The sequence below is a fragment of the Sapajus apella genome, unplaced genomic scaffold, assembly GCF_009761245.1.
Source record: "Sapajus apella isolate SASKATOON/1434 unplaced genomic scaffold, GSC_monkey_1.0 scaffold1, whole genome shotgun sequence".
Taxonomy (NCBI): Eukaryota; Metazoa; Chordata; class Mammalia; order Primates; family Cebidae; genus Sapajus; species Sapajus apella.
Window position 1 is genome coordinate 19,212,388 of NW_022436941.1, and position 72,089 is coordinate 19,284,476.

At 35.1% G+C, this 72,089-nt stretch overlaps 1 long non-coding RNA gene across 1 annotated transcript; it reads right to left on the reverse strand.

The window, feature by feature from the left end:
* Positions 1-5,415: 5,415 nt before the first annotated feature.
* On the reverse strand, positions 5,416-30,214 carry LOC116544693. The gene is made up of 3 exons (XR_004266005.1): positions 30,095-30,214; positions 12,369-12,374; positions 5,416-5,427 (listed from the first exon to the last, which is right to left on the reverse strand). It is a non-coding gene; the product is annotated as an uncharacterized LOC116544693 (long non-coding RNA).
* Positions 30,215-72,089: the final 41,875 nt, after the last annotated feature.

Sequence of the window (72,089 nt, forward strand, 5' to 3'; positions counted from 1 at the left end):
AAGGAGACTTTTTTCTTTTAAGTTACCTATTTGCTGACAGAAACTTGGCAAATTATACTGTTAGGAATAAAGTGGAAATGTTTGTAGTTTCTCCATGTCTGATCTCTCCAAAATATAAAAACTGCAGAGTTTATCTATGAGACCTATAAGCAATTTTAAATATGAAATGTTAGTAAACAAAAAAGGATAGAAAAATTCATTTTTACAAAAGATAATTGAGTCCTTTTTATAATTATATTTCTTGGTTTTATCATGGCAGTTCACCACAACTGAAAATTAGTGAATAAGAAAGAGAGAAGAAATTATATATTTCCTGGTTTTGAGAATTCTGGAAACATTTATCTCCCTATATTTCTTTTATGTTGACAAGATCATGAGCCTAGCTTTCCAAGGCTCTGTCACAGTCTTAAATTAGACCTTTACTTTTCAAAGCAGATATTCAAAAGATGCTCCAAAATAAATGTTTGTATGGTAAAATGATCTTGAGAAATGCTGCAAGCCATAATTGCCTCCAAAAATTTTAAGTATCCACTATCATAAATTAAGATCTGGTCACCCTGAAGTAAATAAAACTATTTAATTTGACTTACAATTTCCAAGCTTATTTATCATGGGATGCTTCTTAATATAATAATATAATCTCTGTTATAATCCTGCCAAACCAGTTTTTTTAGAGTATATTCAAAGAAATGTGGATCTAGATAATCTAAGGAAATAAGATGAGGTTATATTATTGTGAATTCCCTAGAACTGGCTTTACTGATTAAAAATATATTTTGGAGTCTTTATTGTTACAAATATACAAAGATTACATGTACATTTTAATAATATGTCTTCTGACATAACTATAATAGGATGTCCTTTTTGTTATACATCTGTTGTCTCCTCTATAAAAAAAAACAACAAATATTACTCATTTTTAATATTAGGAGAAAATATATTTTTCAGTTATATATTTTCTTATAGCACAACTAAAGTACTTGTTAGCTATTAGAAAACAGAGAAACTAAATGATTTATTTCACTAATACTCCAGGTATTTTTTGACATACATTTCTTTACTTTTTTATTAGTTTGCCTATTTTTAAAAATATGCATCTTGGATATGTTTAATTTGGGTAGACTCACATTCTTTCACAAAAGCATCGAGTTAGCATATTTTATACATATATTTTGTGGTATTTTCTAAATAATAATCTTTTAGGGTGTTATCTTTGTATACTCAATAATTTTTTTTAAATGTTATTATATAGATTTAGAAAAAAACTTGTACTGTGCTATCAAGAAAACTGAATTCTAGATGTAAAAAAGAAATGTGATATAACTGCCCCATGGCTTCATCTTGGCAGCTGTTCAGATAAAGCCTATTTATCAAGACAGGTGAATTGCAACAGAGAAATAGTATGATATAGGTAGCGCTAGCTAAATGGGAGAAAAAGTTATATTATTACTTAAATTACCCTCTTCAAAAATGTGGAGGCTAGGGTATTTTAAAGGTAACTGGCTACTCATATACAAAAGATTGAAACTGGATCCCTTCCTTATAATATACACAAAAATCAACACAAGATGGATTAAAGAGTTAAATGTAAAACCCCAAACTATAAAAACTCTGGAAGACAGCCTAGTTAATACCATTCAGGACATAGGCAAAGACTTCATGATGAAGATAGCAAAAGCAATTTCAACAAAAGCAAAAATTAACAAATTGGACTTAATTATAAAAAAAATTCTACACAGCAAAAGAAATGATCAACAGAGTAAAGAGACAACATACAGAATGGGAGAAAGTTTTGCAAACTATGCATCCTATAAAGGTCTAATATCCAGCTTCTATAAGGAGCTTAAGCAAATTTACAAGAAAACACAACCTCATTAAAAAGTGGGCAAAGGATATGAACAGACATTTTTCAAAAGAAGACACACATGAGTCCAATAATCATTTGAAAAAAAAGTTCAACATCATCAATTATTAGAGAAAAGCACATTGAAACCACAATGAGATACCATCACATACCAGTCAGAATGGCTATTATTGAAAGGTCAAAATATAAAAGATGGTGGCTAGGATGTGGAGGAAAAGGAGTGCTTATACACTGTTGGTGAGAGTGTAATTAGTTCAACCTTTGAGGAAGACAGTGTGGTGATTCCTCAAAGACCTAAAGAGAAAACTACCATTTAACCCAGCAATTTCACTACTAGGTACATACCCAAAGTAATATAAATCATTCTATTATAAAGACATGCATACATATATGTTCATTGCAATATTATTCACAATAGCAAAGACATGGAATCAACCTAACTGCTCATTATTGATAGACTAGATAAAGAAAATGTGGTACATATACACCATGGAATACTATACAGCCATAAAAAATACGATTATGTGTTTTGCAGGGACTTGGATGGAGCTGGAAGGCATTATCTTTAGCAAACTAACACAGGATCAAAAAACCAAATACCACTTGTTCTCAATTATGAGTGGGAGGTAAATGATAGAACACGTGGACACAGAGAGGATAACACCACACACTGGAGCCTATTGGAGGGTGGAGGATGGAAGGAAGAAGAGGATCAGGATAAATAACTAATGAGTACTAGGCTTAATGTACCTGGATGATGAAATAATCTGTTGGAAGATAGGTTGGATATGTAACAAGCCAGCACATGTACTCCTGAACTGAAATAAAAAGTAATAATAATAAAATTATTATTATTGTAACAATGGTAGCTTAATGTTACAGAACAATAGAAATTTTGACCGTATATAATACTATTCTCTGTAGTGCAGCATTGCCATTCTAGAAATTTGTGCAAAACATAATATTGCCTAAAGAGTATTTAAAAATAAAAAAACTAAAAAGTATTTACAAATAAAAAAATTACAAAAAGATAGTTTGTTGGGCAGCTGTAGCGAATAAGGGCTGCTGATGAGTCAGAGACGAAATCACAGGGAGTCAAAGTGGGTTCTTCTTGCTGCCTTCTGTTTCTGGGTAGGATCACAGAACTAGTTGAGCCAGATTACTGTTCCAGGTGGTGCCAACTGGTCCATCAGAATGTAGACTCTGAAAAATGTCTTCAGCCCAATCTAAGGTTTTACAACAGTGAGGTTATCTAGAGGAGCATTTGGGAATACTAGGAATCTTGTGGCCTCTGTCTGCATGACTCCTAAGCCCTAATTTCTAATCTTGTGGCTAACTGGTTAGTTCTCCAAAGGTGGTCTGGTTCACAGGCAAGAGGGGGAAGATGGGGGTTTGTTTCAGGAAACAAAAATTTCTGCTGTTCTATAACATTAAGCTAGTATTGTTACAAACTATAAACGAAATTCCCCCTCCAGTTAGCTCAAACTAAGCTCAGGAATCAACAAGGGCTATTTGGAGGTTAAAGGAAAATTGGAATTGGTTAGGTCAGATCTCTTTCACTGTCATTTTCTCACCATTAGAATTTTTGCAAAGACTGTTATAATGGTATGTGACTTTTAAAAAATTATTTTACCTTTTCTGAGACTTTAATTCTTCATCTGTAAAATTGGCATAATGAAGTTTACCTCATGGTTAATGAGGATTAAATAACACAATGATATCAATGTATAAATATTAGTTACTTCTAAATTAGTCCTGTCTTTGTGGTTTTCCTGAAAGAGCTGCAGCTCAAGCAACAGCAAGAACATTTTCTCAGAGCTAATATCATAGCCTTCCCTCTCTCAGTTCCCAGAGTTGTCTAAATTAGGAAATAAATACTTTCTATTCTCTTTTGCAAATCCACTGTCATGATGAAACCAAGAAATATAATGTTAAAGAGCCTCTATTCTCCCCTCTTTTAAAAATAATTATTCTCTCCCCTTTTGCTATTGTTGCTATTGTTGGAAGATAGGTTGGGTATGTTCAGTATATGAAAATAATTAAAAATAATAATAAAATCTCTAAGGCAATCAATTGTGCCAAACTTAGTAATCATTTATTTGCCAATGTATTTTCAGATGCCACTAAGTCATGTGTTGAATGTGCCACATTTTTCAATTCTTTAGATAACAGTCCAAGAGGTCTCAATTTCTATACTGTTCATCTTATTGTCAGCTGTTTACTTTTTCATTAAGTGATTTTTTACATGGGAAACTAAATCCTACTTTATTTCTTCTTCATTGTTTTTTTTCCATATAATGAAAGATTTCTAATTCTTAATCCTGACTTTCTGGAACGAATAAAAAGGGAAAATAATCTTCAAACAACTTGTTTAAATTACATTGAGTCAGGAAGAAGAACAAGGGTAGAATCCAAGACTCTTAATACTCATGGCTTTCTAGATATGCTTGTCTGTTCTTCAAGGAAAGGTTTCTAATTTGACTAACCTGGAGTTTAATGGGGCTTAAGGGAGTCATTGCTTACGATTTCTCCTAACTGTTCTAATATGCATATGGCATATTTGGAAACTTTAGAATTTCTCTCCTATGAGTGCTGTTACTTACTGAAGCAAAAATCTTGCCAACTTGATCTCCTTGGTGATTTCTTTACCCCGAGACAGATCGTTAATGAGGCTGCATGCAGCAAATCCTGTGCTCTGCTTAAAGAAAGAATAGCAAATTTATATGGTTGGGATACATAACTCTTTCTGAATGTATAAATTTCCTGCTCATATCTGTGTAAGCTCATGAAAGACATGTAAAAATTGAGTGAATAGGGCCCAATGGTACTCTGTTGCTCTGTCTTGCATAATAATACGATATAATTTATCTTGGTTGTCCCATACAACAGAAGCAATATATTTAAAAGACACCTGGGCATACAAAATAAATGAGATTCATGTTTGCATGCATTTGGAAATACTGATGATTAAAATTAAATTGAACAAAATACAACAAAATGAGAATATTTCTTAAGGTGAATATGATCAATTCTTCCTGGCAAAATGCTGCTAAAATAAGTTGTGCTTTATTGTTTTAAAAACTATATGACTGAGAGGAATCTGTAAATTTAAAGGGCTACAGTCACAAATTAAAAACACAAAAAATACTTATTAAGCATGTACTTTGGGCAAATCTCTTTACAAGAGCATTCTTCAGAATATTTTTTACTTTGTAAAAACATAGAGATATTTTTTACTTTGTAACCATTAAGAATTTCATAATGTATCAGGAGACATGAGATAACATTAAAATTATAATTCAAGACAAAATGTGATAAGTGGTTTATTCAAAATGTAACTATGGGAGGGGCTAAATAGAAGAAAATAACCTAAATTTGGTAAGTTTATTTTTATTTAAATTTTCCTAGTTGTCTTATTTTGACATGTGTCTGATTTGCAAATAACCTTAATTTTTGAGAGTCAGAATAATGGGAGAACATAACAATGCAGTAAATGCTCACTATGTCCCGAGCACAACAGCAAACATACTCATAATTATTATAATGTTCAACTCCTGCAACAACTTTTTCAAGAAGTTATTACTAACTGTATTTTACAGATGATTGAACAGTCTCACAGTAATCAAGTAGTTTTCTATGGCTACTAGGTTACACAGTAAAAATAGAAGTTGGTATTCTTAGACATGAAAACTTCACTATCTTACCTCCATGACATGAATTTCTATTTAAATATTGTGTTTTTTCTAAAGTTTCTGTATAAGAAGCCACATTAAAAATGAAGAAACTATCACAGTTAATTATAAAGAAATAAAAAATTGTTGTATTAGTCATTTTTCATGCTGCTGATAAAGAATTACTCAAGACTGGGAAGAAAAAAAGGTTTAATTTGAGTTATAGTTCCACATTGCTGGGGAGGCCTCATAGTAATGGCAGGAGGCAAAAGGTAATTTTTACATGGTGGTGGCAAGAGAAAATGAGGAAGGTGCAAAACGGAAATCCCTGATAAAATCATCAGATCTCCTGAGACTTATTCACCACAATGAGAACAGTATGAGGGAAACCATCCCCATGATTCAAATTACCTCCCACAACACATGGGAATCATGAGAGTACAATTCAAGACAAGATTTGGGTGCGGACGCAAAGCTCAACCATATCATTCTGCTCCTGGTCCCTCCAAATCTCATGTCCTCACATTTTAAAACAAATCATGCCTTCCCAACAGTCCCCCAAAGTGTTAACTCATTTCAGCATTAACCCAAGTCACACCTGAGACAAGGCAAGTCCCTTCAATCTATGAGCCTGTAAAATATAAAGGGAGCTAGTTACTTTCTGGATACAATGGAGGTACAGGTATTTGGTAAATATAGCCATTCCAAATGGGAGAAATTGGCCAAAACAAAGGGGTTGTAGGATCCATACAAGTCTGAAATCCAGCAGGACAGTCAAATCTTAAAGCTCCAAAATGATCTCTTTTGACTCCGTGTCTCATATCCAGGTCACTCTGATGCAAGAGGTGGGTTCCCCTGGTCTTGGGCAGCTCCACCCTGTGGCTTTTCATAGTACAGCCTTCCTCCTGGCTGCTTTCAAGGGCTGGCATTGAGTGTCTACAGCCTTTCCAGGTGCACAGTGAAAGCTGTCAGGGGATCTACCATTCTGGGGTCTTAAGGATGGTGGTCCTCTTCTCACAGGTTTGCTACGTGGTGCCCGAGTAGGGACTCTGCGTGGGGGCTCCAATCCCACATTTCCCTTCTGCATTGTCCTAGCAGAGATTCTCCATGAGAGCCTCACCCTGCAGCAAACATCTTCCTAGGCATTCAAGCAATTCCATACATCTTCTGAAATCTATGCAGAGGTTCCCAGTCCTAGACTTCTGTGCACTGGCAGGCTCAACACCAAGTGGAAGCTGCCAAGGCTTGGAGCTTGAATCATCTGAAGCCATGGCCTGAACTCTACGTTGGCTCCTTTTAGCCAGAGCAGGAGTGACTGGGACACAAAGGCACCAAACCCCTAGGCTGCACACAGCTCAGGGACCCTGAGCCCTGCCTAGGAAACCACATTTTCCTCCCATGTGTCTGGGCCTGTGATGAGAGGAGCTGCCATGAAGACATCTGAAATGCCCTGGAGACATTTTCCTCATTGTTTAGAGGATTAACATTTGCCTCCTCATTACTTATGCAAATTTCTACAGCCAGCTTGAATTTCTCCTCGGAAAATAGGATTTTCTTTTTGATTGCATTTACAGGCTACAATTTTTTCAAACTTTAATCCTCTGTTTCCCTTTTAAAACTGAATGCTTTTAAGAGCACCCAAGTTATTTCTTGAATGCTTTGCTGCTTAGAAATTTCTTCTCCCAGATACCCTAAATTATCTTCTTGAAGTTCAAAGTTTCACAAATATCTAGGACACGGTCAAAATGTTACCAGTCCCTTTGTTAAAACATAACAAGAGTTACCTTCACTCCAGTTCCCAACAAGTACTTCATCTCCATTTGAGACTGCTTCAGCCTAGACCTTATTGTCCATGTCACTATCAACATTTTGTCAAAGCCATTCAGCAAATCTTTAGGAGGTTCCAAACTTTGCCACATTTTTCTATGTTATTCTGAGACCTCCCAGCTGTTCCAACTTCTGACTATTATCAGTTCCAAAGTCACTTCCACATTTTCAGGTATCTTTTCAGCAATGACTCACTCTATTGGTACGAGTTTATTGTATTGGTTCATTTTCATGCTGCTGATAAAGACATACCTGAGACTGGAAAGGAAAAGAGACTTAATTGGACATACAGTTCCACATGGTTGCAGAGGTCTCAGAATCATGGTGGGAGGTGAAAGGCCATTCTTACATGATGGTGGGAAGAGGAAATGAGGAAGATGCGAAAGTGGAAACACCTAATAAAACCATCAGATCTCTTGAGACTTATTCTTCACTACCATGAGAACAGTATGAGGAACTGCTCCAATGATTTCAATTTTATCCCACCAGTTCCCTCCTACAACATGTGGGAATTATGGGAGTACAATTCAAGATGAGATTTGCATGGGGACACAGAGCCAAACCCTATCACTTGGAAAGAACTCATCTTCAATGAAGAGTTAGCCAGATGCCACAAGCATTAACACACTCACAAAGCTTCAAGGAGAGACAAAATATAGGATGCTGAGAATGATGATCAATACAATATCCATTCTATCATGGATATCTATCTTCTCTCTGAGTCCTAAAGAGAACTAAGCATTAAAAAAAAAAAAATCAAAACAACTACCTCACAATTCTGTAATACATAAATAATACATTCCTAATTTTCTAAAATAATTGTATGGAAAAAGAATCACAAATTGCACTTCACCAGAGACATCACATTGAGAACAATAGGGAATAATCATTGAGAGTCCTGGCTGTTTGAAGACCAACGGATTGGCTAAAGAGTATAAAGGAGAGGTTTACTGGTGATATCAGTTTGCAAACTGGGAAGAGATAAATCTCTGGTGTAAACCAAAGTTGCTCTCCCTTCAAAGAGGGGAATGGAAAATTTGGTTTTACGGCCAATATGGCTGATTCACACAGCAGAGTTGTACGTATTTAGTATGTGTCAATTTCTCATTCCTAATGGGAATTTTAGGATTACGATGATTCTTAACATTTAAAAAACTGTTTTCAGAGAATGATTTCAAAGGAAGGGTATAAAAATCTGTCACTTTTTGCTCTTATTTGTAGTAAACAGACTATTTTGGAAACAAAGAGACAGTAAGCTGATTTACTTTAGTCCCTGATAAGATATGTTCTACCTATCAGTATATCTAGCAATGCGTATCTTTAAGCTTAAGATTGCATTCCTATACACCAATGCCAGACAAACAAAGAGCCAAATCATGAGTGAACTCCCATTCACAATTGCTACAAAGAGAATAAAATACCTAGGGATAAAACTAACAGAGGATGTGAAAGACCTCTTCAAAGAACTATAAACCACTGCTCAAGGAAATAAGAGAGGACACAAACAGATCAAAAAACATTCCATGCTCATGGTTAGGAAGAATCAATATCATGAAAATGGCCATACTGCCCAAAGTAATTTATAGATTCAATATTATTCCCATCAAACTACCATTGACCTTCACAGAACTGGAAAAACCACCTTAAACGTCATATGAAACCAAAAAAGAGCCCACATAGCCAAGACAATCCTAAGAAAAAAGAACAAGGCTGGAGGTATCACACTACCTGATTTCAAATAGTACTATAATGCTACACTAATCAAAACAGTATGGTACTGGTACCACAACAGAGATATAGACCAATGGAACAGAACAGAGTACAGAGATATAGACCAATGGAACAGAACAGAGGCCTTGGGAGTAATGTTAGACATCTACAACCATCTGATCTTTGACAAATGGGTCAAAAACAAGCAATGGGGAAAAGATTCTCTATTTAATAAATGGTGTTGAGAAAACTGGCTAGCCATGTGCAGAGAGCTGAAACTAGATCTCTTCTTTAACACCTTATACAAAAATAAACTCCAGATGGATTAAAGGTTTAAACATAAGACCTAAGAGCATAAAAACCCTAGAAAAAACCTAGGCAATACCATTCAGGACATAGGCATAGGCAAGGATTTCATGACTAAAACTCCAAAAGCAATGGCAAAAAAATCCAAAATAGACAAATGGGATCTAATTAAACTTAAGAGCTTCTTCATAGCGAAAGAAACAATCATTAGAGTGAACTGACAACCAACAGAATGGGAAAATTTTTTTGCAAGCTACCCATCTGACAAAGGGCTAATATCCAGAATCTATAAAGAACTAAAACAAATATACAGGAAAAAAAAAAAGACAACCTCATCAAAAAGTGGGTAAAACATATGAACAGACACATTTCAAACATATGAAAAACAGCCAACAAACATATGAAAAAAGCTCATCATCACTGGTCATTAGAGAAATGCAAATTAAAATCACATTGAGATACCACTTCATGCCATTTAAAAGAGTGATCATTAAAAAGTCAAGAAACAAAAGATGCTGGAGAGGATGTGGAGAAATAGAAACATTTTTACACTGCTGGTGGGAGTGTAAATTAGTTCAACCATTGTGGAAGATAGTGTGGTGATTCCTCAAGGATGTAGAACCAGAGATACCATTTGACCCAGCAATCCCATTTCTGGGTATATAACCAAAGGACTATAAATCATTCTACTATAAATACACATGCACACATATGTTTATTGCGGCACTATTCACAATAGCAAAGACTTGGAACCAACCCAAATGCCCATCAATGACAGACTGGATAAAGAAAATGTGGCACATATACATCATGGAATACTATGGGGCCATAAAAAAGGATGAGTTCATGTCCTTTGCAGGGACATGGATGAATCTGGAAACTATCATTCTCAGTAAGCTGACACAAGAGCACCAAACCAAACACTGCATGTTCTAACTCATAAGTGGGTGTCGAACAATGAGAACACATGGACACAGGGAGGAGAACATCACACACTGGGGTCTGTTGGGGGTAGGGGGTTAGGGGAGGGATAGTAAGAGGTTGGGAGATTGGGGAGGGATAACATTAGGAGAAATGCCAATGTAGGTAACAGGGGAATGGAGTCAGCAAACCACCATGGCATGTGTATACCTATGTAACAATCCTGCAAGATCTGCACATGTACCCCAGAACTTAAAGTAAAATAAATATATATATACATATTATATATATATATATGTTTGTGTGTTAATATATATATAACATATATATGTATATATATATAATATATATATATGTGTGTGTGTATATATATATATATGTGTGTGTGTGTGTATATATATAGAGAGAAAGATAAAGAGAGAGAGAGGAAATGTCCAAATAATTTCACATCCATCCCTTCTGGTTATCTCTTCCCAAGATAGACTTCATGTTCTCCTCAGTTTGACAAAAGCTTAGGCAGGTGTTTTCCTGAGTTTTGGTCCTAGAACTCTCTCTTTTTAGAGCATCCCCCCTAAAAGAAAAGAACTCCTCCTGAAAAAAATATATACCCTTTAATTATAAATCACTTCTCTGCTTCTTTGAGATGTAAATTTTTTGAAAGCTTTCTTGCTAGTTTTACAAGCCAGGATTGTTTCTCAAGGATCTGAAAGTCATTTCCTCAAAATGTAATCATCAGAGGATGATGTAAGCATCAACAACTTCCACTATCTGGGAAGGGATAACTTCTGTAGGATGCCTTGCTTCGAGTTGTACAGCAACCCATGTCATCATCTCATGCCAGTTAGAATGGCGATCATTAAAAATCTGGAGACAACAGATGCTGGAGAGGATGTGGAGAAATAGGAACACTTTTACACTGTTGGTGTGAGTGTAAATTAGTTCAACCATGTGGAAGTCAGTGTGGCAATTCCTCAAGGATCTAGAAACAGAAATTCCATTTGACCAAGCAATCTCATTACTGGGTATATATTCAAAGGATTATAAATCATTCTGTTATAAGGACACATGTACACTAAGGTTCACTGCAGCACTGTTTACAATAGCAAAGATTCAGAACTAACACAAATGCCCATAGATGATAGACTGGACCGGGGAAATATGGCATATATACACCATGGAATACTATGCAGCCATAAAAAGCGATGAGTTTGTGTCCTTTGTGGGGACTTGGATGAACCTGGAAACCATGATTCTCAGCAAGCTGACACAAGAACAGAAAATCAAACACCGCATGTTCTCACTCATAGGTGGGTGTTGAACAATGAGAACACATGGACACAGGGAGGGGAGCATCATCACACACTGAGGTCTGTTGGGGGGGACTAAGGGAGGAACAGTGCGGGGTAGGGAGTTGGGGAGGGATAACATGGGGAGAAATGCCAGATACATGTGATGGGGATGGAGGCAGCAAACCACATTGCCCTGTATATATATATACCCATGCAACAATCCTGTATGTTATTCACATGTACCCTAAAGCCTAAAATACAATCATGTGTGTGTGTGTGTATATATATATGTATGTATGTATATAGATACACACACATTATTGTATCTTAATATATATATTAAAGATTACTTTATTTTAAAGGGGGTAGGGGGCACAGCAAATTATCCAAAAAAAAAAAGGCCCATGATTTTCTCAATGCACCTTTTTGAAACCTCCAGTGTTTTCTTTGAATTGGAGGTGAGCTCAGACTGACTCTACCCTACTGCCATAGCCTTGAGTAAAATGTCCCTGATTGTCTACTGCAACTTTTCTTCTGATAGCTGCTAAAATACCAATTCTATTTGTTTAAAAATAAATTTAAATTAGTATTCCTAATAGTTTGAAATCATTAGGATCAAGTCTCAGCTGATATTTGTTTTCAAAACATTTATTTCATTTGTTTAATTTTTGTAGCTTGCAGCCATTTAAACCTTTCTCTTAACTGTTTTTTTTTTTTTTTTATCCTACTAGGTAACAGTAAGAAGGGAAAGCAAATTTTGCCAATTTTATAAATTTTTACTATTTCCTACCAAAAGATGTTTGTTGTGGAGAGGTGTTAAGTAAACGGATAAAAGATGTTTTGAAAAATAATCTATAAATGCTATCTTTTCCTTCCAGCTGCCACCTTACATTAAGAACTGCTCAGTTTTGTAAATCTACAAGAAAAGTACATTAAAAGTGAAATAAAATATCCAAAGATAAATTAAATGGTGACCTAACCCAAATTTTCTTTTTTTTTTTTTTTTTTTTTTTTTTTTTTGGGGAGGTGGAGTTTCGCTCTTGTTACCCAGGCTGGAGTGCAATGGCAAGATCTCGGCTCACCGCAACCTCCGCCTCCTGGGTTCAGGCAATTCTCCTGCCTCAGCCTCCTGAGTAACTGGGATTACAGGCACGCGCCACCACGCCCAGCTAATTTTTTGTAGTTTTAGTAGAGATGGGGTTTCACCATGTTGACCAGGATGGTCTCGATCTCTTGACCTCATGATCCACCCACCTCGGCCTCCCAAAGTGCTGGGATTACAGGCGTGAGCCACCGCGCCCGGCCCCCAAATTTTTAATACATTTTTTCAAGGAGTCTGTAAATAATTGTGAAAATCAATGACTTAGATCAATATATCCAAAAGTCTGTTTCATGAAATACTGGTCCCCAAATGCTGTAAGGAATGTATTTCTCTGGGTAAATAATTATAAAACATGCTGCATGTTATATTATCAACATGAAGATTCAAACTGCACAACAGTTAATAAAGTCTAAGCATTTTTCAGTAAACCATAAGAATGAGTATAATTTAATAATTCCAAATTTATTTTTCTAAGGAAGTTTTCTAATTGGCTTATGATTCTCTTTCCAGAGCTCATTTACTATACATATACATGCTATATTGAGTAAACCTACAAGTTAGGAAGAATATTAAAATTTACTTAAAACTCTTTTGATCTCTAATATCATCCTAATTGAGTTTTTATAGCAGGATTTGGCATATTTTTATTTTTTACTTCTTTTTTTTGACAGAATCTCATTCTGTCCCCCAGGCTGGAGTGCAGCGGCATGATCTCGGGTCATTGCAACCTCTGCCTCCTGAGTTCAAATGATTCTCCTGCCTCATCCTCCTGAGTAGCTGGGATTACAGGAGTGAGCCACCATACCCAGATAATTTTTGCATATTTAGTAGATATGAGATTTCACCATGTTAGTCAGTCAGGTCTGGAAACCCTGACCTTGTGATCCGGCCATCTCAGCCTCCCAAAGTTCTGGGATTACAGGAGTGGGCCACTGCACCCAGCCTATTTTTTACTTTTAAAGACTTTACCTGCTTCTAATTTCTCCTAAAACAAAAGCAAAGTACTATAAAGTGCCATTCCAAATCTGTGCATTGCCCCCAGCTATTATTGACCCAATCTATTTATGCTTCTACAAAATAAGCTACACATAATTTTTATGCCTTTCTTTTTTTTACTGTTGTAAACATGGTTTCCTCAGTCTATGATCCCCTCCTGGCTTCACCCTCCTGGAATATTTTTACTGGTCTTTTAAGGTCCAGTGCAAATAGTCGTGGTGCATAGTCATTGGCTTCATGGCTGTCTCATGTATGATACGTTGAATTTGCTGATGTATATTACAGCACCTATGTAGTTCTCATGCAAGCTGCTATAATAGTCAATTCATGCCTGCATCCTGTCTCAGAAGTGGCAACTGAGTTAGAGTTCCAGCAGCTATTGCTGAAACTTCCCAATTAGTCAGTCAGATTCCTAATCATGGAAGAGGATGCAGTTATTCAATGAATATGGTCTATTGTTTGATAGTTTGCATTTAAAACCATACGAGTTTTGGTATTAAACAATGGTAGAATTTCAACCCCCTGCTTATTATCTATCTAGTTCTGCACAGTTTAATCTCTGGGGCTTCCATTTTCCCTTGAAAGTTTCCTAAGTACCTCATGGAGTTGTAAGATGGAATAAACTAATGAATGAAAAGCACTTACCACCATTTCTGTTGTGTACTAGCACTCAATAAATGTTAACTAGAGACTGGATATCTACTGTGATATATATATGGTTAAGCAGTTATGTCTTTTTGGATTTACTATATATCATATGAAGAGTTGATATTCAAAATACATACAGGCCAGCACAGTATCTATAGCAGCCAAAGTGACCTCACCAATCAGAATAGTCCATATGCTCTAATTACTGGTGCCCACTTGTTAAAATCAGTAGGGTATAAGATATGAAATGTTAAAATTATATACTGAAAGAAAACTTCATGCATATGTCATTCTGTAGTTATTCTTATATGTGCTTGTGTTTTGTATCTCTATTTATTATAAAGTAAATGCACATAGATACAGCTTTTATGATTTCCCAAGAAAACAAAACACATAATCAGGTTTTAAAGTAATTACCATATTAAATACAAGAGAAATAAGATAACACAAAAGACATTAATTTGATAACATAAGCTACTTAATGTTATTTTATAATATAATAGCAAAAATGGAAATAATGAATTAACATAATTTTAAATTAAAATAGTCTTTAAGTTGAGATATGGAACTGAGAAAATTGTGATTTAAATTACCTAGGATAAGAAAAAATTAATGTAAATTTATATATTAAGGACATGCCCACCCTATTTTTAAATAAATACCTACATACAGCTTAATACCTAAAATTGACTTACTAAAATATTCTAATAGAAGAATTTCAATATATAATTTCTGAATTATGCTAAAGTAGCTCCATCAGTGCTATAATAAGTTAAGGAGACATAATTTACATAAGTACTATAGTTTGAGATGTTTGATTTATTAACCCCCAAAAAGTGGGGTTTATTTGCCTGGTAACAAATGACTCTTCATGAGAAGGCAGGGTTTGATCAATAGAAGTTTTATTACCTGGCACAAGTTAGGAGGACACAGGAACTATTCTCCGAAGCAGTGTCTTTCTGAGGGAAAATGACAAGAGAGTTTTATGAGAGGGGAGACAGGGGAGAGGATGCATCATCACATGTAAAGGAAGGGTTTCAGTAGTGCAAAACACAGTGAGCAATTATGCCAACTCATAGGTTACATGTCATGATACTGAAGCTGTAGCTTTTCTGGGCCTGGAGACTTTAGGATGGTAATGAGGAAAGTTCACTTGGCTCCATCTATAAGTTGCCAGGGTCTGTCAGAAGATGGTTCCAACCAACAAAGTGATCACATTCCACACAGTGTTTGGGGAAAAATAGCCTGCAGGGCATAGGCTCTAAAACAGGCTGATAGCTCTGGTTCAGTAAAGGCCTATAATCTCTGGAAACCCTCCCTGTCTGCTTATAGGCTAACTATATGGTTTGCAGTGACTCCTCAGAGGAAATATTGCATAAAAATATCTTGCCACTTGGATTTTTTTTCTAAAAAAATGAATACATTAGAATGATGTGTAAATACAATTTAATAAAACTACATTTTCAAAGGATTTAGATAATCTCTCAGCAGTTTCCTGTTTTATTTTAATACACATTTTTAAATAACAAGGTCTATGTCAAACAGGAAGATGAAATTGAAGCAGGAGCGGCTGCAAGAAACAGACCCCCGGGACACTGAATTAGGAAGGAAAACGTGATTTATTAGGCTGGGAGCAAGATGACATAGTTGTCTAACAGCCAAGCTCCTCTAACAAAGAGAAGCTCTGCCTTTACATAGGCTTATAGCTCTAGATATTACATGTGAAAGGGTCTTGGGTTTACAGCCTTAGAAATTACATGTGAAAGGGTCTTGGGTATACAGTTGTAGGAATTACATGTGAAAGGGTCTTGGGTTTTCAGTTTTATAAATTACATGTGAAAGGGTCTTGGTCCATGGAGCAGGAGCAGGGTGGGGGTTTCATCTTGTTTAAGTAAAAACAATGCCTTCTGGAAAGATTCCCCCATATCATGCCTGCTATCTGCCTTTTCTTCTATTGAAATGGAGTATGGAAGTCAAGGGGGAGGTGATCTTAGACGCTTGGGTCTCTTTCCTCAGAACTACTTGTCTAAGACAAACATTCTTTGAAATTAGTATTATTAATTCATTTTTAATTTAAAAGCATCCTCCAGTTCACCAAGAATACTGTATGTATTAATAAAAAGTGAAGGATAAATTCAATAATTAAATATACCATTGTGAATTACAGTTTTTTACTTCAGCAAATATGGCACTTTTTTAAAAAATGCCTTCCCTAACTTATACAAATTAATTCATATTTTTAACTTATCTCAGTTAACAAAATATAGTAATTACAAATTAATAAATTGCACCACAAAACAAATCCAGCAGCATATCAAAAAGGTGCTCCATCACAATCAAGTAGGTTTTATTTCTGGGATTGAAGCTTCATTCAATATATACAAATTAATAAATGTGATTAATTACATAAACAGAACTAAAAACAAGACTCATGTGATTATCTTAATAGATGTAGAAAAGGATTTTGATAAAACTCAAAATCTCTTCATAATAACAACTCTCAACAAACCAAGCATTGAAGGAACACACTTCAATAAAATAAGAACCATCTATGACAAACCCACAACCAACATCATACTGAATAAGCAAACACTGGAAATATTCCTTTTGAGAATCAGAACAAGATAAGGATGACTTTTCTCACCAATCCTATTCAACATAGTACTTGAAGTCTTGATCAGAGCCATAAGGCAAGTAAAAAAAATCAAAGGCATCAAACTAGGAAGACAAAGTCAACCATTTGCAGAGGAAAAGATAGACTTTATACCTAGAAAAGCCCATAGTATTTGCCCAAAAGCTCCTTGATCTGACAAACTAGCAAAATTTCAGGATACAAATTCAAGGTACAAAAATCAGCAGCATTCCCATACACCAACAACCTCCATACACCAACAACCTCCAAGGTGAGAGCTAAATCAACAATACAATTCCATTCACAATAGCCACAAAAAGAATAAATTGTTCAGGAATACAGCTAGCCATGAAGGTGAAATGTCTGTATAACAAGAATTACAAAACACTGCTCAAATAAATCAGTGATAACACAAACAAATGGAAAAACATTCCATGCTCACAGATTGAAAGAATTAATATTGTTAAAATAGACAAACTCCCCATAGCAATTTACAAATTCAATGCTATTCTTATTGAACTACCAATAAAGTTTTTCATGGCATTAGAAAATTCTATTTAAAAATTCACAAGGAACCAAGAAGGAGCCCAAATAGCCAAGCTAACTCCAGGCAAAAAGAACAAAGCTGGAGGCATCACATTACTCTACCTGAAACTATACTACAAAGCTATAGCAAGCAAAATAGCATGGTACAAAAACAGACACGTAGGCCAATGATATAGAATAGGGACTCTAGAAATAATGCTGCACACCACGAACTATTTGCTGTTTAACAAAGTTGACAAAAACAACAAAAAGAAGAAATGGGGGAAAAGACTCCCTGTACAAAAAATGGTGCTGAAATAATTAGCTAACCATATGTAGTAGAGAAAACCTAGACCCTTTCCTTATACAATGTGCAAAAATCAACTCCAGGTGGATTAAGGCATAAATATAAAACCTAAAGCTATAAAAAACCTGGAAGATAACCTAGGAAATACCATTCTGGGCCTAGAACCTAGCAAAGATTTCATGACAAAGATGCCAAAAGCAATTGCAGCAAAGAGAAAAATAGAGAAGTGGAACATACCTAATTAAATTAAAGAGCTTCTGTAGAGCAAAAGAAACTATCAATAAAATAAACAGACAACATACAGAATGGGAGAAAATATTTGCAAACTATACATCTGACAAACTACTAATATCTAGATTCTCTAAGGAACTTAAATTCATAAGGAAAAACCAACCCCATTATAAACTGGACAAAGGGCATGAACAGATGCTTCTCAAAAGAAGACATGCACACATCCAACAATTAGTTGAAAAAATGCTCAACATCACTAATCATTAGAAAAATGCAAATGAAAACCCCAGTGAGAAATCATCTCACACAAATCAGAAGGGATATGATACCCTGAACCTAAAATTAGTGTAAAAAAAAAAAAAAAGTGAAGCTAGATATGATAATGCTTTACAAAACATGTCATAATAAGTAGTAATATACTTGTAAAAAGACTAATATTCTCAAATTTCTCTGCTAGCAGGTAATGGAATGTGGAAAGTGAAATATAAAACCAGGAAATACCACATACTTGCTGTTATATTTTAAACCTTTCCCCTTAACATTAGAGATATCTTTTCAGAATTCATAACACTCAAGGTGAAGAAACAGTTGCCTAAATGTTTGCAATTCCTTCCTATTCATTTAATTTTATTTTTATTGAATTAAATTAAAATTAATATTAGTATCTTTATTAAAATACCATAATGACTATACTATAATGTTAATTTATACATACTTATAGCCTCTCTTTTATTTCTTAGAGACCCTTTCAGTATCCTGGTCATATCATTTGGGCCTTAATATTTTATTGCATATAGTTTTATAACCAGGCACCAGTGACTTTGTTTTTTTCTAAAGGCTTTCCCTCACAGAAGAGTATTCTTCCTGTATGCTATATGGGAAGTATTGGAGAATATTTCCCAGAGCAGACGTCAACAAATGCTGGATGGGACTTGACATGTAAACATACTGGATGTCTCACTCCCAGGTATGATAAACTTGAAACATGTTCTACTCTTTTCCCAGAGTTAGCCAAGAGACTGAGCTCTATTAATGCAGAGTGTTGGGTGAATAATATTCCTTTATGAGCTTCTTTCCTTTCCCTGCCTCATATCCACACTCCCTTGCTGGTGGTTTCTGCATCTCCCTAATAAACCACTTATCTCACCGCCTCCTTCCTGGAAACCTTGTGCTAAGACTTATCTGAGTAAATTTTTATATAAAATAAAATGTCTGCAATAATTTTCACTGATAGTCATGAACTAATTTTTGAACTCTATTTTAGAAATTTTTCTGCTTTCTTCTCTGTGTTATACATTTTTAAAAAAACTAAACATATAGCCTAAGTATTTTTAGGTAAGATGTAGTTAATCATAATCTTCAATTTATGGCATTCTATTTATCGCTTTTGTGTTTTACGCATTCATTTATCTACCCATTCATTTTCATACCTATTCTGAATTCTAGATTCTACTATTTATGATCCACCTTTCTAATCAATTTATGTTTCTTTTTAACATTTTGTACCTTTTTAAAATTTAAGAGTAATATGCATATAGAAAAATGAATACTAAGAAATTAAACACATCAATGAATACTGAGAAACTACATCAATGAATACTGAGAAACTAAACACATCATGTAATCAGCAATCAGGTCAAGAAACAAAATATTATTAGACTCTCAGAAGACCATCTCATGTTGCCACCCACTTACTCTATTACCACACCCCCAAATTATAACTATTATGTTGACTTTTAATAACATACACTAGGTTTACATAATTTTGAACTTTACATAAATTAAATCATACTCTGTGTACTGAATTGTGTCTGGCTCCTATTGTCTACATTAGATTGTGAAACTCATCTGTATTGTTCTATGTAGAGATCATTCTTTGATCATTGTTTCCCATTCTTGTTTAATTTTTTACTATGTGACTTCAATATAATTTGTTACTCACTAAAATATTGATAATAATGTGGAGCTATTATATATAGCACTGATCTGGACATTCAAGCATAAATCAAGTAATAAATATATTGGTGTATTTCCATTGGGTTTATACCCAAGAATTGAATTGCTGGCTCAAAGGTATGCTTTCAATGGGTGTACACAGTATAGGTAAGGGAAACTCAGGCATGCTTCAGAGGATTTCTTGGTTTAAAAGGCAGAGATGAGAACTTGAAGAAGTCAAGTTGGTGGCTAGAGTTAACGGGAGAAAGTATCATAAAGAGAAAAACACAGAAAGATAACACAAAAAATGTACAGGGTTTCCCCCTCCAACATTTAGTGAAATATCGAACAGGGCATGCATATAAGGAAACCACCAAAAGCTGGTGTAAGAACCATCTGAAAATATTACACAGAACAGTTTTGGAGCTCAAACAAGCTTGGAAATGGTGCCTTTTCCCATCAGAAAGCTCATAATCGATAGGGCATTTGGTGCAAAACTCAAAAGGGCATTGCCATTACAGTGAAAAATAGCAAGCCCTGGTGCTGAGCGGAATTGTTTTTCTTTTTTATCTGCATCTCAGTAAAAGGCTAGAGGATATTTACAGTAAGACAAAAATATCCAGTGCCTAAATAGTTAACATTTTTAAATTGCCTGGAAGTCAGGAATCTGGAAGCAGCTTCGCTGGGTAGTTCTGGTTCAGGGGGTTACAGAGAAGATGTTAGTTTAGCTTCTGTCATTACAAAAGTTAACTAGGGTTGAATGATGTGCTTCCAAGGTGACTTACTTATATACCTGGCAAGTGCTGTCTTTTAGTGTTAGAAGGCCTTATTTCTTCACTGTCAGTACCTTCCCATTGGGCTAATTTTAGTGTCTTTATCACAAGGTAGCTAGTTTCCCTCAGGGAAAGAAACAGAGGAATAAGATCAATGAAGAAATCATAATATCATTCCTTTTTTAAAATTATACTTTAATTTCTGGGGTAAATGTGCAGAACGTGCAGGTTTGTTACATAGGTATACACGTGTCATGGTGTTTTGCTGCATCCTTCACCCAGTCATCTACATTAGGTATTTCTCCTAATGCTATCCCTCCCCAGACTGCCACCCCCCAACAAACTCCAGTGTAAGGTTCTCCCCTCCCTGTGTCCATGTGTTCTCATTGTTCAACTCCCATTTATGAGTGAGAACATGCAGTGTTTGGTTTTATGTTTGTGTTAGTTTGCATAGAATTATGGTTTCCAGGTTCATTCATTTCCCTGCAAAGGACATAAACTCATCCTTTTTCATGGCTGCACAGTATTCCATGGTGTATATATGCCACATTTCTTTAACCAGTCTATCACTGATGGGTATTTGGGTTGGTTCCAACTCTTTGTTATTATGAATAGTGCCACAATAAACAAATATGCACATGTGTCTTTATAGTGGAATTATTTATAATCCTTTGGGTATAAAGCCAGTAATGCGATTGCTAGGTCAAATGGTATTTCTGTTTCTAGATCCATGAGGAGTCACCACACTGTCTTCCACAATGGTTGAACTAATTGACACTCCCACCAACAGTGCAAATGTGTTTCTATTTCTCTAAATCCTCTCCACCATCTGTTTTTTCCGGACTGTTTAATAATTGCCATTCTAACTGGCTTGAGATGGTATTTAATTTTGGTTTTGATTTGCATTTCTCTAACGACCAGTGATGATGAGCTTTTTTTTCATATATTTGTTGGCACATAAATGTCTTCTTTTGAGAAGCGTCTGTTCATATCCTTCACCCACTTTTTGATGGGGTTGGTTTTCTTGTACATTTGTTAAAGTCATTTGTAGATTCTGAATGGTAGCCCTTTGTGAGATGGATAGATTGCAAACATTTTCTCTGATTCTTTAGGTTGCCTTTTCACTCCGATAGTAGTTTCTGTTGCTGTGTAGAGGCTTTTTAGTTTAATTAGATCCCATTTGTCAGTTCTGACTTTTGTTGCCATTACTTTTGGTGTTTTAGCCATGAAGTCTTTGCCAATGCCTATGTTCTGAATGGTATTGTCTGGGTTTTCTTCTAGTGTTTTTATGGTATTAGGCCTTAAATTTAAATCTTTAATCCATCTTGAGTTAATTTTTGTATAAGGTGTAAGGAAGGGTTCCAGTTTCAGTTTTCTGCATACGTCTAGCCAGTTTTCCTAAGAACATTCATTAAATAGGGAATCCTTTCCCTACTGCTTGTTTTTGTCATGTTTGTCAAAGATCAGATGGTTGCAGATGTGTGGCGTTGCCTCCGAGGCATCTGTTTTGTTCCATTGATCTATATATCTGTTTTGGTACCAGTACCATGATGTTTTGGTTACTGTAGACTTGTACTATAGTTTGAAGTCAAGTAGCATGATGCCTCCAGCTTTGCTCTTTTTGCTTAGGATTGCCTTTGCTATGTGGGCTCTTGTTTGATTCCATATGAAATTTAAAGTAGTTTTTTTCTAATTCTGTGAAGAAAGTCAATTGTAGCTTGATGAGGATAGTATTGAATCTGTAAATTACTTTGGACAGTATGACCATTTTCATGATATTGATTCTTCCTACTCATGAGCATGTAATGCTTTTGCATTTGTTTATGTGCTCTCTTATTTCCTTGAACAATGGTTTGTAGTTCTCCTTGAAGAAGTTCTTCACATCCCTGTAAGTTGTAGTCCTAAGTATCTAATTCTCTTTGTAGCAATTCTGAATGGGAGTTCCCTCATGATTTGGCTCTATGTTTGTCTGTTATTGGTGTATAGAAATGCTTGCAATTTTTGCACATTGATTTTGTATCCTGAGACTTTCCTGAAGTTGCTTATCAACTAAGGAGATTTCGGGATGAGACAATGGGGTCTTCTAATTTCAAGTTGGATTATTTTATGTAGAAGACATTTACATATCTCTTTAATATGCTCAAGTTTCTTCTACATTTTAGAATCATGTCATCTGCAAACAGAAACAATTTGACTTTCTCTTTTCAGATTTGAATATACTTTGTTTCTTTTTCTTGCCTGATTGCCCTAGCCAGAACATTCAATACCATGTTGAATAGGAGTGGTGAGAGAGGGCATTCTTGTCTTGTGCTTGTTTTCAAAGGGAATGCTTCCAGTTTTTGCCCATTCAGTATAATATTGGCTGTGGGTTGGCCATAAATAGTTCTTATTATTTTGAGATATTTTCCATCAATACCTAGTTTATTGATAATTTTTAGTATGAAGGAGTGTTGAATTTTGATAAAGGCTTTTCCTGCATCTGTTGAGATAGCCAGAGTAATAAAGAAGAGATAATAATCAAATAGATACAATAAAAAAAGATAAAGGGGATATGATCACTGATTTTACAGAATACAAACTACCATCAGAGAATACTACAGACATATGTACGCAAATAAACTAGAAAATCTAGAAGAAATGGATAAATTCCTAAATATATACCCTCCTAAGACTAAACCAGGAATAATTCAAATCCCTGAACAGACCAATAACAAATTCTGATATTCAGTGGGTAATTAATAGCCTACCAATCAAAAAATGTCCAGAAACAGATGGATTCACAGCCAAATTCTATAAAAGGTACAAAGAGGAGCTGGTAACATTTCCTCTGAAAGTATTCCAAACAATGGAAAAAGAGGGAATCCTCCCTAACTCATTTTATGAGGCCAGCATCATCCTGATACCAAAACCTGGCAGAGACACAACCAAAAATGAAAATTTCAGGCCAATATCCCTGATGAATATTGATGTGAAAATCCTCAATAAAATACTGGCAAAACAAATTCAGCAGCACATCACAAACTTACCCACCACGATCAAGTCAGCTTCATCCCTGGGATGCAAGGTTGGTTCAACATATCAATAAAATATAATCCATCACATAAACAGATCCAGTGACAAAAGCCACATAATGACTTTTATGGTCTAATCTTGGAAATCATGTGCCATAACTTCTGTCACATGCTAACCATTAGGGGCAAGTCATTGAAAGTACAGCCCACACTTAAGGGGAGAATTAAATGCCACGTTTTGAAGGGAGTAGAATCAAATTAGTTATGTTCATATATACAACTATACTCTGCTCATATTTTTTAGTGTTTTTCCATTCTCAGTGTTTATTTCTGGGTATTTTCAGTTGCTATGTCTTCAAGTTCACGAATCTTCTTCTTTTCAGCACGTCATCTGTTCTTTAACCTAGCCAGTGTATTTTTTCCCAGTCTATAAATTTTCATTTCTATAATTTCAAGTTGGATCATTTTATGTAGAAGACATTTACATGTTTCTTTAATATGCTCAAGCTTTCTTCTACATTTTTAGAAAATATAGACTGTAGTAGTTATGATGACTTTTTAAAGAGTTTAATTCTACTTCTACAAATTAGTCCTCTATTACTCTGAGTTATTTTTGGGTCAGTTTCTATTTATCAAATCTTCCCCTCATTATGGGTTGTATTTTACAGTCTTTTTCATGTGTGGTTTTTATTGTATAACAGATACTGTAAATTTACTAAGTATCTTTGAGCTGTTAAAACAAAATGCCATACATTGTGTAAACTATACACACAATATATATTTATCGAAGTTCTGAGAATGGGAAGTTTAAGATCAAAGTGCCAGCAGATTTAGTGTCTAGTGAGGGACCACCTCCAGATTAATAAATGGTGTCTTTGATGTGTCCTCACATAGTAGAAGAGGGCAAGAGAGCTCCCTGTGGTCTCTTTTATAGGAGCACTATTTCTGTTCATGTCCCGAAGTCCTCACCTCCAAATATTTTCACATTGGGTGTTAGGTTTCAACATATGAGTTTTGTAGGGGAACATTCTCTACTATTTACCTTACTGAGAATTGGACATATATAATACTTCAAAATGTTCCTGAGCTTTGGTCTAGAATGAAATTAACTTATTTTTTAAAAAGTTGAATCTTTTAAGGCTTAATTTCAAAGGTAAATTAAAGCACCTTTTAATATAGAGTCAATTCTGTCCTATTGGTGAAACAATGGCCTTCTGAATGTGCTATCCCAAATATTAGGAAGTTAGCTTTTTTTTTCACTTTGGCTAATGGAAACAAGAAAATATAATCAGCTTTGTATGAGCTGTGTGGACTGTTCCATCAACTCTTTCTGGTGGTTCTCTTCTCTGCTTTATGGAATTAATTTACGCAAACACACTGACCATCACTATGTTGAAGACACAAGCGGAACACTTTGCACGTCTCCAGAGTTCTCTCTCCCTGTTCTGTGCAACTGTCATTTTGTCTGGTGCTCCATCCTGCAAATTATAGATGCCTCAAATCCCCTGATTTTCACCTCCATGACCTCAGCTCAAGAAGACTGCAAAGCACTGAGTCCCCTCTCTCTGGGCTACAGCCTGAAACTCTCCACAGAAGGTCAGCTGGGGAAACTGTGGAGTTCACCTCATGTTTAATTTCTCTCAGCATCCAATGTCTCACAAAGTCTGTTATTCAAAATCTGAAAAAATTTTGTTTTATATATTTTATCTGGTTGGTTAGCTGTATATGACAGGAACATAAAGTGGTTCCTATTACCACAAATTTATCTTGACACTCATTCTCAACTCTTAACACAGTTGAGAAAATTCTGAGAAATGTGATTCAAGCTCCACTAGTTCGACATGCTATGAAACCACAGTGTGCTTGACAAATAATGAAATCACACTAAGCCTATGTTTAGTCACTTGTAAAATAAGTTGGAACATGGCCTAGTAATGTAACTATACCTAGTGGTGGCTCTGCAGGTCTGGAAACATATCAGCCTCGAATTAAAATAATTATCCTAAAAACTTTCAGAGGAGTGGAGATTATATCTTATAAAATCAATTATGATGTCATGATAATATATGAGATGTGGAGGTTACAGAGAGAGAAAAAAACATGAGTAAAGGCATAGAAGCTAGATAAAGCAGGTTCTTCACGAAGTTGAAGGTAGCTCCATTCACTTGGAGGGTGGCAAGCACAATGGAAAATAATCATTGCTATGAGAGTGTTTGTATAGGGGGATGGAGATGTGCACATTGAGTACCGAGCTAAGGAGTTAATATTTTATTCAGGAACCAATGGAAAGCAAAACAGGTATTTAATCAGGAAAATAACTCAATTAGGGCAGAATCCACTATTTCATTTATAAGTAACTCTTGGCTACATTGTGCCTTGTTAATGTAATTAAGGTTTTAAATTTGGGTTGCTGAACAGTGCCAGAAAAAAATGCATAATTGTTAGAATTAGTGCTACAAAAAATTATGTTCTCAACTTCAGCAGTTATTATTAGGAGTGCCATCAGCACTGTTGGCAAATCCATACATTCTCTGTTCTGCAGCTGTTTTTCCCCAAGGGCTCTACAAAACCCTCACCATCAAGCTGCATTCCTTTATGGAGAAATTATGAACTTCCATTTTTATTTCTCAAAGGACTGGGTTTAGGTAAAATATTTTTTAAATAACACATATGCAACATCAATTGTACCTTAACAAGCCAGCAATCATGATGATTATATTACCTCAAACATATTAATTTTAAAGAAAAATGATTTTAGTTAATAATATATGAACAAAGCTGTTGATTGACTGTTTTGGCTATTTCTTTCTGTGTAAAATCTGTTTCTGCCTATCAAAGATCATAAAAGGGAATGTAAGCTCAGTGTAAGCACTGAAGTATTACCAAGTGATATCAATTATGCAACCAGCAAATGAATGATGAAAATTTGCTCTACACTATACAATGAGTGGCACATTATAGCATTGTATTGAAGACTATTACATTAAGCACCCTACAAAATCACAAGGTATCTTGGAAAACACCAGACAATTGCAACTATCAAATATATTTCAAACCTGTGAAATTCCTTCTTTAAATCTCTCCAGGATGAAGAAGACGTAGCTGACATTTCAACTGTACATCTGTAGTTTTATTCCTGGGCAATATCTAAGTGGTAAGTCATCACAAAGCAATGACTAAAGGAATATTTGATACTTGTGAAAGACATGTGAATTGTAATCATCAAATACTAAGATATTATAAGCTATAAAAATGATAAAGGAAGCTACGATCATCTGTGGAAATGTAATGTGTTTTTTGTTTCCTCAGTATCATTCAGAGTGGCTAATATCTTATATGGTATGATACGATGGGGCCAATTAACACCAGACTATCATTTGCCCCTGCTGCAATGAAGTTTATCCTGCTTACAAGAAAGCTATTCATTTTGACTAAAGTATTATAACTTCAGAAGCCCTCCCTCAAAATATATATTTGAAAATAGTAAATGTAAAAATAAGCATCTACTAGTTTATAGAATTTAGTTTTCTAGTTTAGTAACTCCTAACTTGAGCAATAAGAGATACAACTTTATTAGTAACTCCTAACTTGGGCAATAAGAGATACAACTTTATAATGTGCTTGATATCTCACCAGAATTCTCTAAATTAATATTATTAATGGATGGGGGAGGGTCTCCCAAACAGTCTTCTTTTCGTCCTCTATGCTACAGTTTGAGCAATATTTCATAAAAAATACCAATGTGATTGTCTCTCTTCTTAGGATGAAGTGTCCCTTTGTTCTTTTGCATTCTTACTGAGAGGCAAGACAGATAACAAGACAAATTTAATATAACTCTGCCTGTGAAAATGAGAAAAGAAGAAGCGACTAGTTGGGCTAAATTCTCAACCTTAAAATATCTATTATTCATCCTTTATAATTTGGGATAGGAATAAACAATATGTATGGAACTAGAAAAAATCCTAGCCGCCATAGGAGGCAGCTTGATTTCTAATAAAGAAACCCTAGAGACATTTGCATTTTGAACAGCTCTAATTTATTAGGTAATATATTGGAAAAAAATCAAGTGATTAAAAAGTTAGAGCATTTCATTATGGGTAATTATGTGACTGATTTATTATACTCCCCAAATAAGCAATTGTCAAATGTTAAATATAGGAAGTGATGAATATTAAGCATTCAAGAAAAAGTAAACAATCATTACTAAATTATTTTATTCCAAAATAATATTTAATCTTTACTGCAATTTTCCACTAATCTGTCAGAAAATGTTTAAATTCAGTCTTTTATAGTTAACAATAACGTTCTTTTAACAGAGAAACATTGAAATTCACTCAATAAATTGCCAGATGTTGTTTTTGAAAAATTCTATACTAATTATTTATTAAATGGTCTCACAATAGTTTTAGAATCACTGTGACCATATAGAATAGTGTAAGGATAATAATATTTATGTATTCTATTAATATTAGTGTTTAAGACTATTCTAAATTAACAATGAATATTTTTATATGCAATAAGGACCCTATCTATCTACCAGAATGACTTTATAATTTGTTTGAGCATTGCAATGAATAACTAGATGCTAGAAGATAGACAATGTTGTCTAAGAAAAAAATAACAAACAAGCTCTGCTTAGGCAAGCTTTTTTGTGCTTATGTAATTTGCAATATTTTGAAACCTATTAAGAATTACATAAGAGGTCATCAGTTTTAAAATGTATAAAGAGAAATATCTACCTGAGCATAGTTTGCAAAATACATTTGGAGCCAAGAAATCTTCCAAGTCAAATGCAAAACATATGCGCTAATTTTTGCTCCAACTACTTGAACTTATGTTTTAAACTAGAACTCACTAATACTCAAGTAATTATCTGAATTTTACACATAGCAACTATTGAATACCATTTTTTTGGGGGGGTAACAAATATATCAGAAACATATTTGATTCATAATTTATTTAAACATTAATTCGTTCTTAAGTAATGAATTTTAAGTTTTCATAACTAAACTTTCTTCTAAAAATACAAAAATGTTTGTTAATATTCATTCTTTCTTTTCTCTATGCCCTTCATTTCAATCTAGATCAATTAGTGATAATGAAAACCACATTATTCTAATAAATTACTTAAAAAAATAAATATCTGAGCTCAAGATGTTTATTCTAGGAATCTAGAATTGAAAATTTGCATACACAATGCTAGTCATGATTCTTTTTTCCTAGTTTTTGCTCAGCTTTTTTGAGCTATACTTGACAAACAAAATTTTCATACAATTAAGGTGTACAATGTGATGTTTTGGTATATGTCTACATTATGGAATGATTACCAAAATCAACCTAATAACATACTCATTACATGCATAGTTACAATTCTTGTGTGTGTGCAGAGAACGCTTATGATCAATTCTCTTCGCTAATTTCAAAAATACAATACAGTATTAACTACTGTTACCATGGCCTATGTTAGAGCTCCAGAACTTACTCATCTCATAAAAATGAACTTTTGCACCCTTTGACTAATATCTCCCCATTTCTTCCACACTTCAGCCCAGACAACTGCCTGTTTACACTCTATTTTGTGTAAGTTGTAGTTTTTTAGATTCCATATACATGTGAGATAATATTAATACAAGATTTGTCTTTTTGTGCCTGGCTTAATAAATTTCACATAATATCCTCCAGGTTTACCCATCTAGGGATAATGGCAGGATTTTCTTATTTTTATGGCTGAATAATATCTAAGTATATACATAAAGATATATATATTATATATATATATACATATATATATATATATGTGGCAAAAACACAATTACTTTTACACCAACCTAATATATATAATGAGATATTATTCAGCCATAAAAATAAGAAAATTCTGCCATTATCCCCAAGATGGATGAACATGGATGACTATATATATAGTTTATTTTTCCTTCCATCCATCAGTAGACATTTAACTTGTTTTCCATACCCTGCTTATTGTGAATAATGCTGCAATAGATATGAGCATTCAGATATCTCTTTGAGATATTAATTTTATATTCTTTTAGATACCTAACTAGAGGTTGGATTGCTGGATGATATGATAATTCTCTATATTACATTTTATTTTTCCATCCATCCATCAATACACACATAGCTTGTTTTCATACCTTGCTTATTGTGAATAATGCTGCAATGGACATGACCATGCAGATATCTCTTTGAGATACTGATTTTATATTCCTTAGATACATAACCAGAAGTTGGATTGCTGGATAATATGATAGTTATATTTTTAATATTTTGAGAAAAGTCCATACTGTTTTCTAATGGCTGTTTCAATTTACATTCCTATCAAGTGTACAAGAATTATCTGTTCTCCACATCCTAGCCAATGATTATCTTTCACCTTTTTAATAAATGCCATTGTAACAGGTGTGAGGTGATATCACACTGTGGTATTTATTTGCATTTCACTGATAATTAGTGACTTAGAGCATTTTTGAATATACAGGTTGACCATTTTAATTTTTTTTTATTTTGAGAACTGTTGATTCAGGTCCTTTAACTCACTTTGAAATAGAATTTAGTTATGTTTTAATCGGTGGGCACCACACTCATCCTTGCCCCTGGTAACAGGCCCTCCATTTGCTGACTGACTGTAGACCTTGAAGCAGCCCTGTGATCTGGTTCCAGCCCTGCTGGACTTTGGCACCAAAGGCAGCCCCACTCACCAGCGGATCTAGCAGAAAACACACCCACCCACGCACCTAGTAATTGGACCATCAACCACACAACCCAACTCTCGGTGATTCTTCAGGACATTATCATTCCAAATGATCATCTGCTTTTGTACAAAAACTTGTCTATAAGGATAGAAAAAGCTCCACTTTAAAATAATTTAGATAACAATTTATGCAATCCAGTATATGTGCACAATTTTATTTATAACATAATAGCTACTATCAAATCATCTGCATCTACTTCTTGAACTATTTTAATTTTTTAAATTGTTTCTGCTGTAGTTAAGCTATGCAAAATTTCAAATGAAATATTTCATTAAGAAATATTCTCTGAATGTCTTCTGAAATACAGATTTAATGTATGGGAAATGATACTAGTTTTGGATACTGCCTTTATTGCATATTTATTTTCTTTTTGAAACTAAAATTAATATCTGAAAATCTTTCCTGAATTTTAATACAATCTTTCTAAGTAAAGATTATGAATGTCATACAACATGACAGTGTACTTGCATAATGTCATCCTTCTTTGCCGTAATATTTACAAAGAAAATCCTTTTGGATTTTTCTCTGATACTCTGCCACATAGACTGACATCATGTCCTTAGCATTAAAAAGAAGTTAATATGTGGGGTTTTTATAAATATTTGTTTTTACCACATACTGTGGCGTGCTGTAATCAAGTAAGTCCTTTAGATTATTTATCTCAATTACTTTGTAAGTCAGTTTTCCAGTAAGACCTCATCCAGCACACATACAGAAGTATCTCTGCATGCTTCATTTATACTATCTAATAGCATTTGCTAGACATACTAAATGAGATTGTCCACCTAATAAAAAATACAAATATTTTAGATTAGGTTTACATAAAGTATATCTAGATCCTACTGACATTTCAAATTAATAAGAAGATAAAAGTTCTAAGAGTGACTATGGACTATGTGTTAGGAGCTGTGTGTTAAAAGGGAGATTAAGTCAGACGACCCATCCCAAGACTTTAAGTTATAGAAGTTTCGCAATAAACTAAAGATCTCTTATCACTATGGAAAAAATATATAGATTATATGTCCAGAACTGTCAGGTGACAAGCTACTAATTATAATATTGATGAATTAATCATACACTGTACAACTATGGACATACAAAGAACATTCAAAAATGTGTAAATTTTATTTTTGCTCCAAGTATTTTATTAACAGAAATATTTATTGTGTACTCAAAATGGACTAATTGCCTCATCAAATTACCATCTACGAATAAACTTTTAGAATAGAAAATGAACACACAAAAAACCAGGAGATTATGTGAGAAAAAGAAGCAGTTCCAATAAACCAGAAATAATAATATTAAAACCACGAGCACATACTCAGACACACACACCCCAATAGCATATATGCTTTAGGATTCCATTATTCAGCGTTCTCCAGAAAAACAGAACCAATGGGATATATACAGAGAGAGAAGAGAAAAGAGAGAGATCCAGATAGGTAGATAATTGGTTGTGTGTGTGTGTGTGTGTGTGTGTGTGTGTGTGTGAGAGAGAGAGAGAGAGAGAGAGAGAGAGAGAGAGAGAGAGAGACAGAGAGAGAGATTAAGAGAAATTGTCTCACATGTTTATGGAGGCTGAGTCCCACAGTTTGCTGTCTGCAAACTGGAGATCCAGGAAAGCCAGTTGTATAATTCAGAATTAGTTTTAATGCCTGAGATCCAAGGGAGTCCATGATAGTAACTCTCAGTTTAAGAGCAGGAGACATGAAATGTTTCAATTAAAGGAGTGAGAAAGGAAAAATGGAGTGAAGCCCCTCTTTTTCTGTGTATTCAGGCCATAAATGGGTTTGTTGATACCCAGCCACACTGGGAAGGGCAAACTACTTTACTGAATCCACTCATTCAAATGTTAATCTCATCTAGAAACACTGTTGCAGACACATTAAGAAACAATATTTAATCCAGGTACCCCTTTCCCCATCACATTGAAAAAATCAACTGTCAAAACTTACATTGTTGAAATTGCTTTGTTTTTCTCAGTGATATTGATGTCAGTGTAATGCCCAGCCTCATATTCAGCCAGGCATTTTTTTTTTAATCCAGTCCTTTTCATTAAAACTAAAAGTCTATTTTCCTTTGTGAAAAGATTTATGATTAGCTAGGACCCAGTGTTTATGGATTTTGGATGTACCTGTTGAAAAGCAGAATTTACTTATACAAGATTTAAAGTTGAAGACTTTTTTTCTCTTCTGCACATTTTATGGCTATCCTGCATAAAGCAAACCTCTCAGTGCTATTTTCCAAGGATAAATGCTCACTTCATGTCTCTGCATCACATTTTGATAATTCTCAAAATACTTAAAACTTTTTTGTTGCTACGATATCTACCATGGTAATTGTGATCAATGACCTTTTATGTTACCATTGCAATTGTTTTGGATCATGACAAAAGCTGCCCATATGTAATGGTGAACTTAATCAATAAATGTTATATGTGTTTAGAGTGCTCTACCAAACAACCATTCAGTAGTCTGTCTCTTTAAGCTGCCCTTTTCCTTGGGACACAATACTACTTAAATTAGGCCAATTAATAATGCTATGATGTATTTTGAGTGTTCATATCAAAGCAGAAATTGCATGTTTCTCACCTTAAATCAAAAGTTAGAAATGATTAAGCTTAGTGAGGAAGGCATGTTGAAAGGTAACATAGGACAAAAGCTAGTCCTCTTGCACCAAAGAGTGAGTTAAGTTGTGATTGCAAAGAAAAAGCATTTGAAGGAAATTCATAGTGTCATGCCAGTAAATACATGAATGACAAGAAGCCAAAACAGACTTGTTGCTGACATGAAGAAAGTTTAATCTAGATAAAAGATCCATCCAGCAACAACAATCTCTTAAGCCAAAGCCTAAACTAGACCAATGCCCTATGCCTCTCCAGTTATATGAAAGTTGAGAGAGGAGAGGAAGCTGCAGAAGAAAAATTTGAAGCTAGCAAAGGTTGGTTCATTTTTTTTCTTTCAGTACTTTGAATATATCCTCCTGTTCTCTGCGGGGATATCCACCTATAGTCTAGTAAGATTCCCTTGTATTCACTTGGTGCTTTTTCTTGCTGCTTTTAAAATTATTTCTTAGGTTTGACTTTTGATAGTTTGATCATACTTCAAACAATTTATGTTTTCTCTTACATTAGCTATCGCAATAAAATTTTTCAACTAAAACGTTTCTTCTTTTCCAGGGAGAGGGTTAAGGGAAAGGATCCCAGGATGGCAACTGAAGGCAAGGAAACCCAGTGGTCATGATCAGTTTTTAATGACATAAGTTAAAGTAGAAATGGCTTCAGAATCTATTTGGGAAGATAGTTAATCCAGCAATCCAATAAATGAATAATCTTAGACTATATAAAATTTAAATCATGTGGCATAGAGTATAAGTAATGTAGATATATAAAGAAAGGGAACAGTATCAGGAAAACCCTGTCAGCTTTTTTTTAGCCATGTGTGTGTGAGTGTGTGTGTGTGTGTGTGTACATATATGTATGAGTGTATGTGTATAAGTTTATATATTGCACAGAATTATATACATGCTATTAGAAGACATTTAAATTAAACCATAAACATAAGTCATGAGAAATAGCTGGTATATAATCCTTAATCGTGGCATAAAAATTAAAAGTAATTCATTGGGCAATCTTTAAACTAGATTCATATTAGATAATAAAAATAATTCATAGTCTGATATTACAATAACAAGATTGATTTTACTCATCACTCTGCCCAGAAACACTATGTTCTCACAGGAATCCAATTCTGGTCACCACATTTCCTCATGAAAATATTTCTGACATGGGGTTGGAAAGACACTGACTACAACATCTATGTGCCAAATAAACAGCAACCCAGAACTAATCTGCTATTCCATCAGATGTGCTTACTAAGGACTCTCAAACAGATGTCGGAGAGTATTCCAATTCCCCAGTGAAAACAATGTGATCCATGGGCTAGATTAATGGGCTAGAGGCTTCAGTCTTAGTCACTCTTCAGTTACTTACCCTCTTAACACTGCCCTCAATTAAATCTGCAATATCAAAGCAGACAGCACACATCAAATTCACCACAATTTAAATTTAACACAATAGGAACCTTAAAAATATTAGAGGCTAGAGTCAGATGTATATAAATAAAAGTTATCACCTTTAGCTATGAATAAGTGTAATTCTATCATTTGTCTTTTTTAGAAAGTTAAAATTCAGTCATATAAGGAGAAATGTAGACATTGAATAATCAAAAATAATCATATTTTACAGTGTGATTGTCTGTTTTATGAATGAAAGCTTAGACTTCAGAAGTCTACAGAAACATTTGACTCATTCTTTGTAATAATGCTTTCATTGCCTAATTAAATTATTTATACAATATCTAAGAAAGTGAGGATCAGAAAGAGGTGGTCTTAATTGATGCTAATCTAATCCCAAGAAGATTAAGTTTTAGATAATATGGTGCTTTTAATTCGGTATTTTTATAAGATAAAAATAGTTTTAATTTCTCAACAAATTGTATATCTAAAGCAATATGTGTGAATAAAACATGGATAAAGTATTTGCAAACTTTAAGCAAATGTTTCTTAGAACTTATTAGCATTAACCATGAAAAAAAATGATAAATTGTCATCAAAATTAGAAACTTTTTTTTTCCAGAAACTATGTCAAGAAAATAAAATCCAAGACAAAATGGAAGAAATGTTTTCAATACATATATGTGACACAATGTCTACATCCAGAATACATGAAGAATTGCTGGGAACTCAATTTAAAGAAAAAAAAAATTAAAAATTCAGGGATTACAATCCTAGTCTCTGATAAAACAAACTTTAAACGAACAAAGATCAAAAGAGACAAAGAAGAGCATTATATAATGGTAAAGAGATGAATGCAACAAGAAGAGCTAACTATTCTAAATATATATGCATCCAATACAGGAGCACCCAGATATATAAGGCAAGTACTTAACAAGCTACAATGAGACTTAGACTCCCACACAATAATAGTGGGACACTTTAACACCCACTGTCAATATTAGACAGATCAGAGAGACAGAAAATTAACAAGGATATCCAGGATTTGAACTGAGATCAGGATCAAGTGGACCTAATAGACATCTACAGAACTTCCCACTCCAAATCCACAGAATATACATTCTTCAAAGCACCACATTGCACTTATTCTAAAATTGATGACATATTTGGAGTAAATCACTCCTCAGCAAATGGAAAAGAATGCAAATCATAACAAAGAGTCTCTCAGACTACAGTGCAATCAAATTAGAACTCAGGATTAAGAAACTCACTCAAAACTGCACAACTACATGGAAACTGAACAAACTACTCTTGAAAGACAACTGGACAAATAATGAAATGAAGGCAGTAATAAAGATGATCTTTGAAACCAATGAGAACAAAGACACAATGTACCAGAATCTCTGGGACACATTTAAAGCAGTATCTAGATGGAAATTTATAGCAATAAATGCCCACAAGAGAAGTGAGGAAAGATCTAAAATCAACACCCAAATGTCATGATTAAAAGAACCAAAAGAGCAAGATCAAACAAATTCAAAGCTAGCAGAAGACAAAAAATAATTAAATTCATGCAGAACTGAAAGAAATAGATGCAAAAAAACCCTTCAAAAAATAAATACATCCAGGAGCTGTTTTTTTTAAAAGATCAACAAAGTAAATAGACCACTAGCCAGATTAATAAAGAAGAAAAGAGAGAAGAATTGAATAGATGCAATTAAAAATGATAAAGGATATGTCACCACCAATCCCACAAAAATACAAACTACCATCAGAGATTACTAGAAATACCTCTGTCCAAATAAAACGGTATATCTAGAAGCAATGGATAAATTCCTGGAGACTTACACCCTCTCAAGACTAAACCAGGAAGACGTCTAATCCCTGAATAGATCAATAACAAGGTTTAAAGTTAAGGCAGCAATTAATAGTCTACCAACCAAAAAAAGTCCAGAACCAGATGGGTTCACAGCTGAATTCTACCAGAGGCACAAAGAGGAGTTTATACCATTCCTTCTGAAACTATTCCAAACAATACAAAAACAGGGAATCCTCCCTAACTCATTTTAAGAGGCCAACATCATCCTGATACCAAAACCTAGCAAGACACAACTAAAAGAGAAAATTTCAAACCAATATCCATGATGAACATTGATGTGAAAATTCTCAATAAAATACTGGCAAACCAAATCTAGTTGCATGTTAGAAAGCTTATCCATCATGATCAAGTTGGCTTCATCACTGGGATGCAAGGCTGGTTCAACATAGCAAACCTGTAAACGTAATCTACCATACCACATAAACAGAACTGAAGACAAAAACTGCATGATTATCTCAAAAGATACAGAGAAGGCCTCCAACAAAATACAACAGCTATTTAGGCTAAAAACTCTCAATAAACTAGGTACTGATGGAACTTATTTCAAAATAGTAAGAGCTATTTATGACCAACCCACAGCCAATATCATACTGAATGGGCAAAAACTGGAAGCATTCCCTTTGAAAACTGGCATGAGAAAAGGATGCCACTTTTACCACTCCTATTCAATATAGTATCAGAAGTTCTGGCCAGATCAATCAGGTAAGAAAAAGAAATAAAGCATATTCAATTAGGAAAAGAGAAAGTCAAATTGTCTCTATTTACAGACAACATAATTGTGTACTTTGAAGACCCCAACGTCTCGGCCCCAAATCTCCAGTTGATACTCAACTTCAGCAAAGTCTCAGGATACAAAATCAATGTACAGAAATCACAAGTATTCCTATACACTAATAATAGACAGAGAGCAAAATCATGAGTGAACTTTCACAATTACTACAAATAGAATAAATACCTAGGAATACAACTAACAATGATGATAAGGATCTCTTCAAGGAGAACTACAAACCACTGCTCAAGGAAATAAGAGAGAACACAAACAGATGGAGAAACATTCCATGCTCATGATTAGGAAGAATCAATATCATGAAAATGGTCATACTGCCCAAAGTAATTTATAGATTCAATGCTATTCCCATCAAGCTGTTATTGACTTTCTTCACAGAACAGGAGAAAAAAAAACAACCTTAAACTTCATATGAAACCAAAAAAGAGCCTACAGAGCCCACATATCCAAGACAACCCTAAGTGGGGGCGGAGAAAAAGCTATTCTACAAGTGTGAAGTAACCAGCATGATACTGGTACCAAAACAGAGATATGGACCAATGGAATAGAACAAAGGCCTCAAAAATACACCACATATCTACAACCATTTGATCTTTGACAAACCTGAGAAAATCAACAAGCAATTGGGAAAGGATTCCCTATTTATTAAATGGTGTTGGGAAAACTGGCTGGCCATATGCAGAAATCTGAAACTGGATCACTGCCCTACACCATAAACAAAAATTAACTCCAAATGCATTAAATATTTAACCATAAGATCTAACACCATAAAAATCCTGGAAGAAATCATAGGTAGTACCATTCAAAACACAGGCATGGGTAAGGACTTCATGACTAAAACACCAAAAGTAATGGTAACAAAAGCGAAAATACACAAATGGGATTTAATCAAACCTAAGAGCTTCTGCACAGCGAACAGAACTATCATTAGCATGAACTGGCAACCAACAGAATAGAAAAAGAAAATGCAGAGGATTGATCCAAGATGGCCGTTTAGGAACAGCTCAGGATTGCAGCTCCCAGTGAGAGCACAGAAGGTGAGTGGATGCTGCTTTTTTTATTGCCCACAGACTAGGAAATTCCCAGGCGGAGGAGCCCCACGGGTTGCCAGCGCGGCTGTTTAGGCCAGCGTGGCTGTGTTGGCCAGTGAGGCTGCTTTGCCCCGCGGCGGCTGCTTTGTCATGGCCCAGCGCAGTGGTTCTCCATACAAAATACACTGGTCCAGGTGCCCTTTTGGCTGGCAATTGGAGCCATGGGAAGTTGCCCATTCATCTGTTTAAAAAGGGGACTGAACAGGGAACCAGGACAGTAGATTCCATGGCAAAAAAAGCGCCAGGAATCTCAGTGCTGCCGTTTAAGCCATCACAGTGAGTTGCCACACGGGAAAACACACAGATCCCGACGCCTCTTCAACAGGAACACCAACTGGAACACCAACTTAAAAAAAAAAAAAAAATGGCTCTGAGGCAGGGAGCCAGGTGATCAAGCTTGGCTGGTCCCACCCCCACAATAGAACAGCAATCAGAAACTCTCTGGATTGAGAGTTTCACAGCAAGCGCAGCTGAACCCGGGACGGGCCAGCTCTGTTGGGGAGGGGCGTCCGCCATTACCAACGCACTCCAAAACTAAGGAGATAGTCAGCCAATGCTGAGGCAGCCACCATTGCCAAGGCAACCCGCCACTACAGAAAGAGTCCGCCAATACAGAGGTGGGCCACCATTGCCGAGGCAGTTCTAACTACACCCATATAAACAGGACAGCAGGGAAGTTCACTCGGCAGCTGGGCAGAGCCCACAGCAAAGCCTCTACAGGCAGACAGTGACTAGGCTGCCTCCTTGCTGAGCAGGGCAGCTCTGAAGGAAAAAAAAAAGAAGACAGCAGCACAACGGAAACTCATAAATAAAGCCCTAAATCCCTGGGACACAGCACCTGGGAACAAAAAGCGGTTTATGAGTTCTGCTGCAGCAGGCCTAAACGTACCTGTCCAGCAGCTCTGAATGAACAACAGAGCTCACAGCACAGCATTTGAGCTCCTATAAAGAACAGACTGTCTCCTCAAGCAGCTCCCTGACCCCTGTATATCCAAAGAGCCACCTCATAAAGGAGAGATCAGACTGACACTTGGCAGGTATCCTACTGGGACAAAGACAGCAGAAGAAGAAAACTGGTAGCAACCCTTACTGTTCTGCAGCTGCTGCAGGTGATCCCCAGGCAAGTAGGGCCTGGAGTGGACCTCAGCAGACCTACAGCAGAGGGGCCAGGCTGTCAGAAGGAAAACTAAGAAACAGAAATAACCTCATCATCAACAAACAGAACGTCCACTGAGAGACCTAATCTGAAAGCCAGCAACTACAAAGACAACAGGTGGATGAATCGATAAAGATGGGAAGAAACCAGCATAAAAAGGATGAAAACACCCAAAACCAGAACACCTCTTCTCCTACAAGGGATCACAACTCCTCACCAGCAAGGGAACAAGGTTGGATGGAGAATGAGTGTGATGAAATGACAGAATCAGACTTCAGAAGGTGGGTAGTAAGAAACTTCTGAGAACTAAAAGAACATGTTCTAACCCAATGCAAAAAAACTAGGAACCTTGAAAAAAGATTTGACGAAATGCTAATGAGAATGCACAAAATAGAAAGGAATATAAGTGAATTGATGGAGCTGAAAAATACAACACGAGAACTTCACGAAGCATGCACAAGTTTCAACAGCCTAATTGACCAAGCAGAAGAAAGGATATCAGAGGTCAAAGATCAACACAATGAAATAAAATGGGAAGGCAAGAATAGAGAAAAAAGGGTAAAAAGGAATGAACAAAGTCTCCAAGAAATGTGGGACTATGTGAAAAGACCTAATCTATGTTTGATAGGTGTAACTGAATGTGACGAAGAGAATGAATCCAAACTGGAAAATACTCTTCAGGATATTATCCAGGAAAACTTCCCCAACCTAGCAAGGCAGGCAAATATTCAAGTCCAGGAAATACAGAGAACACCACAAAGATATTCGACAAGAAGAGCAACCCCAAGGCACATAATCGTCAGATTCACCAGGGTTGAAATGAAAGAGAAAATACTAAGGGCAGCTAGAGAGAAAGTTTGGGTTACCCACAAAGGGAAACCCATCAGACTCACAGCAGATCTCTCAGCAGAAACCCTACAAGACAGAAGAGAGCAGGGGCCAATATTCAACATGCTTAAAGAACTTTCAAACCAGAATATCCTATCCAGCCAAACTAAGCTTCATAAGTGAAGGAAAAATAAAATCCTTTGGGAACATGCAAGTACTCAGAGATTTTGTCACCACCAGGCCAGCTTTACAAGAGCTCCTGAAAGAGGCTCTACACATAGAAAGGAACAACCAGTACCAACCACTCCAAAAACATGCCAAATGGTAAAGAGAATCAACACAATCAATAATCTGCATCAACTAATGGGCAGAACAGCCAGCTAGCACCAAAATGGTAATATCAAATTCACACATAAGAATATTAACCCTAAATGTAAATGGACTAAATGCCCCAATTAAAAGACACACACTGGCAAATTAGATAAAAAGCCAAAACCCATCGGTGTGCTGTATCCAGGAAACCCATCTCACATGCAAGGATACACAAAGGATCAAAATAAAGGGATGGAGGAAAATTTACCAAGCAAATGGAGAGCAAAAAAAAGCAGGAGTTGCAATTCTCATCTCTGATAAATTAGACTTTAAAGCAACAAAGATCAAAGGAGACAAAGAAGGACATTACATAATGGTAAAAGGATCAATGCAACAAGAAGAGCTAACAATCCTAAATATACACACACCCAATACAGGGGCACCTAGATATATAAGGCAAGTTCTTAATGACTTACAAAGAGACTTAGACTCCCACACAATTATAGTGGAAGATGTTAACATCCCATTGTAAATATTAGACAGATCAACCAGACAGAAAATTAACAAGGATATCCAGGACTTGAACTCAGACCTGGACCAAGCAAACCTAATAGACATTTACAGAACTCTCCACCCCAAATCCACAGAATATACATTCTTCTCAGTACCGCATCACACGTACTCTAAAATTGACCACATAATTGGGAGTAAATCACTCCTCAGCAAATGCAAAAGAACGGAAATCATAACAAACAGTCTCTCAGACCACAGTGCAATCAAGTTAGAACTCAACTCAAAAACTAACCCAGAACCGCACAGCTTCATGGAAACTCAACAACTTGCTCTTGAATGTTGACTGGATAAACAATGAAATGAAGGCAGAAATAAAGATGTTCTTTGAAACCAATGAGAATGAAGACACAACATACCAGAATCTCTGGGACACATTTAAAGCGTCTCTAGAGGAAAATATATAGCAATAAGTGCCCACATGAGAAGCAAGGCGAGATCAAATATTGACACCCTATCATCAAAACTGAAAGACTTAGAGGAGCAAGATCAAAAAACCTCAAAGTCTAGCAGAAGACAATAAATAGCTAAGATCAGAACAGAACTGCAGGAGATAGAGACACAAAAAACCCTTCAAAAAATCAATAAATCCAGGAGCTGATTTTTCAAAAAGATCAACAAAATAGACAGACCACTAGCCAGATTAATAAAAAGAAAAGAGAGAATAACCAAATTGATGCAATGAAAAACGATAAAGGGGATATCACCACAGATTCCACAGAAATTCAAACCATCATCAGAGATCATTATAAACAACTCTATGTACATAAACTAGTAAACCTGGAAGAAATGGATAAATTCCTGGACACTTGCCTCCTCCCAAGCCTAAGTCAGGAAGAAGCCGAAAACCTGAACAGACCCATAACAAGGTCTGAAGTTGAGGCAGCAATTAAGAGCTTACCACCCAAAAAAAGCCCAGGTCCAGACAGGTTCACAGCTGAATTCTACCAGACATACAAAGAGGAGCTGGTACCATTCCTTCTGAAACTATTCCAAACATACAAAAAGAGGGAATTCTTCCCAAATCATTTTATGAAACCAACATCATCCTGATTCCAAAACACGGCAGAGATTCAACAAGAAAACTTCAGGCCAATATCCATGATGAACATAGATGCAAAAATCTTCAATAAAATACTGGCAAGCCGATTGCAACAATACATCAAAAAGCTTATCCACCATGATCAAGTAGGCTTCATCCCGGGGATACAAGGTTGGTTCAACATACTCAAGTCTATAAACGTAATTCACCACATAAACAGAACCAAAGACAAAAACCACATGATTATCTTAATTGATACAGAGAAGGTCTTTGACAAAATTCAATAGCCCTTTATGCTAAAAACCCTCAATAAGCTATGTATTGACGGAACATATCTCAAAATAATAAAAGCTATTTCTGACAAGCCAACAGCCAATATCATATTGAATGGGCAAAAACTGGAAGCACTCCCCTTGAAATGTGGCACTAGACAAGGATGCCCTCTCTCACCACTCCTATTCAATATAGTACTGGAAGTTCTAGCCAAAGCAATCAGGCAAGAAAAAGATATAAAGGGTATTCGAATAGGAAAGGAGGAAGTCAAATTGTCTCTATTTGCAGATGACATGATTGTATATCTAGAAGACCCCATCGTCTCAGCCCAAAATCTCATGAAACTGATAAGCAACTTCAGCAAAGTCTCAGGATACAAAATCAATGTGCAAAAACCACATGCATTCCTATAAAACAATAACAGACTTAAAGAGAGCCAAATCAAGAACAAACTGCCATTCACAATTGCCACAAAGAGAATAAAATACCTAGGAATACAACTAACAAGGAACGTAAAGGACCTCTTCAAGGAGAACTACAAGCCACTGCTCAACGAAATAACAGAGGACACAAACAGATGGAGAAACATTACATGTTCATGGTTAGGAAGAATCAATATCGTGAAAATGTCCATACTGCCTAAAGTAATTTACAGATTCAACACTATCCCCATCAAGCTACCAATGACCTTCTTCACAGAACTGGAAAAAACCACCTTAAACTTCATATGGAACCAAAAGAGAGCCTACATAGCCAAGTCAACTCTAAGCAAAAAGAACAAAGTGGGAGGCATCACACTACCAGACTTCAAACTATACTACAAGGTTACAGTAATCAAAACAGCATGGTACTGGTACCAAAACAGAGATATAGACCAATGGAACAGAACAGAGGTCTCGGAGGCAACACAACATATCTACAACCATCTGATCTTTGAGAAACCAGACAAAAACAAGCAATGGGGAAAGGATTCCCTGTTCAATAAATGGTGTTGGGAAAACTGGCTAGACACTTGCATAAAGCAGGAACTGGACCCCTTCCTGACACCTTACACTAAAATTAACTCCAGATGGATTAAAGACTTAAACATAAGACCTAACACTAGAAAAACCGTAGAAGAAAATCTAGGCAAAACCATTCAGGACATAGGCGTAGACAAGGACTTCATGACCAAAACACCAAAAGCATTGACAACAAAAGCCAAAATAGACAAATGGCACCTAATCAAACTCCACAGCTTCTGCACAGCAAAAGAAACAGTCAATAGAGTGAATGGGCAACCAACAGAATGGGAAAAATTTTTGCAGTTTACCCATCTGACAAAGGGCTGATATCCAGAATTTACAAAGAACTAAAACAGATTTACAAGAAAAAAACAAACAAGCCCATTCAAAAGTGAGCAAAGGATATAAACAGATACTTTATAAAAGAAAACATACATGAGGCCAACAAACATGAAAAAATGTGGATCGTCACTAGTCATCAGAGAAATGCAAATCAAAACTATATTGAGATACCATGCCACGCCAGTTAGAATGGCGATCATTAAAAAATCTGGAGACAACAGATGCAGGAGAGGATGTGGAGAAATAGGAACACTTTTACGCTGTTGGTGGGAGTGTAAGTTAGTTCAACCATTGTGGAAGACAGTGTGGCAATTCCTCAAGGACCTAGAAATAGAAATTCCATTTGACCCAGCAATCCCATTACTGGGTATATATCCAAAGATTATAAATCATTCTACTTCTCTGTATTATAGTGTGCCTGTTTCTTCCTGAAACTCTTTATATTCCTCTATTATAACTCTTCTGCTATTATAGGAATTATTAATATTTTAACCTGTCTGCTTGCTTTATCATATCTGAACTTTGCAGACTCTGTCTCATTCATCTTCGTATGCCTAATGCTTGTTACTATTAATTATTATGAGTGAATACATAAAAATAAAATATTAGAATATATTTTCAAAAAAAAAAATAAATAAATCATTCTACTATAAGGACACGTGCACACGAATGTTCATTGCAGCACTGTTTACAATAGCAAAGACCTGGAACCAACCCAAATGCCCATTGATGATAGACTGGACCGGGAAAATGCGGCACATATACACCATGGAATATTATGCAGCCATCAAAAACGATGAGTTTGGGTCCTTTGTAGGGACATGGATGAACCTGGAAACCATCATTCTCAGCAAACTGACAGAAGAGCAGAAGATCAAACACCGCATGTTCTCACTCATAGGCGGGTGTTGAATAATAAGAACATATGGACACAGGGAGGGGAGCACTACACACTGGGGTCAGTTGGGGGGAAATAGGTGAGGGATGGTGGGGGGTTGGGAGTTGGGGAGAGATAGCAAGGGGAGAGATGCCAGATGTAGGTGATGGGGAGGAAGGCAGCAAATCACACTGCCACGTGTGTACCTATGCAACAATCTTGCATGTTCTTCACATGTACCCCCAAACCTAAAATGCAATAAAATAAATAAATGGGAAAAAAAAATCATTCTACCCATCTGACAATGAGCTAATATCCAGAATCTACAATAACTTAAATAAATATACAAGAAAAAACAACTCCATCAAAAAGTGGACAAAGAATATGAACAGACACTTCTCAAAAGAAGACATTTATGCAGCCAACAAACCTATGAAAAAAAGCTCATCACTGGTCGTTGGAGAAATGCAAATCAAAACCATATTGAGATACCATATCATGCCAGTTAGAGAGGGGATCATTAAAAAAACCAGGAGATAACAGATGCTGGAGAGGATGTTGAGAAATAAGAACCCTTTTACACTGTTGTTGGGAGTGTGACAATTCCTAAAGGATCTAGAACTGGAAATACCTTTTGACTCAGCAATCTCATTACTGGGTATACACTTAAAGGATTATAAATCATTCTGTTATAAAGACACATACACCTGAATGTTTATTGCAGCACTATTCACAATAACAAAGGCTTGAATTACTTGGCAATACTTGATGAATTTATTCTGTGTAAATGTACCATTTTCCCCATATCATACACTGTTAGGTAGAAGCGACTATTTATTATTGATACTAAATGATAAGGAATTAAAATCCACCACCTGAAGGAGTCAGAATCTAAAAACCTGTGGAAATAAACTAAAATGACACACTAATTAATAAATATCTTGGGAGACATACTTCAAAATTGCAAATGTCCTGTTTCTCCTTAAAGTTTCAGATACTAACTTTAGCAACAAGTTTTAGCATTCATCAGCAATTTTCACTATGGTGTCTGTTGGTGATTACTATTCCCTTACTCTCTTTATATACTTTATTTGGGATTCCTATCTCTTTTCACTTACTTATTCAATTGTTTACTTATATATGTATAAATAAAGGATATTTCATTCTTTGATTATAATCCAGTTAGTGTTCTGTTTTATTCATTCAAATTGTTTCATTATTGGCCACTGAGGGCTTTTTCACACTGTCCCCTGTGTCCTTTTGAAGTTTTCCATTTATGGTTTTCTTTTTTAACAACAGATAAATGGATAAAGAAATGTAGGACATATGTATGGTACATATATATCAATGGATTACTATTCATCCATAAATATAATGAGTTCCAGTCATTTGCAACAACATGGATGGAACTAGAGGGCATTACGTTAAGTGAAATAAGCTAGACACAGAAAAAAAATTGCATCTTCTCACTTATTTGTGGGATCTAAAAACCGAAATAATTGAACATAGAGATAGAGAATGGAAGAATGGTGAACAGAGACTGGGAAGGACAGTGGGAGGTGTAGGGAGGAGCTGGAGATGGTTAATGGGTTAAAAAATCGAAATAATTAGTAGGACCTAGTATTTCATAGCACAACAGGGGAACTATAGTCAATATAACTTAATTTTACCTTTAAAAAATACTAAAAAATTAGTATTGGTTTGTAAAACAAAGGGTAAGTTCTTTATTATAAAAAATACATGCCTGTATCAAGACATCTCATGCACCCCATAAATATATATATATCTACTATGTACCCACAAAAACTAAAAAAGGATGTTCTAGCTTTATTTTATAGTTTCCCTGAGTCACCCTTCAAATCAGATATTTCTCTGAGGACTCTGGTTCCTTTTATATAAACATGGTGTTTAGAAACCAAGAGATAAGTAAGCTCATTGCTATTGGACTATCACTGCTGCTAAACCTGCTCAGAGAATATATACATCTGTACACTAACCCATGTATACATAGATAGCTACATTTATCATTATATCTATCTATTTATAATTGTGCTAAGATAAATATGCATTCATGGTAACATCTCTGACTTGAATCCAGTACCACTGGGTTCATTATATCCTTCCACTTGATTATTTGTCAATTATTTCCTGACATGCAAAAACCTGGCTCCACTTAGCTATAATTTATTTGCTTATTTGTTCAGCTCTTGTATGCATATAAAATAGATTACAGATTGCTAAATCATACTCTTGTGAAAAACAAATTAACCAACTAGAGTACAGAGTTTATGCACCGTTATTTTCATATTTAGCTTTACAGTATTTAGACAAGACACTCTTTTGCAGAATTATCTCTCCTTTCTTCCTCATTCCCTTCAGTGAGATTATTCCATACATTTGTGGTACAAATATTAGTAGATTGACTTTTACATTCTACATTCCATCCTCTATTTTACTTATATCCTGTTGATATTCTTTTAAATGGACCTATAGTAAAATCTCATCTTTGTGGTAAACCTTTCTCTGAGTTTTGACAACTGAGATAGTTTAGTCTTAGTGTTAAGTTAAAAATATTTTCTAAAAACCTTTAAGATAATTCAGTCTTTGGAATAATGAAATACTGAAGTAATTAATGATCTGTACATCTCAAAATATCACAAGAAGCTAAAATTCAAATAAATAAAGAATAAGTTCTATGGTCAACATACAATTCCATGTGCTTTTCAATTATGTATTCTTGTCTAGGTATAAATATGTTTTTCTTTTTAACATTAATTAAGATGAGAAGACTCAATCAATTAATGCAAATATTATTTCCTAATGAGTATGATAAAAATGTATTCCAAATGCTGGATTTCAATCTTTAAATAATATATCTTTAAACATATTGCTTGGTAATACAGTACTGCACATGTGTATGCATGTTTGTGTGTATAAATACCAAAATATATTAACTGAAATGTGTGAATTAGAGAAGACAGTGAATTAGTGCAGCTCAGAAAAAGAAAACTGGTCTCAACTATATTAGTCTGGTTTCAACATGATGCAGCAAAAATATTTTTCTTTGTTTTGGGCATGGGTGTGAGAAGTTGTTGCTCTCACTTGACCAAGTGTTCAGATTTGCCCATTTCTTACTCCCTGCCTTGTCAGGCTTCTCTCTTCTCCACAGACCCTTGCATTTTAGCTTGCCCCAAGTCTAGTGAGCACCAAAATGCAGAGCACACTTTCTTAACAGCTCATCCCAAAATTTGTTGACTTCAGCAAGAAGCATTTCCTGTCAAACCATTCTGATCATGCTGTCTGCTCAAATCTTTGCTTGCCCAATTGTTTTTTAAATTCATGCTAATTCTGCTTACCATTCCTTATAATAGAAAATATTTTTGTTGATTTTTATGTGGTGAATACTTAAGATTAAATTGTTTTCTCCATTACAATCATCTTTTGAAGTCTCTCTTTAAGCCTGGATTTATTTTTATTTGATACTCTCAAGCATGTACCCTTACTTTTCAGTATCTGTTCATGTTTGTTCTAGTTTTCATTATGACTTTAATTACTGTAAGTAATTATAAACACTGTCCTTGTGTTACCATATGCTATGAATTTTTAAATTGCCGTTCCTTTGGTCAAAATCCAGTAAAGGCTATAGCCATATCTCATTGTCACTCATTTTTTTTCTTATAGTGAGACAGCATAGTTCCCTTGACCCCTTCCCAGGAATCATATATGGGTGGCTTGCTTACTCAGCCTGCAACGCTCAAACCCTTTGAGGGAAGAGGAGCACACAGGCAAGTGGGTGCAGGAGGGTTGTGAATGCCTTTGGGCGCCAGCAGGAAAGTACCCCGAACAGGCAAGTGGCAGCATCTAGGGGTTGCCTGAAACCTTTGGAGCCCCAGAGGGCCTATGTTACAGCATTCTCTTTTAGCTTTGTCATCCATGGATGGTGTAAGTGTTAAACAGCTCAGTGGAGAGTTAGTGTGACAGCCTCTTGTACCTGCGCCCAGGTCTTTGTCCAGTGCCCAGGAGGAATGAACACGTCTGGTCCTGGATTTTTTGTGGTTGGTAGGCTACTACTTGCTGCCTCAATTTCCGACCTTGTTATTGGTCTATTCAGGGATTAGATGCATTCCTGGTTTAGTCTTGAGAGGATGTAAGTGTCCAGGAATTTGTCCATTGCTTCTAGATTTTCTGGTTTATTTTTTAGAGGTGTTTATAATAATCTCTGATGATAGTTTGTATTTCTTTGAGATCACAGGTGATATCCTCTTTATCATTCCGTATTGTATCTCCTTGATTCTTCTCTCTTTTCTTCTTTATTAGTCTGGCTAGCTTTCTAACTATACCGTTGATCTTTTCAAAATCCTGCTCCGGGATTCATTGATTTTTTTGAAGGGTTTTTTTGTGTCTCCATCTCCTTCAGTTCTGCTCTAATCTTAGTTATTTCTTGTCTTCTGCTAGCTTTTGAATTTGTTTGATCTTGGTCCTCTAGTTCTTTTAATCGTGACATTAGGGTGTCAATTTTAGATCTCTCCTCGTTTCTCTTGTGGGCATTTTGTGCTATAAAAATCCCTCTCCATTGGATACTAAGGAATAAACAGAAGCCCTTTTAGTATCGGTAAAATAAACAGAAATCTTAAAAAGTCTATTAATATTTTGTGAGGGGTGAGTAACAGTCTTCTTTTGTATGTTTTACATCAATTATGATTGATGAAAGTAAAATCCATACAATCTAGGACTGTTTATGTGGCCAGGTTTGGACTGTTTCTGCTCTCCAATTTCCAATCATGTGGTCAAGGAAGGTACACCTATGTTAGTAAAGCTTTACAAACTGGTTTCACAACATCTCTAGAAAATGTGTGTCCCCTATACAGTCAAAAAGGATATATCAAACAGGTATAGTTTGGGAGTTTGTTTTTCTGATAGTCATTGTGTCATATATTCAAGTAAATTTTTAAACAATCTGAGATACAAATACAAAGTCATATTCAAATAATTATAGTATCTTATTTTGAATAAAAATAATGCAAATTTAACAAATAAGTCTAAAAAATTACTCCTCATCTTAACTATGAGACAGGAAAACTATGGTAGTTTTCATTATAATACTGGAAAAATTAGTAGTAAAGCAATTATGCAGAAACTTCCTCAAGGTTACCTTGTCCTTGTGTATCCTAACCTTGATTACAGGAACATGCTTCCAGAATAAGAACATTTCTGCTATGAAGCAGTCTTTTTTTGGAGGTGACAAAAATGTTCTGAGTGTCTTAGACATCCTGCCAATTTTAAAGGTTTTTCTGTCTCTTTGAAGCCTAACCTCAGACATGGTAACATTAAAAAATGACTGATTATGTGATTGGACTACTGATACAGGCAGGAGGGAAGTAAATACTGGGTAGAAGAGGGCTGGGTCATGGGAAGGGCTCCACCCACAAGCCTGGACCCACGGTCCTAAATGAGAACTTCAAATCTCAGTTTTCCTGCCTGAATGTTACCTTTTGACCCTCCATGCCCCCTTATCCTGTGCCCATAAGAACCCCAGACCAGACTCAGCACACACACACAGAAGAGAGAATTGTCTGAACATCAAGAGGAGAAGAAGCAACTGGACATGGGAGACTACAGTTGGAGAGGAGTTCAGCCTGAGACAGTTGAAGAGAAGTCTGGCCGAGGATGGCCTAATTCTAGAGGAAAACCCACTTACCATTCCATTTTCTTCCCAGCTCCCCAACCTGCTGAGAGCCAGTTCCACCGCTCAATAAAATCTCTTACCAGTCTGTGTGACTTCATTCAATTATAGACTGGATAAGGAAAATGTGACACATATACACCATGCAATACTATGCAGCCATCAAAAAGATGAGTTCATGTCCTTTGCAGAGACATGGATAAAGCTGGAAACCATCATTCTCAGCAAACTGACACAAGAACAGAAAACCAGACACCTCATGTTCTCACTCATAAGTGAGTGTTGAACAATGAGAATATATAGACACAGGATGGGGAACAACACACACCAGGGCCTGTTGAGGGGTGGGGAGCTAGAAGAGGGATAGCAGGGGGTGGGAGACTAAGGGAGAAATGCCTAATGTAGATGATGGGGTGATGGATCCAGTAAACCACCATGGCCCATGTATACCTATGCAACAAACCTGCATATTCTGCACATGTACCCCAGAACTTTAAGTATAATAATAATAAAAAGAATTCTATACTAGTATCAGTTGTTCTAAAAAATGAAGACCTTTCAAAAAAGCACATTAAATAAATCATTTGAAACTCTAAAATACTTTCACTACAACAAACGGTAAAAGATTTTTAATTATTTTGAAAGAGGCTAACACTACTTGGAATTCAAGTTCTATGGGAAGAAATGAAGAATGCAGTAATGAATAAATATGCTGACAACATAAAGCACCTTTAAAAAATCTCTTACAATATTACTGATTTTTAAAAATAAACATAATAATAATGCATTAGTGGTATTATAGTGAACGTAGAAATGAATTATGTGAAGCAATTGCACAAAGGGTGAGAAGGTGACAACTTAAGAACCAACATCAACCAATTTGACCTCTGACATTTATGGAACTCCGGACCCAATATCAGAATATACATTCCTTTCAAGTGCACATGGAACATGTAAGGACTTTTTAGGTCTTTGTCTTCTAACCAGATGTTTTAAATTATTGTCTTTAAGATATTCTTAGTTTAAGCAATTATTGATTGTGAAGTATTCTCAAGTTAGCTAGCAACATAAAGTATTTATTTTTCTAATATATTTGTTCCTGAAAGCACTCATGTCATACTCATGCATTTTGGAATATTTATCATTTTGAAAATATTAAATTATTTAAGTTTATTCTTCCTATGATAAGGTACAAAGAAGCACAGGAACACCTTGAAACACATTATCACAGAAACATATTGCCTTCAATAAATTTCAGAAGAGGAATCTCCTTTATTGGACACAAGTAATAGAATACATGACTAGGAAAAACCTCTGGCACATTTTCTCATTCCCTTCCCCTTTCCCCAGACATTTCTATGAAGAGCTCGAAAGGAACAGAACATTAGTTGTATCACAAAGTGATTTTTTTTTCTCTTCCAGTTTTTTCCTTTGGCCCATGTCATATAGTTGTTTTTCAAGACTACTGAGATCATGAAGGTAAGATAGATTGAAGTTTAGTTTGAAGCCTCATTAGATCATAACTTTTAGAATCAGTCAGTTATTTTCTAAGTATCCAACACTTTTAGTGTTTACCAACAAAGTTTGTAGAATAACATTCTAGAGAATAATATAAAGTAGGTCCGTTGTTCTTGATAATTTGTAACGTTTCTGTTCTGAAAATGCAAGCACATATTATTTTTACATGAAATTGCCATTATATATGGAAGATGCTTACCAAATACAAACAATTTTCAGAGGGCTACCTATTTTGTGCTTCAAGGCCTGTCTTTACTTTCTCTTGCTGAAGTGAAAAAATATGCAACAATTGCCACATCATTGCTAATACCTTGAAGAGTATTCCTACCAGTAAGAGTGAAAAATAGAATCTAATATAAAATAGTGCACACAGGAAATTTATACATAACAAAGTAAGGGTAACATTCTGGGTCTTAGGTATTGATTTGTCCTTTAAGGTTCTTAGGTAGGGATGTAGCAGTTTTCTATTATGCATTTATTCTTCAGTGTACTCAAAATAATTGTCAAAAGCATGTCACCTTCTAAAGAATTTCAATAATTAAACTCAAGATTGCCATAAAAATCAGTAATTAATTTACTTTGGCTTAGACAGCTCTGAATTTTCTTCAAAATAATAGAGCAAGCTATAACTCAGAGAAAGAGAACCTAATTAATTGATATTATATAACAGCTGACCCACTGATAATCTTTCTCTGTTGAGGCAAATTGGTACTCAGTCTAGTTCATTTACCAGCTTCCAGAAAATTGAAAAGATCTAATTTAAAAAATACTGCTAATTAATGTTAGCAATATTAAGTTGATAGTATCAACCTTCAGTAAATGTGACAGACATTTATTTCCTCAAAGCAAACATATCATGCTATATCTTAAGCTGTATTCATATTTATTCATAACTAATGTACATATTTCTATGTTGATGACATTATATACCTTTAACTTTCAAAAAAGTTAATCCATTTTGGCCCTTTATATATTAGGGCATAAATCAGAATATTGTTAATACACATAGTTGATATTAAATATTTTCCCATAATTGTGAAAGTAACTTTTGATCTTATGAGAATTACACAATTTTTAGACTGCGAAAATTGGCATATACTCTATAATATGCTAAGAGAACTAAATAATGTGTTATATATCATGTAATTTAATAGATTAATAAAAACAACTGCAAAATACCTGACGATCTTTTGGTGAGAGGTGGGTATCCAACTGAGACTATAAACAATCAACTTCTCCCAACTACCTGTGATTCTGAACTGAAAAATCCTTCAAAATAAATAAATACTTGTTTTAAACTAAGGAATTTAAAAACAGTAACGCTGAAAGATAATATAAACAAATGACATTTTGACAGAATCTAGAAAGAAGGTCACTTTCTCTGAGGTTGATAGTAATGGGTTAAGAAATTACTAGATAGATAATAAACTCATTGATGCCTTTCTGCAACATAAAAGGCAGCCATTCCGCCTTCCTGGAAGGAGGCCTGCAAACGCATGTGCCATCCTTTCCATTTCTACTGTGGTGACCGTTTTTGTGACACATGTGACCATTATGTACTTCTCTCTATTCTTTCCCTTAATGTTTTTTAATAAACATGGTAATAAAAAGTCCATAGTAATAAATAAGTATAAATAAGTAATAAATATGAGAAATCATTTTAATAAACATAGCAATAAATAATTTTAAATAAGTAACAAATAAATAAGAAATATAATGAAAAATATTTCATACTGATAGTCTAGTTTCTATGGAATATAGGTTTAAATACAAATGGAGACAAAAAGAACCCCTTATTGGTACATTCTAGAAACTATAAATTTTGTCTAGTACATTAAGAAATCACAGAGTCAGAAAATGGAAGCCAAATGAATCTAGACTTAGTCTTTTGGAGACACAATATAATACAGCTTGCTAGGCAAAGAGAAACACATTGGCATTATGGCCACCAACAATGCTGCATATGTCAACTGGTAACCAAGTAGAAAATAAGAGGAGCAACTTGCCTAGGCAGGGAATATTTGCACCTTACATATGAACAATCACCAAATCTTGATACTATTCACCTCAACTAAAAATGAATATATAACAAAAACAATTTTAAAAGCAAGGCATCACAGGGAAACTATAGCAAACCAAACAAAAAATATTTTTGTAAAAAATTAAAGATTTTATTTCAAAAAATTATTACTAACATAGTTCAAAACAAAGAAAACAGCAACGAAAATACTGCTTGGAATTTTAAACAGAATTCAGTGAGTTGTAGCCACTGAATTCACTGGTAGAAAGCTAGAAGGAAAGAATTAGCAATATGGGAGAATAATATAAAAACACAAAAAAGTAATAAAATGAGGTGCAAGAAAAGATTGTGGTGAAAATGGAAGCAAGGGAGCCAAGCTGCAAAATACAATTGAAACCTAGAAATACGGTAATGAACAAACATATATAATTCATTTGGACTAGAAAAAAGTAAGAATAAATAAATTCAAGAAAAATGAGAAAAAAGGTAACAGGTATGGAAGAGAAAACAGCAAACTAAAAGATAAAACACACCCCATAAATCATCAAAACAATTAAAACAAGCAATAGACAAGGCATATAAAATGTTTTCCAAATTGGAAACATGCTGTGTATGCAGAAGAAAAAGGCTCATTGGATTCATTCATTTAATAATGATTTCTGAAACACCTACTGTGTGCCAAGCATACAGCAATGAGCTACAGTAATTTATCTTTTTTTTTTTTCCAAATGGATATGGCATGCTAAATAAGGGAGCAGAAAAAGAAGTATAGAAATATATTAACACATTTTAATCGCTAATCTTGATAAATTCCATGAAAGAAGGGACAAATATACAGATTGACATGGGCATCTTTTTTAAGATTGATGTTTGAGGAAAGACATTTAAGGAAATGATCTCTCAGCTGATACCTGAAGGATAAAATAATAACGATGCAAAGAGGATGGTCAAGAAGATTGACAGAAAAGCAAAAACATGTACACGGGACATGATGCCAAAATTTGTTGAGGTCTTGAGGCCAGAGTTTGTTGCTGGAAGATGTGAATGAAAGTTGATTTCTTTCTTTGGGTGGCTATAAGAAAATACCGTACACTAGGTGGTTCATAAACAACATAAATTTCTTCTCACAATGCTGAAGGCTGGGAAGTCCAAGATCAAAGCTCTGGAAAAATCAGTGTCTGCTGAGGGCCCACTTTCTCTTTCATAGATAACCACCTTATCACTGTTTCCTCCCAATGTGAAAAAGACAAGGTAGTTCTCTGGGGCTTCTTTTATAAGGGCACTGATCCCATTGATAAGGGCTCCCACAACATGACCTAATCACCTCTCAAAGTATCCACTTTCAAATACCATCACACTGGGGGTAAGGCTAAAACACATGAATTTTGGGTGGACACAAACTTTCAGTGGATAACAGTTGAGGTAGGAGGGCTGGGAGAATGGTTCTAATTGAAGTTGAAATGATAAACAGAACTCGGATTATGCAGCATCAGATAGACCAAAGTAAGGAGTTTGAAAACATTTATGTAGATTACAATGATAGACAAGTACAGATTACAATGATAGACAAGTACAGATTACAATGATATACAAGTATAAATAAGGAGTTTGAAATGGTTTATGCAAATTACAATGATATACAAGTACAGATAAATTTATTAATACATATAATTTTAAAATATTTAAAGTTTCTGGACAAAATCTGACTTGTTTTAAAATTCTCCTTTTTGAAATGATGGGAGAAGATTACTACTTCAAAATTTTCTATTTGATTATTTTGGAACTTATGTTTTATAACTGAAAAGTATTCTGAAATATTCAGGAGCCTGAAAAACTTAATAGATACAGATGGTTGGTCAGTTAATCATAAGAGCATTGAATGAGGAGTTCACAAAATAATTTATCTTTTAAGCAGTTTATTTTCACAAAACATACTTAACTGTGTTATTGATAAATATTTGAGATAGAAAAAAGCTCTTCCTTTCAATAAATACATTCTCATTTCATGCCTCATCCTCCTTGCATAAAACACCCTTAATGTGATTTAAATTTTTAATTTTTTATTTCTATATGACAAAGCATACATTTAAAATCAAATATGAAGAAGCATAATAATAGAATCAAAGATTTCCTGCAAGTTTCCATTGCTGCTTCTCTAATTTAATAGCAATTTATTTTAAAGCAATTTCCTTTTATAAAGTTTTCCTCAGGACATCCCACATGGTTTCTAGGAATCAGCAACTCTATTACATGTGATTATGGATATGATCATATTGTAAATACATCGGTATAGCTTGATTTATATATTTCATTAAATGCTTCATTTAATTACAAGTCCTATAGACATAAAAAAGAATGGGAGCACAAGTAAGTCGCAGTAAGCAAACAACTCAGCTCTTGTGGTGGAATTGCCTAGTTATTCTGCAGAGTAGCCTACAAGCAATCAGTCATCAGTGTGTAGGCATCAATTAATTAGTATATTTTGTAGAGGAAATGAATAATGCCATTTAATCTGGTTGGCCTTTTAGGAAGAGGGTAATTAAAAGTGTCTCTCTCTTGAGCACACACACACATTTTTTTGTATATACATGTGTTTTATATTTGTGTGTATGTACTTGTGATTTATAGAGTGGAATGAGAAGTGAGAGCTAAAAAGAAAAGAAAGGGGTCAGGAGGACCTGGACTGAAGGAACTGAGGAACTCTCACCTACATTTCTGAAATGATCAGTGCGCTAAATGTTGGGGCACCTACAAGTTCTCCCTAAGTCCCTGTGCTGTTATTCTCCCCAGCATTTTTCTTCTGATCTCTCTTTACACTTCCAGGAAACTCTCTCCCAGGTGGGATAAATGTAAGGAAACTCCACAATGGCTCTTGATAGTCTACACATGATCCAGCTTCATACATCTTAGGCTTAGTACAGAAACACATATCCATAGTTTATTGTTGGAAAATAAAATAATGTGTGGCCTCAGAGATGTTCCAAATGGCTCAGCAAAAAATTTGCATAACTTATTACCTTGGGAATCACTGAGTTACTTAAGGGTTTCTTTTGAAAGCATATATCATACTTAATCAGCTTGGAATATTTTATTCTGCTCTCAATTACATGAAACACCATTAAGCTATTCCACAGTGTAATATGTTATACAAAATATGGTAACTCGAAAATCATAGGATCCTCAAACTGGGTAAATTATTTGCACTTTGATACCAGTACATAGGAATTAAATGTAAACCAAAAGTCCCCTTTAATTAAGGAAAACAAACACACGAACAAAAAAGCAAATGGATTAAACACAGTCTTCTTCATTAGTTATACAAATAATGCAGACTCTTTGCTATGGTTTGAATATTTGTGTATGCAAAAATAAGTATGTTGAAATTCTAACCCCCAAGGTAATGTTATGAAGAGGTGAAAGGAACCTTTGTGGCAGTGATTAAGTCATAAAATCTGAACCAGATTAGTGCCATTTTAAAACATGCCCAGCGGAGCTTGTTCTTGTCTACCACCTGAGGACACAAGGAGAAGGCATCACCTATGAGAAAGTGGGTCCTCACTAAACACTGAATCTGCCAGTACGTTACTTGCTCTGGCAATTGTCAGCATCCAGAACTGACATTTCTGTTGTTTAGAAGCTACTCAATTTCCGGTATTTTGTTATAGCAGCTCAAACATACTAAGACTGTACTTGAAAGAAACCAATATTCATAAAAGATACGCTGGCATAAGGAAGATACTGGGTTATGATTTTGTTTGCTGGTTATGGATAGACTGTATCAATGAAAAGCATGGAATTAATATATTTGTTCTAGTTAATAAAAGTGTGATCTTATACTTCAACAATGGGTCACTAGAAAGTTTTCCACTAATTGAAACATTTTTTTTTCCTCTACCAAGTTCTACCAATAGCATTTGTTACATATTTGGCCCTAATCCTTCATTACAAACTTCAGTGGACTGTGTAATCTCACTATCGAAACAGGTTTTATTTTTACTATTCGCAGATTCTGAACCTCAACCCACTCTCCCACCTAGCTCCTCAATGTTTACATACCTTTCATATCCCTCATTCCCATTAAACACTAAATCTGCTGCTGCAAGGCATTTATGTGATAGGTTTATTCAAATTAAGTGAATCTAGTTTGGTACATTACCAATCTCATTTATTAACTTCTGCTTTAAAAGTTTATAGTGACCTTTGCCTTTTAAATTAGAGTGATTTGATACTGTGTAGTAAATCAAGGTAATAAATATAAATCCTGTTTCTCATATCTGTTAGAGAACAGTAGGATTCATTTTCTGGAGACATGCATTTCATGACTAGGTTACACCATCTCCGTTCCTTAGAACACAGCCCCCAACCCCACAGCTGAACTTGGCACTCAGCCTCATCAAAGTCAGCACCAGCAGGCAGCTTCTGTGCATTCACTCATTAATTCATTCATCTGGAACCACTCCAGTCCACACTCTACTCTTTTTTTTTTTTTTTTTTTGAGACGGAGTTTCACTCATGTTACCCAGGCTGGAGTGCAATGGTGCGATCTCAGCTCACCGCAACCTCCGCCTCCTGGGTTCAGGCAATTCTCCTGCCTCAGCCTCCTGAGTAGCTGGGATTACAGGCACGCACCACCATGCCCAGGTAATTTTTTTTTTTTTTTTTGTATTTTTAGTAGAGACGGGGTTTCACCATGTTGACCAGGATGGTCTCGATCTCTTGACCTCGTGATCCACCCGCCTCGGCCTCCCAAAGTGCGGGATTACAGGCTTGAGCCACCGCGCCCGGCCACACTCTACTCTTAAAAGTCTGTTGATCTTCAACTGCAGATGCCCGACATCTACTTCATATTTTGATAGTTGCTTCTGCTACTTTCGCTTTTGTAAAACATTTTCAAATTCTTTTTGGCCTATGAAACTTCCGTTTCTCACTCAGCTCTTTTCTCAGCTTTCTCTCACTTTAAATTATCTCCTCAATACACGTTTTCTCTCCAATTTCATTCCTAACTTAATCCCCTTTTGCTTTTAAAAGCTTTTCCAGCAGATAGCACCCCCCACACACACACACATTTGGGGGTGTGTGTGTGTGTGTGTGTGTGTATGCGTGCACGCACGCGTGACAGGGTCTTGCTTTGTCACCCAAACTGGAGTGCAGTGGCGTGATCATAGCTCACTGCAGCTTGAACTTCCTGGGCTCAAGCAATCCTCCTGCTTCAGCCTTCAGCCTTCCACTTCAGCTAAGACTACCGTGCCTGGCTAATTTTTAAAAATATTTCTTTTGTAGAGACAGGAGATCTTACTACATGGCCCAGGCTGGTCTCAAACTCCTGGGCTCTAACAATCCTTCTGTCTTGGGCTCCCAAAGAAGTAGGACTACAGACATTAGCCACAGTATTTGGCCATTGGGATTTCAAACACCCTTCCACTCTATACTGTAGTTTTTTGTATTTGTTTTGGATTTGGGGGTGGGAGTAGAGGACTGCAGCATGAGTCTGTGAGTTCTTATAGGATAAAAATACATAAGTCTGTGAGTTCTTATAAGATAAAAACTTCTCCATTTTTGCTGCTCCTACAATATTATGTGCCTAGATGTGTTACTTTGCATATGTGGAATTTAACTGAAAATAAAGTCTCCCCTTTTAGATGGCAGAATCTATGTTTTCTAATATATACTTCCCCACTCAAGGACATCACAAAATGCCAAAGACACAGTTGAATGAATACAGGACTCCAACACAAAACACACATCCTCAGCCAGGCGCGGTGGCTCACGCCTGTAATCTCAGCATTTTGGGAGGCTGTGGTGGGCGGATCACCTCAGGTCAGGAATTCAAGACTAGCGTGGCCAACATGCGGAAACCCGTCTCTACTAAAAATACAAAAAAATTAGCTGGGCGTTGTGGCAGTCGCCTGTAATCCCAGCTACTCGGGAGGCTGAGGCAAGGCTTAAACTGTCCCAAGTTTAAAGGGAGTTCAAAGTTGCAGTGAGTGGAGATTGCGTCATTGCACTTCAGCCTGGGCAACAGAGTGGGACTCTGTCTCAAAACAAACAAACAAACAGCAACAACAACAAAACCGCATCCTTATGGGCGCAAACATCTCAAACATGCATTCCTGGTACACACTTGTATTATTCTATAATTGGCATGGCACAAAATCTACTCCTGTATTTCTACTGATTCTACCCACTGAAAAATCTCTGCCTCACAAGAGATGAAAATTTTCACCACCAATTCTGCAAAGCACAAACAAAAAATTTTCAGAAACTGTTGCTACATGATCCCCTTTCCAGTTCACTACTCTTTATCCTGGTGTCAGATGATGCCATTTGTACTGTATCTGACTTGGCCATTCCCCACCGGAAGTGCTCACTTTTACATGAGAGCTTCAGGAATTAATTAAATCATGGTAACTGCTGCATGCATTTTTTCTTGTTAGAGTGCTGCACATATTTGAGAATACCGTATCTTCTATATATTCCTTGAATGCAATGTCTCTGAGCTACATACATCCACTGCAGGGACACACATATAACCCAGGGTAGGTCAATTTGAATTCTTCCCATAATTTTGTAATTGAATATGGAGGAATTCCAACTCCCTTGGATTTTAAGTATAAAATGATAGTAATTGTTAGTTTCCCTTTTTCATAATATGGAGAAACCTCATGTACAAAATGAAACTCAGTAAACAGTTAAAGAGTTAAGGAAGTCCTGGTAGCATTCAATCCCATAATCACATTGCCACTATCTCAGCCTTATTTTTTTTTTTTCCTTTCTTTCTGGCTTTGTGGGCTGCTACAGTATTCTTCCTAGTTACCAAGATAAAAAATAATGTTTGGTTTTTCTTCAGGTGATTTGAGTTGTGTTTCCATCACTTGTATCTGATGACAAATAACTATTACTAAGATAGTTGACTGGTAATCTCAGAGTCCACACTGTTTGCAGTCTGCTATGCTCATGAAAAGTTCAGAAAATGAACCTTCTAAATTTGGAAGTATTAGATCAACTCACAAAATGGTGGTAGCTCTCTAAAAGATTACAGACATTTTTATGAGATTGTAAGCTATTTCTCTAAATCAAAAATTTCTTAAAGTCAAAGATATTGTATTTTCCTTGTTTTTGTAAAGTGTTGTACTCCCAAACACCAGTTAGCAATTAAATTTACATCTTAATTTCAGCACTTGATTATAAAAAAGCTACTTTTCCTACTTTAATTCTCATTGGTCTTACAGATAACTTTGCACAGTAAAATATACTTCCAGGCTCTAGGTACTTCATTGTCCTAATATTCTTAACGTGTAGGTAGAGCAGATTCCTGGCTCAATAAGATTCGTTGTTGAGAAGAGTATAAAAAATGAATTATCCAAGCTGAGAACAAAATATTCGTTGGCACATTAATGTGTTAACTCTTGGCATTAGGACAGCTTGAAGCTACCTTAGCCATCAGAAGATTGTATTTGGTCTTTTCCTCATAGAATAACATGTGCACTGAAGTTGATGTGACCCATATCTGAGAAGGAGCACACAGTCCTTTTTTAGTTCCTTCAGGGATGCATACACCAGGAATCATATCCAATTGTTTGCAGCTGGAATGTGTTCTGATTGGCTGATGCCCATAAAATAACAATGACTACACTGTCAAATGTCTTGAAGATTGTTCCAGGATTTTAAGAATAAGTAACCCAGAAATAGAAGAGGGTATTTCTAAGAAGAAATTTTAAAGATTAAATACATGATAAAGTAATTGCAATGAGAACTCTCCAAGATATCTGAAAATCTTGTCTCATTGACATCTAAGTTTTATTTTTGTTGCACCCACTACTTGTTTCTCCACAATAGTAATAGAATTGATGAAATTAAAGAGCTTTTCTATTTCCTTCCTTCCTTTTTTAATTTTCCTTCCTTCTTTCCTCTTCTTTTTTTTTTTAAATTATCTGAAAGAGAGATTAAGGATGAGCTAGGTGGAAATTTGTTACTCAACATATAATCAAAGAGTAAAACAAACTCCAAAAGTTGGAAGAAACTCTCAGCTATATGTAGAGAAAGAGAAGCATAGCTCTGGAGTTCAGAAAGAAAGAATTAGGGTTCATCCTGAGATAATGTGTTTGTGTTGCTCTGATGTAGACAGTGTGGTATTTCCTTATTTATTTTTCATTCACAAGGAAGGGATCCCATAATATATACTAATCTAAATTTCTATCAAGTGATTTTTGAAAATTACTTTATATATTGTATTATTTTCCCCCAACTTTAAAACATCTTCTGAGACCTACACCCCTAAAATACTTAACAATGGAGGGAAGAGTATGGAGGAAACTGGCAAATAATACAGACAGCCCCTGGCATGCAATGTTTCAACTTAAGATTTTTCATCTTTATAATGGTGCCAATGTGATATACATTCAGTGGAAGTCATAGTTTAAATGTTAAATTTCCATCTTTTTCAGGGCTACCAATATGCAGTACAACACTCTCTACCCACGCCAGGCAGCAGCAGTGACCGTAGCTCTGTCAGTCATGTGATCATGAGGGTAAACAACTGACACTACAGTGACCTGTACTGCCAGTGTTTTTGGTTTGTTTCTTTTTTAAATTGTGTTTTGTTAATTTATAGCCCATCATGTACACAAAATGCCCATTTAGACTTACGATATTTTCAATTTACAATGCATTTATCTGGATCAAGGATCCCATCAGAAGTCAAGGAGCATCTGTGTACTTTATTTTTTGTATATCCAGAGCCTAAGCTAGAAAGATACTAACATGTTTAATAAACATGCATTGGAATAGTGTGGCAGACATTCCAGATCTTTTTTCCTTTCAAAGAAAAAAAATTATGACCTATGTTGGTAGATATAGATAACATTATTATAAACTTGCTTTTCAGAATTGTTTCAAATTTGGGAAAAAATAGAATCTGTATAAAAACAATACGTGAGCATTTTTTCTGCTTTAAGGCTGAACTCAGGGAGAAAAAAAAAAACACTAAATGAAACTCATTTTTTTCCAGCGCTGCTACCAATACAACAAAACTCATTTTCAAAAGCAGGCTGCATTGTAAGCCTAGATTGAGTTTAAAGGAGTGAACTGAAGTATGTGAATTTCTTTTTTTTTTTTTCTTATAGATAAGGTGGTCGTTGTTTTGTTTTCTTTCAAAGCAAAACATCAGAAATAGCTAGATAAGTGATTCACTTGAGTACTCACACTTGCCAATAAATATGGCAGGTCAACATATCAGTATGCTATGTTAGAAGTATACTGCTATGAATATTTCTTAATATTTACAGCAAAAGAGCTCAATCTATTTTACTTTAGCTCTAACCCTTCTAAAAGCAGACATCCAGAAAATAGATCACCTTATCTCATTCCATTAGTTAAAGGAAATGGCTCATTCTACTTTATCCCTATGATTTATTTTTAAATTAGGAATATTGATCCCCTGCCAACATTCATATTTCATTTGGGAATATTTTTTGGTCTCAAGTTTAATCTGAGAATAAAGAAAGCTTAACATTTAAATAGGTATCAGTGCCTGAAAACTGAAACAAAACATTACAAGGACAACATCAAAAATATCTACCTAAACAATTATAATCCTTTCACTTACTGTGTTTTAGTTTCAATATTAATTATAATATATAGCATACTTATATTTACTATTATGTGATGAAATGATTATACAATATTGATAAGAAAACAATCAAGAAGACTCTAAATTGTATACATGCTAATATAGTAGTTGAAAACTAACTGAATAGTATAAAAATGAAAAAATAACATAAACTCAAAAATTATGAAGATAGCTCTAAGTATCATCACAAGCTTAGGTTGGTGTTTAGGCTTTGGAAGGTTCACCAATAGGCAGGCAGAAGAATTGTGTGTGTGTGTGTGTGTGTGTGTGTGTGTGTGTGTGTGTGTGTGTGTGTGTAAGAGAGAGTGTTTATGTGTGTTTTCATAAAGGCTTATTTTTATGCTCTATCATTAATTAAACAATATATATGGTTATCTACTTTCTGTGAAGGTATTGTGACATGCTTTCTGCAGTAGAAGAGATTGGAGTTTAAAAAGGAAGAGATATTGAGTTTTTAAATTATGATTAAAAATAAAATGTGAGAATTGTGGTATTGGGAATTCAGAGATGGCATAATATAGAGAGGTAATTTAGGCTCCAAGTCCAGATCTGGCTTTCAAAATGACTCCATTCCTTGCTATTGTAGTTGGTAAACAATTTATTGTATTTCTCTCAGTCTGCATTTCCATGAGATGCAAATGTATACAGCTAATATGAGTAGGCCTTCAACATATATTGAATATTTCTTTTGGTTAAGTGCGTGGAAGGCAAAATCAGTAAAAGAGCACAATCTATTTTGGCTAATTAAAACAATGCATAAACACACAAAACTGAAAACATGTACGTAGGCATAAAAAATTTTTACCAGATTTTAAACAATTTCGTACAAGTGCTATCCCATAAAACCAGCCCAATTAAAAATATTTACTTCATAAAGTAGTGCATCTTAAAAAGTAACAAACCACCATGGCATGTGTGTAGCTATGCAACAATCCTGCAAGATCTGTACATGTACCCTAGAACTTAAGGTACAATAAAAAACAAAAGTAAATAAAATTTACTTCATTAAATCTAAAATTCCAAAATAAAAAGTACAGGTTTTATCAGGTTTTACTATAATCATTACAGTTTTCATCACAGACACCCCAATTATCATGCTTTCTTTAATAAAATTAATACTGAAAAGAGCTATTATTGTTAATAAAAATTACCTGCTTTTAAAATAAATTATGTACCACTTTCTTGATGCTGCCTATCTTTACTACTGTGATCGACAAATCATATGTGTACAGCTTGATGAATTATCACAAGTGAGGTCACTCCTATGCCTGCTCTCTAGATTCAGAAATGGAGAATCTCCTTCCACTCTAGCATTTCTCACGTCTATTTCTAATAACTTCCTGTTTTCTTGCCCAGAGGTACTATTAATTTAACCTCTAAGATGCCTAACTTCATTTTGCTTATTTTTGAATTCTGTATACAAGTCATACAGACACACTCTTTTGCAAGTAGTTTCTTTTACTAAACATTTTATTTGAATGAGTCATCCAAGCTGTTGCTTATAGCAGCAGTTGGCTGATATTCATTGCTATATAGTATTCTGTGGTATTGACTAGTCTACAGTGTATTAATCAGTTTTCTTGTTGATGGACAGATGTGCTGCTTTAAGTTAGCAGCTATTATAAAGCTATTATTTAGATTATTGACATGTATTTTGATTAGTACAGTTCACATTATTTGAGTATAGATGCTCATAGATTTATGATGGGGTTATGTCCTGATAAATCCATCACAATTTGAAAATATCATTCAGTTAAATATGCATTTAATGTACTTAACCTACTTAATATCATAGCCTAGCCTAAATGTGCTCAGAACACTTATATTAGCTGTCAATCAGGCAAAGTCATCTAACTCAAAGCCTATTCTATAATAGAGTGTGGAATATCTCATGTAATTTTTTGAAGACTATATTGAAAATGAAAACAGGATGGTTATATGAATATTCATTGTAAGATTTCTGCTGAATGCCTATTGCTCTTGCATCACCAAAAAGTGAAAAAATCAGAAGTTCAACCATCATAAGTGGGAATCAACTGTATATATCTTGAAGTCAAATACTGTATACATGCATTCAACTTAAATCCTTATTGCCAACGTGTTTTTCTTTTTTATAACTTTTAAGTTCAGGGGTAAAAGTGCAGGTTTGTTACATAGGTAGACATGTGTTATGGGGGTTTGCTATATATATTATTTCATCACCCAGGTATTAAGCCTAATACCTGTTAGTTATTTTTCCTGATCTTCTCCCTCCTCACACCCTCCACCCTCCAAAAGACCCCAGTGTGTGCCCAGTGTGTGTTGTTCCCCTCTATGTCACCAAGTGTTTTCATGATTTAACTCCCACTTATAGGTGGGAACATGCACTATTTGTTTTTTATTTTTGTGTTAGTTTGCTAAAAATAATGGTCTCCAACTCCACCCATGTCCCTGCAAAGAACATGATCTCATTTGTGTGTGTGTGTGTGTGTGTGTGTGTGTGTGTGTGTGTGTGATGGCATAGTATTCTATGGTATATGTGTTCCATATTTACTTTATCCAATCTATCATTGATGGGCATTTAGGTTGATTCCATGTCTTTGCTATTGTGAATAATGCTTCAACGAACATATAAGTGCATGTGTTTTTAATAATAGAATAATTTGTATTCCTTCAGGTACATACCCAGCAATGGGATTACTGGGTTCAATGGTGTTTCTGTCTTTATGTCTTCATAATTTTTAAAGAGATTGTACCAAGCTATATTCTTATAAATCAGATATGGAATTCTTAGTTTCTTCATATCTTCAAACACTTGATGCTACCTATCTTTACTAATGTGATCTGGTAATTCATTGTGTTTCTTTTACTAAACATTTTATTTGAGTGAGTAATCCAAGCTATTGCTTATAGCAATAGTTGGTTCACTTTCATTGCTATATAATATTCTGTGATATGAATAGTCTACAATGTCTTAATCAGTTCTCTTGTTGATGGCCATATGTGCTCCTTTAAGTTAGAAGCTATTATAAATAAAGTTATTTAAATTATTGACACGTATTATGATTAGCATAAGATCACCTTGAGCATAGATTCTCATAGAGTTACAATGGGGTTATGTCCTGATAAATCCACCAAAAGTTGAAAATGTCGTTCAGTGGAATATGCACTTAATATACTTAACCTACTTGTACTTAACCTACCGTACTTAACCTAATGTACTTAACCTCCTTAAAATCATAGCTTAGTCTACATGTGCTCAGGTTGACATAAAAAGATATGCATATTTAATTTAGCAACTTAGTTAGTTTGGAGTATACAAAATAAGTATACATCCATGAAATCCTCACAACAATCTATGGCATGAGCATATCCATTACTTCTAAAAATTTCCTCCTGAGAATGATGGTTTCCAGGTTCATCCATGTCCCTACAAAGGACACGACACAAGAACAGAAAATCAAACACTGCATGTTCTCACTCACAGGCGGGTGTTGAACAATGAGAACACATGGACACAGGAAGGGGAGCACTATACACTAGGGTCTGTTGGGGGGAAATGGGGGAGGGACGGGGGGTGGGGAGGTGGGGAGAGATAGCATGGGGAGAAATGCCAGATATAGGTGAAGGGGAGGAAGGCAGCAAATCACACTGCCATGTGTGTACCTATGCAACTATCTTGCATGTTCTTCACATGTACCCCAAAACCTAAAATGCAATTAAAAATTTTAAAAAATAAAAATAAAAATAAAGAAATCAGACCCCCCCTAAAAAATTTCCTCCTATTGTCTTAAGATTATGATTATTTATTTAGACTTATAGGTTAAATTATGTTTTACCAAAATTCATATGCCGAAATCCTAAACCCTAATACCTAAATATGTGACCTTATTTTAAACAGGATTATTGTAGATGTTATTAAATGTAGATGAGGTCATACTAGAGTAGAATGAACCCCTAATCCAATATAATTTGGACACAGAGGCATCGGGAAAATGCCTTGTAAGGACTGAAGCTACACTGCCACAAGCCGAGAAATGGCAGAGTACCAACGAGCCAGCAGAAGCTGGGGGGGGGAAAAAACAACCAAACAGGTTCTCCCACAGAGGGCTTAGAATAAACTAACTCTACCACTACCTGGATTTAGGATATCTAGTCTCTGGATTTGGAAGAAAATGCATTTCTATTGTTGCAGCCACTTAGCTTATAGTACTTTGTTACAGCAATTCTAGCAAACTCACATAATAACTAATGTTTCATTTGTATTTTTTGTTTACTAATGTTAGTATTTAGATATTCTCCTTTATGATGTCCCTATTCTAAGAGCATTGCTATAGAATCATCAGGAGAAGGGAACTTTGAGGTTGATCTGTTCTCCCTAGTTGCTTATGTGATGTGAAATGTTCAAGTAATTGTTCAAAAAATGTGATGAAAGAAATTGCAAAGCTGAGGCTGAACTGGCTCTGTGTCTAGTGCTATAGATAGGACCACCAGAACTGGGATTGGTAGGTCATCATCAGAGCACTGGAGCCTAGGGCACCGGGAGAGTTGAACATAGGCTGAGTCAAGGGGATGAGGGGATAACAAATGGGTTGTAAGTGAAACCAAATCAAACATCAGCCTCAAAGGCCAAGAAGAATAGCAGAAACCAGGGCAACAAGTGACACTGTTTAAGAGACACAAACGACAGAAGAGAATCCCAGCATTTCTTTGCTTTGCTAACATTATATAAAGAGGATCTGAGACAAGAGAGAAATAGGGATTAGTTTCCCAAGGGACTGAGCATTTTTATCCAAAGCAGACTGAAGGAAGAACACAAACTGTTCATTTGTATTTTCAAAGTAAGTTAAGCGCTAAAACAGATTAGACTTTTTTTTTTTTTTTTTTTTTGTAAGCAGAATATAAAGTTTGGAGAAAGATTGGATGTAGCTGAAATAAAGCAACTGTATTTTTTCCATTCATCAGATGTGAAAGAGAAGTTGTGACCTTCTCAAACATGTCGAATATCACATAATTCTCTTTGTCAGGAAATGGACTATTTCAACAAGCACACACAAAAAAAGGATAAATTGCTGATTGATGTTCGGTGCTTTTTCCTAAGAACAATGGGAAAGCATTGAGCTGCTCTAAGTAGGAATATTCACTGAGGCACTGCTGTGGGATGCTAAAAAAAATGAATTTTTCAACTTTTGCAATCCTTTATTTGCACATAATGAGGCCACAAATTAACAATACAATTATATATTTTCTATTATAACTTTCAGTATACTTAGCACCCCTCCACCAAAATCCCAAATGTGTGATATGATATTATTAGCTCTGTGGTCCTGGAATTTTTATGCATGCATGTAGTATGTGTCTTATTACCAAACATATTCTATGTGGGCTATTTGCTCCTAAGGCAAATCTAGTAAATTTTTTATTTGTTCCTACTTTTTAAGAGGAAAGGTCACCTTTTCAATGTTGAGAAACAGAGCTTCTCCCTCAAATAATTTGAATGACCAAGGAAATCTACAAACTCATTTTTAAGGATATTTAGCAAGGTGGCTAGTAGTCAGCTTAATGGGAGAAAAATAAATAGCATTTTATGCAGCAGTAAACAACTACAAGAGTAAATGAATTAAAGATAAAACACCATTTACAATGCTATCAGAAAAAAAGTTGTTTGGAATGAATCAAAGTGCAAAGCCTTCTACAGGTAAAATTCTGAATTCTATTTACAACATATTAGAGACGACCTAAATAGAGTGATATGCTATACTCACACATAGAAATTTATAATATCACACTTATGTTGATTACCATAAAATTAATCTACAAGCCCAGTGAATTTCCAATTAAAATCTCAACAGGAATTTACATAGAATGTTTTTTTTTTCCCATTTATTTATTTTATTGCATTTTAGGTTTTGGGGTACATGTGAAGAACATGCAAAATTGTTGCATAGGAACACACGTGGCAGTGTGATTTGCTGCCTTCCTCCCCATCACCTACATCTGGCATTTCTCCCCTTGCTATCTCTCCCCAGCTTCCCACCCCCCACCCTCCCTCCCCTATTTCCCCCCAACTGACCCCAGTGTATAGTGCTCCCCTCCCTGTGTCCATGTGTTCTCATTGTTTAACACCCGCCTATGAGTGAGAACATGCGGTGTTTGATCTTCTGGTCTTCTGTCAGTTTGCTGAGAATGATCCTAACATTTAACTGAAAGATTAAAAGGTCTAAATCTATCAAAATAATTCTGAAGGAGAAAGATCAAGAAAGGATGTTCTCTTACAAATTGCCAGACTTAGGAAGGAACTGAATTTTAGACAATGTGGTATTAACACAGACTGGGCAAATTAATTACTGTAGTAGATGAGAAAGTCTAAAATCAGAACCAGCTACTTAAGAAACATTGACAAAGGTAGCACTGTACTTTATTGAGAAAATAAGGAACTATTGAATAAACAGAGCTCTGAAGTTGATAATTCACATGGTAAAAAAAAAAAAAAAAAAAAAAAAAAACGCGAAAAGATAAAAACAAAAAGGGAAAAAAAAAAAAAAAAAAAAAAAAAAAAACGTGACATACTATATACACAGAATGGTAATGTCAGAAATTTAAGAATGGTAATGTCAGAAATAAAACTTTTTAAACTTCAGTTCAAAATTTAAGTTCTTACATTTTGGGTTTTGGTATAGAATGGACTAAGGAATTTTTATTTTTAAATTTTAAGACCCATTTAGCATTGTCCCCCAAAATTATTAGATTTTACTACATTAAAAGAAATTTCTTCATTAAAATAAACCTTTACAAAGAGTAAAAGAACAAATTAAAAATGGAGGAGGATACAATCTCCACAACGAACAAAGAAATATTATCAAATAATACTTTAAAATAACTACCAATCAGTAAGGAAAGTAAAAAATACCCAAATGAATTTAGATGGCAAATATCTATGAATAGGCATTTTACTGAAGAAAATATGTAAGAATAAAATTATTATATATCAGAAAAATGTTTATCAATACCACAATGAGATACTGCTTTACAGTCAATCGACAAAAACTGTGATTTTAGAGGGGATGTAGCTCCACGGAATCTCTTCTACATAAGAGTATGAATAAATACAAATATTTTCAACAGTTTAGCATTTTCTCCTAAAGAAAACATTACATATCTTTTAAGAAAATAATTTTACTCCTAAATTCATATTCAAGAGAAACTTGCTCATATATAAGAGATGACATCTACAAGAGTGTTCAAGGAATATTATTCATAGTAGAAAACAAAAACACTGGAAGCAATTCACATGTTTAAGATGAGGAAAATGCAAATGAGTTGTGGGATATTTACACAGTGGAATATAATAAAGTGGTAAAAATGAATATACTATGGTAACATGCTGTAATATAAATGAATATTTACAAAATAATATTTAGTGAAAAAATTTAACTACAAGACTATATGAAGCATGAGGGCTTTTAATAAAATGAATATAACTAAAATAAAAAGTATATTTTATTGGGAAATATTCAGATACACATAATAATATCAAGAGGACAGCATGTGGATAATAAACACAGGTTTTAGAAAGATAAAATTATATCAAGTCAAATGAAGCAAGGTAATGGGGTGGCCAATAGCATGTTTAGATGAAGGTTAAGTTGTTGTCTAATGGATTCACTTTTACCTACAGCATAAATTTAAAAAAAAAAAAACTAAATATATAGAGGAAATAAAAAGCTGACCATATTTAGACCAGCAATGAAAGTGGGTCAAGTTTTACAGTTAATCAAATTCTATACTTATGAGAGAAGGTAAATCCTAAGAAATTGTAATTAACTATTATAGATGGGAAAATGTGCAACACAACTAAACATTATTTGATATGAACAATGACTGGGTAGACTGTCATTTTTATCTATCTATTCCATTTTACTCCAAAGGATAATTTTGTGGGACCTCAGAAAACTTTCTGATAGTACCGTGCTTCACCTATTTTTCATCTCCATTTCTAAACACTCCAATTTTATTTTTATTTCTTAGCAGAAATACTAAGAAAGGATCTTGGACACAAGCACTTGCCTCTATAGGCTTAGGATAGACTCCATCCTCTTGAGCAGGTTCCAAACACTACAGCAATGACTTCTTCTAGTCATAAGGTCTCTACGCAACATTATCTATCTATCCATATATCCCCACGTTATCCAGTTAAGTTCAGTATTAATATATGGAAAATGAACAGACAGCATAAGGAGCCAAAAGAAAAGAGATTGCAAAATATCCTACAAAATATTATCAGAACACTTAATATGCTGTATTGTGTCAACCTGTTTTGTGTTGTTCATTAAAATAAACTTCTGAATGTGGAGACAGCATCATTTCAATAATTGAATCAGTGATGCCTCATGAGTTTTTGGTATGCTGGAGAAAGAGAGAAAGAGTGAGAGAGAGAAGAGAAAAAGGAAAGAAAAGGATGGAAAGAAACAGAGAAGGAAGGAAGGAATGAAGGAAGGAAGGAAGGAAGGAGGGAGGGAAGGAAACACTGGTTTATTATCTTATATGGTATATGTTATACTTATAGAT